This window comes from Saccoglossus kowalevskii, chromosome 16 (genome assembly GCF_978046115.1).
Source record: "Saccoglossus kowalevskii chromosome 16, keSacKowa6.1, whole genome shotgun sequence".
Classification (NCBI taxonomy): Eukaryota; Metazoa; Hemichordata; class Enteropneusta; family Harrimaniidae; genus Saccoglossus; species Saccoglossus kowalevskii.
The window spans coordinates 21498126-21570214 of NC_140656.1; the positions used below are offsets into that span (position 1 = coordinate 21498126).

The 72089-nt window shown below is 36.3% G+C and overlaps 1 protein-coding gene, 2 long non-coding RNA genes and 1 pseudogene across 3 annotated transcripts; 3 read left to right on the plus strand and 1 right to left on the minus strand.

The window, feature by feature from the left end:
* Window positions 1-19411: 19411 nt before the first annotated feature.
* On the plus strand, window positions 19412-21044 carry LOC144354640 (uncharacterized; annotated as a pseudogene).
* Window positions 21045-26451: 5407 nt separating this feature from the next.
* Window positions 26452-27972, minus strand: LOC102801829 (5-hydroxytryptamine receptor 1A-like). Its single transcript, XM_006818011.1, has one exon. The coding sequence runs from the start codon at window positions 27970-27972 to the stop codon at window positions 26452-26454; it is 1521 nt and encodes a 506-aa protein (XP_006818074.1).
* A 17862-nt stretch (window positions 27973-45834) lies between these two features.
* LOC146733748 (uncharacterized) lies at window positions 45835-47155 on the plus strand. The gene is made up of 2 exons (XR_014926702.1): window positions 45835-46144; window positions 46832-47155. It is a non-coding gene; the product is annotated as an uncharacterized LOC146733748 (long non-coding RNA).
* A 14972-nt stretch (window positions 47156-62127) lies between these two features.
* Window positions 62128-62556, plus strand: LOC144354638 (uncharacterized). The gene is made up of 2 exons (XR_013420975.1): window positions 62128-62275; window positions 62458-62556. It is a non-coding gene; the product is annotated as an uncharacterized LOC144354638 (long non-coding RNA).
* Window positions 62557-72089: the final 9533 nt, after the last annotated feature.

The following is a 72089-nucleotide window of genomic DNA, read 5'->3' on the forward strand; positions in this document are numbered from 1 at the left end:
TTCATGTTTATTTTGTTGCATCAAATAGTCTTTGGTATCCGGGTCAAATCAAATAATTGATCAAATAACAACGCGTGCATAGCCACTCAGACAAAATAAATTGCTATCATGCAACTCATTTTGCTTCTATTCCAATTTAAAGTCATGATAATTTGCAATGTTATCCAGTGTACACTTGGATAGGGATACTCGTACACTGATGTCTAATAAGATTCTCTTTTGTAAATTTGCTTTAATTTGACTGCCTGCCTCGTGACATTACTGAATATCAAACACTTGCGTCTTGTATCCGGTTTAATTTACATTTGCAACTTAATTTGACAATACCGACCTAGTTTATGGATTCAGTGTGTTTGATGGTTCAACATTGATTCGTTGGATTCACTGTTGGAGTAATTGAATGATTACATTACCCTGACATGAATATTAGTGATTGACGATTTTATATGTTTTTTTCGATACTCAATTTGAATTGAAGATGTATCATGAGAAACATACTTCAAAACCCTTTCAACTTAGCCAAAAATCAAATCTGCTATAAAACAACTTAGATTTGTTTGTAAAGATTACCAACTGAGGGCGCTCTCGAAATAGTGTGTGTAAACAAGCGTGGACACGTAGTATAATTGGAACACCAAGAAGATTAATATGAATACAAGACATGGATAATGTTTGGTTGTAATGAAACATTCATTTAATCAATACAGTGGATAGACAATATAATAGAACTTTATTATCGCTGCATCAATTCGGAGAACGATTGATGTCAACGTCAGTCAACCAACGTCATCTTCTCAAACTTAAACTTACGCCGTTTTAATAATGACTTCGTGGCCGGTGATCGTTGCTTGACATAACAGAAACATTCAGGCGACATACAGTAAACTTTCCTACAACTCACGATCAATGACATCACTGGTAAATGGGCGGCAGTTTACATATTTTCAAAATGGCTTATCAGATCTAAGTCATTTCGATTCAACGGAAGCGTTTTGCTAGCAGCAGGTTGTGTACTGAACAGTCTTTTATCGAAAGTTGAAGTACGAAATATTGATTCATCAATTGTAATTAAAAACAACCAATATCAGGATGTGTCAAATAAGGAGGTGGTGGGGAGATTGTTCCAATTGAGCTGCAACGTCAAATGCAACATCCAGTGCAAGCGTACACAAATAAACAAAGTGAAACGCTGGTATTACCTTTGAGGACGCTCTGAAAAAAAAAAACACTTTCAAACACAGTGAATGTCTGTCGGAAATTGTATATTAACTAGTGACCTGCAATAAGGCGACAACATTTTGTCGACGAATTTGACAGAAACATAAATGATATTCAAATATAATGACCGTCTACCAATAGAGAGTGAAGTTACTCAACTATAATTAGTTATTCAATTATTAAACGAATTTATTTATGAAAGAATGTCGGGTACATGAAACATCGAGAGTAGCCATAAATCTTTGGGTTTAATTTGGACTCTCTCGCTACTAGTATTCAGTTGTTCTTCTCAAGGAGACCATCGTGCTTAGGAATAGTCCTAATAAGGGTGGTTATGCACATATTATTGGAGAAAGTAGTGTAGTTCCGCCTAAATTAGCATTCATAAAGCTTTACAAAGTACATTTACAGATCCGCTCTAGTGTACTCTGAAGCTCACCGTCCTACACGGTGATTCACTCAATCTAATTGAATTACGATAGGCAAATGCAATTCGAACGAGTTTATAAGTAGACCAATAATTTAACATTCTTTGCCTTTCAAAAACTAGATATAATAAATCCTCTTGATATGTTCATCACTCTATTTACTATGAGTTCCACTGAAGTCAGTATGTGAAAGTTATACAAAGCTTTTCCTTTTATGAAATGTTTTGAAATCACAGGCACAGCACGTATTGTTACAACTGAATCTTGTTCGACGTAAAATTTCAATTCTATTTGTCTTGTGCAGAGTTCCATTGATTTTACAACTAGCAGTCACTAGCGTATTATAAAGTATAGAGCCATCTATAAACATAACAACTTGGCTGATCATTAGAAATTCAATAAAGAACGTTGCTTTATCAGCTGACAAATAACTATAACATCGCGATATATTTGATATATATCTAATTTGTGTACATTTACAATTACAGAACACGCTACTGCCATACTACTATTTGTCATACACTGGTCCAGACATAAAAAGTAACAATGTTGCCATCCCCGCGTGAATGATCGATCGTTCATTAATCAAATGGTCGCTTGGTCGCTATGTGGCAATATTCCAGCCACATTTGTTGAAACTTAGTTCAGTGTCATTATTTTTTTTTGCTTGAAAGTGTTGAGTGATGCAATATTTTGGGGTTGGCTTTGTATCGTGCAATGTTTAGTGTCCTAATTTTGTTCACAGACAACCCCATTTACAGTTCAATCCACTTCAAAAATATCAGAGAGTGTATAATACCACGATGATTACAGAATCGTTGCTCGCTTCGTTCACAAATTCCACTAGTGTCCGGATATTGAGCGGCCAACCTACAATAATCTCTCTTTGAGAAGTCCCCTGTTTGACAAAAGCACTGATATCTCGGCTGCAACAATTGTTTTTATCTTCATTTCCATTAGCAAGGCCACGAGATAGTTAGCGTGGCTTTAGTTCTAGAATGTGGCGTCATGTACGAACCGAAAATGTGTTAATCTATATGAATAGTTGTAGTTTGCGCTTTTCTTTGATCTGTTGTCATCGTATTGCCGGGCTTGTCGACTGAAAATGTACAAATAACTGAAAGGACCACCTAGCCATTCAATAAAATTAAAATGAAAATAGGATTTTGATTTTTTGCTGTTGATTTTAAAATCTTATTGTTGAAAACTAAAGCACAAAAAAAAACTTTGCAAATGCATTTAATTTAATAAATGACCAATTTCTATTCGCGCCACACACTTTAAATATTCCTCTGTGGCAGTTTATTTCACTTCCTGTAAAGAACTATAATGATGACGTTGCATTTTTGTAGATATTAGTAAATTTAGATTCGGTGCCATATTCTTGTTTGTTAGTAACAAAAGTAAGTCTGTGACGTAACATTAGGGGGCATTTTTGGATGTAAGTGACTAGTGGTTTGAGTTTACGTATTTGCCGATAGTAAAACACAGCATTACATATCGACACTGCTGAATCTTGTTTTATGAATACATGTTTCCTATGTAATACCGAATTTTCAAACAATGAAAAAAAAAATACCACATTTTTATTACACTATTGATATTTTAATTTCGTCAACGTACAAAGACTCTGAACATATATTAGCGTTTCCATGGAAGAATAAGTACCATTACAACAACAATAAAAATACTATAATTATGCAAAATTGATTGTAGTTAGGACATCAGTGAGTGTAAATTAGCAAACTATTTAGCTAATTACTATCGTTAAAACTAAATGGGGTTTTCTGAGGAACTATTACTTAGTGACAATGAGTAATACAAATATACATATGCCAAGGCATAATTTTCCTAATAATGACATTCGACGAGAAGATAATATTTTCAAACATCGCGTGTATTAGGTCAAGTCATAGAGGTGGCATGCGACGCTGGAGAGTAAATAACACCTCGTATCAACAATAACTGTATATCGATCCAAGAATCCGCCTGTTCCAGTCGAATTGGAAACGTTGTATACATCGCCATTTCACCAATAGTTCATTAAAGATTATCTGTGAGCACAGTATCCATTAGCATTAATGGCTGCTGTACTTTCGTGAATTTCGTCAAAGATGGTGTCTGTGCTGGGAACGGAGTGCTTTATTGTACAATTACACTATATAAATTATTACTGGTTGCCATGACAGTGTGTATTTATCTTTATCAAGCATATGGTGCTTAGACTAGACCATTAATATTAAACGTCATGTAGACAATTTTTGGACACGTAAATGTAATGATACATTGCACCTATAGACAGAAGTGACGTTGTTGTATTCATACATCGCGGCAACTAGACGTAGTTGACGTTATTTCATTAACACATTGTAACTGAACAAGATAATTACTGTACATCTTTCCATCAGTTTCAGTGAGGAAGGAATTATTCCCTACATTTCCGATCAAATGTTTGATTTGTGGCAAAGTTCACAAGAAGCTACGGAAATTCATTTTTATTGCATTGTTTTGAAAGCTATCCTCTCCCCGTTTTTGTCCCCTGTACTCAATTTTGACTGTATTGTGATTAATTAAAAAAATGAATTTATGATACTTTAATGTTTAAATGTGTTCTATGTGAGACGGAATTACACACTAAATACCTTGACATGGTGTTTCTCATTTTTACTGCACATGTTTCCCTGAGATATGCTGACTAAAAAAAAAACAGAATAAAGATGACCTCGTCTTTTTTTCACTACGATTGTAATAAATCTGTTTGATACAAAAGAAACATCGGAAAGATGTTTCAATAAAATAAAATAAAATATATTGGTATTCATACAGTTCAAGAAAGTCAATACAACCAATCAGTCTTAGGTACGTGAAAGAAATTGCGGCAGATGGCGTCTTCTTTAGTAGAGTTAAATAACGATGGTCATGTAGGATAGTTTAAAATAGTTTGTAGCACTCTAGTACATAAGTTTTATAAAACATTCTCTGATTTGATAATTCTGATACATCGGCAGTGACTCACACTTTAATATCCAATAGAATAAATCGTAAGATATGATCAGGATCGTCAAAATCATTTCGGGGCATCTTGCATCCAGTACACCTCAACCATGTTTTTATGTGAGATAAAACACACTATGCATTACAATGTTCAACTCGTGTAAAAAATCCCATCCGATGTATGTGACAGTTTAACAACGAAACTCATCCTCTTGATTTAGCATAATTACATTACAACACTGCCTCCCAACCATGTCGTTATGAAATCTTGGTCAATACTATGCCCAGCTTGTGGGCTATCTGTCAAATTACCATAACATCGACTGTGTATCCAATAAGACTTTGGGGATTGTTATAGAAGTAGACGAGCTCATGGGTACATCGTACTTACTAACAGAGGTAAAAATTAGTTGACTTCTTTTCCGTACATAAACTATCGTCTTGAAAGAGCATTATACATACACTCTAAATTCATATTAAATTTATACTTTACATGCTTTCACTTAATAATAATTTGTTTCTAGACTTCAAGCCGGGGGATGACAAATTTGATATCCTCAAAACCGACCTAATGTGCATCCTGAAAAATACTGAACGACGTAACTAATGTTTTGCAGCCTATATTTTATATGCGCTGTACATTCGTATGCGACAGTGACAGTCGATCATTTGTTATCAATATCAAAATAGTGTCATGAATTTGTTTTCGCGTATCCGTTAACCGACTTAATTAACTGATTATTAGCGAATTGCTGTGTTATGTCTGTCATCGTTTAGGTCTATTTGAAGTTTTGGACGGAACTTGGCTCAGTGATTTGGAACTAATTACGAGATATCCGTCGCTATTCTGACATCCATAGTTATTAATGTAGTGAACGATTAATCAAAAGATATGACGTATTCAGTGCTTAGTGTGATTGGCTTTATGATTGAAGGTTACGCCCTAGAGTCTTTTTACTGCATTGTAATTGGTTAGAGTTTTGAAAATGAATAAAGAGAGTTTGAGTTGGTCTTGGCGAATACTCCACGACAGACGCAGTCGAGAGTCCGAGAGAGTCTTGGGGCGAGCCTTGACGCAGTCCAGTCTTGGGCGAGTCTTGGGTCAGCCTTGCGAGAGTCTTGGGGATTTTTTTCCCCAGGGCGCTGTGTCTTATAGAGTGCTCGATTGACCGACTAAGACGAGAGCTGAAACGTATTTCGTTGTGTGTGCCTTATTTGACTGTAAAGTTAAAGTGACTTTCCCGATCCCGTACCTCAAGGGGACGAGATAGAGAGACGAGACGAGATTCCCCCCGACAGAGTGGAGAACCCCGGTAAGAGAGATTTTACCCCTGATACGTGGTGGAGAACCCGGGCAGGTGTTTAACACACATTGACATCCTGTGAAGAGAAGTGAATGGCGAAGGTGTGTCTTTCTTGCGAACCGAACTAACTGGCTCGATGGCAGAGACGAAACCGCGCTCGACGACTAACACCGTTACCAGTATGGCACCGATGTACAACGCTGAAGAGATGAAGATTTCAGAACCCCTTCGGAAGGACCAGTACCGGATAGGACTGTATAATTAAGAATTGAGCGACATTAAAGAAAAGAAGATGAAAGAACGACCCGGACTAACGCGACAAGAGAAGAGACGCTTATAGACTTTGACTTTAGCTATCTTTGTATTGCTTAGAGAACCGCTCGTTGGACACTGAAACTGACACTGTGTAACTCAAGGACGTTGAACTCTTTTCCACAACCCTAACCCTATTGCTCAGTAATGTAATGTATTGCTGTTTTTTTCTATTGTTTTTACCGTTTTCTTTTTGTGATGTTGAATTGTATGTATGTAAGCGCCCAGATCTTTGTTTTGAACTGATATTTGGTGACGTTCGAGGTCCTTTATAACGATTTAAGCGCGCTTCAGTGGACGAGTATTTGCAACACAGTGTTATGAGTTTTGTAGAGTTTTATGGAGTTTTAATGAGTTTATGAGTACGGATTATGATGGGAGGAATGATGCCCCCACGTGTTTTTTTAAAGAGTTTTGAGATTTGTCGAATACAGAGATATCGACGTTTTAAGAGTTGTTTTTGTTTATGTGTTGTTTCCGGAATACTTCTGACGCTTTTTGAGTTGAGAGCACCTTTGTAACGTTTTTTAATGTCTTTTTGAGGTGAGAGTTTGGTGCGCTTATATACGTATTGTTTGATATCGCAAGCTTTTGTTCATGATTGACAGGATTATATGTAATTCAGTAGTTTCTATCGTTTTGCTTTTCCGTCTTTTTGCCAGAGGAATAATGTATTATGAAAGCGAATTTGTCTTTGCATTCTGTTTCCACGCCGTATGACTTTTGTTTAGATTAACGACTTTTGAGTTCAGTTGAAGTTTATAAGCGTATATGACAGGAGTTTGATTAATAGCTTTTTATTCATTGTTTATTAGTTACCGCTTTGCAATGCTTTAACCGAGAGACGCATCCCTGGTAATCACGTGATCATGCTGTCGACTGCAGCGATTGGCTGATCGCTTGGTTACACCGCCACGCCTTAGTTTTTTTTTGACCTTTTGATATAGAGTTTGTAACCTTAGTAATAGAGACAGTGCAGCGAAGGGTTACCCTCAGCGGACCTGTTTGAGAAAAGTGAGTCGATTGGTAGCCTTTCCCTTGTTTTTGATTTATAACCGTTGATATTTGAAACTTTATAACCATTGTATTTAGACTTTATAATCATTGTACTTAATTAGTGTGTTTTACTCTTTTTGATTTATACCTTTTATTAGTCTTGTATTTAACCTGTATGACGATGAGTAGAGGACGGTATCTTTGATTTATGAACGTGTTATGCCAAGAGGCATATCTCAGTTTGGGTGAAGGGATGTGTCATGAATTTGTTTTCGCGTATCCGTTAACCGACTTAATTAACTGATTATTAGCGAATTGCTGTGTTATGTCTGTCATCGTTTAGGTCTATTTGAAGTTTTGGACGGAACTTGGCTCAGTGATTTGGAACTAATTACGAGATATCCGTCGCTATTCTGACATCCATAGTTATTAATGTAGTGAACGATTAATCAAAAGATATGACGTATTCAGTGCTTAGTGTGATTGGCTTTATGATTGAAGGTTACGCCCTAGAGTCTTTTTACTGCATTGTAATTGGTTAGAGTTTTGAAAATGAATAAAGAGAGTTTGAGTTGGTCTTGGCGAATACTCCACGACAGACGCAGTCGAGAGTCCGAGAGAGTCTTGGGGCGAGCCTTGACGCAGTCCAGTCTTGGGCGAGTCTTGGGTCAGCCTTGCGAGAGTCTTGGGGATTTTTTTCCCCAGGGCGCTGTGTCTTATAGAGTGCTCGATTGACCGACTAAGACGAGAGCTGAAACGTATTTCGTTGTGTGTGCCTTATTTGACTGTAAAGTTAAAGTGACTTTCCCGATCCCGTACCTCAAGGGGACGAGATAGAGAGACGAGACGAGATTCCCCCCGACAGAGTGGAGAACCCCGGTAAGAGAGATTTTACCCCTGATACGTGGTGGAGAACCCGGGCAGGTGTTTAACACACATTGACATCCTGTGAAGAGAAGTGAATGGCGAAGGTGTGTCTTTCTTGCGAACCGAACTAACTGGCTCGATGGCAGAGACGAAACCGCGCTCGACGACTAACACCGTTACCAGTATGGCACCGATGTACAACGCTGAAGAGATGAAGATTTCAGAACCCCTTCGGAAGGACCAGTACCGGATAGGACTGTATAATTAAGAATTGAGCGACATTAAAGAAAAGAAGATGAAAGAACGACCCGGACTAACGCGACAAGAGAAGAGACGCTTATAGACTTTGACTTTAGCTATCTTTGTATTGCTTAGAGAACCGCTCGTTGGACACTGAAACTGACACTGTGTAACTCAAGGACGTTGAACTCTTTTCCACAACCCTAACCCTATTGCTCAGTAATGTAATGTATTGCTGTTTTTTTCTATTGTTTTTACCGTTTTCTTTTTGTGATGTTGAATTGTATGTATGTAAGCGCCCAGATCTTTGTTTTGAACTGATATTTGGTGACGTTCGAGGTCCTTTATAACGATTTAAGCGCGCTTCAGTGGACGAGTATTTGCAACACAGTGTTATGAGTTTTGTAGAGTTTTATGGAGTTTTAATGAGTTTATGAGTACGGATTATGATGGGAGGAATGATGCCCCCACGTGTTTTTTTAAAGAGTTTTGAGATTTGTCGAATACAGAGATATCGACGTTTTAAGAGTTGTTTTTGTTTATGTGTTGTTTCCGGAATACTTCTGACGCTTTTTGAGTTGAGAGCACCTTTGTAACGTTTTTTAATGTCTTTTTGAGGTGAGAGTTTGGTGCGCTTATATACGTATTGTTTGATATCGCAAGCTTTTGTTCATGATTGACAGGATTATATGTAATTCAGTAGTTTCTATCGTTTTGCTTTTCCGTCTTTTTGCCAGAGGAATAATGTATTATGAAAGCGAATTTGTCTTTGCATTCTGTTTCCACGCCGTATGACTTTTGTTTAGATTAACGACTTTTGAGTTCAGTTGAAGTTTATAAGCGTATATGACAGGAGTTTGATTAATAGCTTTTTATTCATTGTTTATTAGTTACCGCTTTGCAATGCTTTAACCGAGAGACGCATCCCTGGTAATCACGTGATCATGCTGTCGACTGCAGCGATTGGCTGATCGCTTGGTTACACCGCCACGCCTTAGTTTTTTTTTGACCTTTTGATATAGAGTTTGTAACCTTAGTAATAGAGACAGTGCAGCGAAGGGTTACCCTCAGCGGACCTGTTTGAGAAAAGTGAGTCGATTGGTAGCCTTTCCCTTGTTTTTGATTTATAACCGTTGATATTTGAAACTTTATAACCATTGTATTTAGACTTTATAATCATTGTACTTAATTAGTGTGTTTTACTCTTTTTGATTTATACCTTTTATTAGTCTTGTATTTAACCTGTATGACGATGAGTAGAGGACGGTATCTTTGATTTATGAACGTGTTATGCCAAGAGGCATATCTCAGTTTGGGTGAAGGGATGTGTCATGAATTTGTTTTCGCGTATCCGTTAACCGACTTAATTAACTGATTATTAGCGAATTGCTGTGTTATGTCTGTCATCGTTTAGGTCTATTTGAAGTTTTGGACGGAACTTGGCTCAGTGATTTGGAACTAATTACGAGATATCCGTCGCTATTCTGACATCCATAGTTATTAATGTAGTGAACGATTAATCAAAAGATATGACGTATTCAGTGCTTAGTGTGATTGGCTTTATGATTGAAGGTTACGCCCTAGAGTCTTTTTACTGCATTGTAATTGGTTAGAGTTTTGAAAATGAATAAAGAGAGTTTGAGTTGGTCTTGGCGAATACTCCACGACAGACGCAGTCGAGAGTCCGAGAGAGTCTTGGGGCGAGCCTTGACGCAGTCCAGTCTTGGGCGAGTCTTGGGTCAGCCTTGCGAGAGTCTTGGGGATTTTTTTCCCCAGGGCGCTGTGTCTTATAGAGTGCTCGATTGACCGACTAAGACGAGAGCTGAAACGTATTTCGTTGTGTGTGCCTTATTTGACTGTAAAGTTAAAGTGACTTTCCCGATCCCGTACCTCAAGGGGACGAGATAGAGAGACGAGACGAGATTCCCCCCGACAGAGTGGAGAACCCCGGTAAGAGAGATTTTACCCCTGATAATAGTTCCAAATTTTGTGATTTTTGTATTTTCACGGCATAGAAATTGGGTGCGAGATATACTGATTGCTATTTTGATTACCAATAATGACCTTTGTAGAATGGTTATGTCGGTATTTGGCATCGATTACTATTATAATGAAATAATGCAATATGCAAAATGATGCAAGTTCAGTTCTTAACGTGTAATGATTACGATATAAGACACGTTCTGTGGCAGTCATGAACATATTCCACCAAATCGTCTGTCGCTACCCTATTGTTTTATAACTAATGATTTCTTTTTTTACCGTAAATTGTTTTGATCATTAATTTATTTTATTTAATAACGTTATAAATCATTAGATGGAACCGGCCGGATATGAGATTTGCGATGATGTCATATTCCGATCAATTTTAGGTTATTAATACTACAATAATATCACGATCAATCACACCGTTTTCCTTCACTGTAGACATGATCCTAATCATATCTGTTTTACAAAAAAAGCGATAAGCGGTTATTGATTACCTTATATCTGACAGTATGATAAAACTATTTTCTTATAGCAGGATAATTGTAATGACGTTTTTTTTCAATTATTCAGCTATGAATTAATTATATTTTCATACTGCTTCATATTTACCAGTCTGGAGTAATTTGCAAATATAATTCGTATATTTAAGGCATGATGTATGAATTGTGGTGTTATCCACAAAAAAGCAAGGTCTCTCCTGGACCAACAATCTCACCAACATATATGAACAGTATGCGTATGCAAACAATGCCATATATATTACAATAAGGTCGGCGTGTCTTGCTAAATATTTCACCAGATTATGGTCAGGGAAACTCGTCTAGTCTGCTGTCAAATCATCAGTTTGCTTCGAGTTTCACAACATCATACAAGTTTACTAACTATTAGAACAGTTTACAATGTATGAAGACTAGGTTAGAAAACAGACTTCAATCTATTTTATTATTGGGGTAGATCATTATATACAACCTATGATAATATAATCCAATAGTATGGAATCCTTTTGTATGCTACGAACACGTGTCTCATCGTCAATGAATCGGTACACGATATAATAGACCATTTTCCGTTAATTGCGAGATCACGCGTTACGCTCGACATCGTAGCGTAGCGTAGTGGCAACAAAACATCGCGTGCGATTCGATAAACGCGGAAGTATTTCGGGGGTATTTACATGATTGATATTTACTATGCACATTTAATGATGGTCAACTTGTGATGAAGGTTGTGTATCTAAACATCACATTCGAATATGAAAACTTAAATTGAACAAACAAATTAAAATTCAAAATTAAATCATTCGAGTTTTGCAGCCGATGTTCGATACGCGCATTTCCTGCATTACGCGAGATCTTGCAGTGAACGGAAAATAAACTGTTGTGAAAAGTTACTCAACATTTATAATAACTGCTTAAATTTAACATACTTAGTAAAATGATTCATGAACTTGAATCAGTCATAATCGCGTTCGCGATTTACGTGTCTCTGAACCTGACAATTCTTGCGATGGACCTATTGACCGCCCTAAGGATATCCTACACAGCCAAATATGCATAAATGATAAATATTGTTCGGTTGTTTTCTAAACATTTCATTTGTCAAGTGCTACAAAAAAAACGTATACAAATACCTAGACCAAATTATTTGTGAATACCCCAATCAAATGGCTATGTAAGGCTATTAGTTCGATCTCCACAGCCGACAGTCATATGATTATAGTCTTTCTAAACACATGAATATCCAGGCTTCGCATTCGACGAGGACGATCTGTCATCAGCGCAATATATTTGCGTAGTGTAGAGGATATCCACGAGACGATCGCAACCTCATTTCTCTCATTATATGTACGAACAAGGTAATGGCTTATAGGTATATATATGATAAGACAACGTCGCCAGCTGATCTTAGTAATAAATATAACGCACCAACAGAAAAGGAATAACGATTCGAGGACCATTTACTCACATATTATGTAAATAGTTAGCAGCTCAGCTTGCTAGATAGATTGTAATTGTTTTGTTTTGTTTACCTAATGTCAGTCAGCAGATTTTAAAAACAAAAATGGATTTTATAAAGGAAAACGGATTTTAAAAACGAAAATGAATTTTAAAGAATTAGTTTTGAAAATAAAAACAGCTCTCAGACACGAAATTGGGTTTTAAAAATCGATTTCAGAACCGAAAATGGTTATTAAAAAGGATTATAAAAATGAATGGTTAAAATGCTAAAGATTTGTAAAAATGGGTTTATGAAATGCCATGTCGTGAGTGAGCCACCTCGGTTGCCGTACATATCCGCCAAGAAATTAGATGAATAACCAAAGATATGCATTGAATAGGTAAATGATTAATCAGTTATAATAGAATAAATGACTTTCTAGAAAAACGGCGATTGTTGTAATCCTGCAACCTATTCAATTAAACTGCACATGTTCTAATGTTTTTTTACTTGTATTACGTCAATCATACACATTAACACTATTGTTTGGCGTTGTGATAGATGCAGGTAAAATATACAAACGTCGATTTGAGAAGCAAACAAACCATAAAGTGACCCGTATTTACGATACATATATGTAATCTCGTTTTATTCTAATTTTAATCACATTATAGATGAATTAGTCTGAATAGTGAAATAACACAACGCTCATCCAAGCAATAGTTCTACTTGCGTGGCTGTGTACGTTGCCTGGGAAACGCGTAGACAATGAGCATAATTTTCCGTCGTGTCACAACGTTTCAATGTGATTAAATTTCAGGCATTCGTATTTACACTAATTTCCTAGTAACCAGGCATTGTAGCTTTTTTTCGCTCGTTCAGTTCTTCTGAAAATAGTCATCAGAGTTGTAATATACTATGCATATTAAGTGACATAAAACACCTTATTTGAATGAGAGATCAGCCGGTTGATGACACTCTACGTTTCTCTTTCAACTGTTCATAAAACCACCTTTATTAACTGTATTTCATTTTACATTTAAATGACGTTACCCTGTCAGAAAAGGGAATTTTGGTTGACATAGCTGATCTGTTTATATTAACACTGCTATTATTATGTGTATGTCTTTTAAGGTTCCAGGTTACCTCACATTCAGCTCTAGTTTAATAATTTCGGTACCTCTTGAATCTTATGATAAATTGTATAGGCATTTTATCCAGATACACGTTTTTTTCAATTATATTTGAAATACACTATATAGTCTTGTCCCCCCCTGTTGAATTCATCAGTACATTGTGTCTAAAAATTCTTTCACCCGTTTTCGATTTTGTTCAGATTCTATAAATGAATTGTTTCAATAGAAAGCAACATGTTTGCGCTGAGCATGTATATTTCCCAGTGCTCATGTAATTGTATGGTATGTCTGTATCAATACTCGCGTAGACCAGCTTTCATTAAAAATAAAATAAACAATTAGAATGTTACATAAATGATAATTTTGGTATATCGTACATTTATCACTGAGTCGTTGTACGTTTCGTCTCTTGTCACTTTTCATGGACTGTTTCTGTTGATTTAGACGTACCTTGAGCAACTGCATGATAATTCGTCTATCCACATATTAACACGGAGAAAGACGTTTCTACACCTGCGCCCGGCTGCACAATCAGCAATTGACAAAAAACGAATTCTGCTCATCGTCATTCTCGTATTGCTAAATCACATGTGTCGCCATATTAGATAATAAACGACGCGAGCATTCATATAGCTTAGGAACGCAGGTAAGCGTTGAAGTGAATTAATTGTGACAACGCACAGCAGAAGTTGTTAACATGGTTCGACTTAGGGTGAGTCATTATCCATAGCTAGACAACACTGCGCCATCGGAGAATGGTGACGTGTCCATGTCAACTACATTTTGTCAAATAAATAATTTTACTCATATTACATTTTTTGTCTTTTTCGTTTTCTTGGTGTATATTTCAAAAGGTAATTACTAAAACGCTGAACGATAGACAACGATGTGTAATGGTTCCAATAAATTACACACACATACAAGACAGTAGTGATGGTTGAGTAGTCAATAAACGACACTTATTAAAAGGCTATTTGAAGCATAGGCACTTTTTCAAAGTATCTCGTTTATCTGTGACATACATTATAAAAACCTGTTGTCGGTCACTGTCTTTACCAGAATTTGTTATTTTGCAATTGTACATATTTACACATGATATTTAGGTTAGTTCTTTGTGTTTAAGTCTTAAATGTGTTGATGATGTTAATATTGCAAATGTTGGAATTATTATCATACCATAAGTCACTGACACTACGTGTCGTAAGACCCAGGAGATATGTTTGTTACTACAAAATTTACACTGTATCGCGATAACGTGTCTTTCGTGAAATTAAGTCTGTTTGCAATAGTCCGAAAACACACTGAACATGATAGATTGCTGTCAGGTGACTCATTTTTGTGGAAATAGGAGAGACTGTGTTCAAGTAAATAAAGCGAATTACTGCAATTGCAATATGTTTGCTTAGTTGTACTGATTGCATGTATACATTACCGAAACTAGTTACATTACAGTGTAATGTAATAAACAAGCTCTTGCATTCCACGTGGCATTGTTCTAGTGTGGTTTATATTCATTTTATTAGTAATGTTGCATAACTTACTTTAACAGTTTTCCAATAAATAGGCAGCCAACACACATTAGACACTACAGCCTTTATATTATTAGGCATTCACATTTTCAGATAGGAGTCAGGCTGTTGTATTTCTTCGAACAGCACCTGGGACAGATGAATTGTGGTTTCCTTTTCAAAGGAATCACGATTGTCTTCTGTCCTAAGAAATGGGTATTGTACCTCATACAGAGCGAAAAAACGCGTGATGATGATGTTTTACGATGTTTGCACTTGTATGAACTAATCACATCATTTTGAAAACAGTGACGACGAGAGTGTAATAAATCTAACTGGCAGTACAGAACATAAACAACGAAATTTATCAAAAACACTTGAATTTGATTTTCAACTGCTTGAATATATCATCTTTATGAAACTAGTTTTTAAAAAAACATTCAGATTACCAATTTAATAACTATCAATATTCGTTATACAAAGTTGTTTACCAAATGTTATCGAGTTATTTGTACGACTTTAGTTCACGCACACGTATGGTCAGAATCTTGTTAGTATCAGGAAGGCCAAAGCCACACTTATATGGCCAGAAATTAACGACATAAAAGACGACAGACCGTCTCAAAAACGTGGGAAATGGTCACATAATTTCGCCGCATTGTTGTCAGCGGGTAGGTACATTTGTATACATATTAAAATATCCATATCATCACAATTATAACATGCGAATGTTGTAACTACAAATGTTACAGTATGTTATATAACATACATTATAAAAGCTTGGTGAATATATATAATATAATATAATATAATATATACAATTGATATAATACAATTATTATACATATAAAACTTTTTTTAATTCATGTGGATGGATTTTTTATGATTTTACTAGGACTACATTTAAAACATTAAAATTACAATTTTCATACATATAAGCCAATTGTACTATATACTAGTTGTATATGTTATCTGATTTTGTTAGTATAAGCTATATCCACTCCAAAGAAGATTAAAACTGCTCATTGTCAATCAATACTGATGTTATCATTATTTTATCAATTTTCAACAAATGAATTGTGAATAAAATAATATTAGTATATTTAAACTGACAACTATATAATCAACATTCGCTCAACTAGAAAATTAGTTGAACCCCCAGTGTTTTTATTGAGACAAAGTAATGTATACATTAAGATATCTGTACTACAGTGGGACACGATTTGCCAGTACAAGTTTCATTGGAAATCCGCTATTGAAATTGAGTTGTTATCCATTTAATTTGATGATTAGTTTTTGGATAATAGTTTTTATGTGTTGGCAAAATGTTAAACTTCTGTTTTGACACTTTTATGATGTGAACTATCTCCACTTCCATATCATTCGCGTAAAAATACATATCTACATTACACTTTTTCAAAAACATTGTCTTAGCTTATGTACAAGGAATCGCCAACACGTTTTGATGAAAACAACGATTATATTATTTAAATGAAATCAGTGAGATTCCCATCAAATGTGAGTTTGAATGTGAGTTTGAAGTTGTGTTTGGGTGAATTAATATTGAATCAAATATCAACTGAGCATCGCTTCTCCCTTATTTGATATTTTAATTAATATTTAATTATATTTATGCTGATCCAATGCTATCCACTGTTAAGATTAGAATCTTTTCATACATTATCTGATGGCCATATGACATTATACATATCTCAATTATTTATATATTGGTGTTCTTTTGTGACGAATCTAGTCTGATCCGAGGATCGTATGCGGGCATGTAACGAAGCTAATATATAATAATATACTTTTTATGTACCAGCAGGAAAGATATACTATAGCGAGACATCTCACCCTGCGTCAACAACGTGTCACTACATTGTTCATTTGCTTTATTACATTTACATATCGAGCAGTTAATGAATATGAGATAATTGACGGCATGTTAATGTTATCCAGTAGATGGACAAGTGTCACAATTGCAATATGATAACACGTAAAAAGCACAGTAACATGATTGTAATTGTACAGGATAATTAAATTGTCCACATTTCTCATTATTATATAATTTATCACGGCATCAATTTTAAATGAATTGTTAGCATTTCATTTTATAAATAAAATACAAGTATGTGATTAGATTGTGCACATTCTGCTTACCAAGTGTACAATTGATTTTTATTTAACTGTTATAAATATTTCCCATGAATACTCGAAGTACAATGAATAAAAAAATCACGCCTGCCTACAAAGAAGTACAATTACCCGGCAGAGACATCTGAATTACTAATCACTGTGAAGGGAACTCAATCATAGGGCAAAGAACTACTAACCGGAGTCTAAATTATTATCACTGGGCAAAATCGTTGATATACGATTGTATACGCAGATATACATTTTGTGTATATTCACGGTATACGTTTAGTATACGCAGATATGATTACAGTGTACGTATACAAATCGTGGAATATACGTACATATGCGCTACGTATTGTTATGGTTTCTTTCACACATGCCCGCCTTGGGTGGCACGCAGCGTATACGTACGTATTTGACATGCATTCTCGTAGTACAATTAACGTTGTTTTACGAAGTCTGTATATTTAAGCATACGTGGAGAATACTGTGCTCATGGAATTGTCCGGTTCTATTTGGGATCGCGACCGCCAGTACTTATAATAAATAATTACCAGAACTGTCGACTCGCATGGCGTCTTGAATCGATCTAAAAACGTCTCCTGTTTTGCCGAGTACATGTAATTGAGAAATGGCTATGTACAGGTACAATTTAGAAACGGTTGTTACTAATTTCTAAAAATTTCCTGACTGAAGTGTACCATCGCTTTGATATTAACGTGACGTCTTCATTTGTCTCACTATACACTGGTAAATTCGAACACAAGACAGGAAATTGCACAATAGAGTATACGTTGATTAATTGCAATATCATTCGAAGCCTGAATGAATGAATGCGAACAATACAGGTGTGAATATTTTGGCGAGTGTTAAAATACTTTCCATTCTGGTCGTGTGCGTGTTTCTCGGGGCCGGCTTGTGGTCTCATACACGTGAATGTTGGCCGATCGGCATTTTGGTAAGAATAGCCACAAAGTCCATACCAAGAAAGTGAAATGAATTCTCACTGAGACACATGTAACAAAATTGGTCGAATTTGCTGTCATCGCCATTTCTAGGGATCGTTTGATTACGGAGTTTCATTTCTATTCCATTTACCATCGTACGCTGCGTTATTTTCAGAATACGATCTATATCACCACAGTCACTCTACTAGTAGAGTGACTGTGATATCATCACATACACTCGGAACACATACAGTGAACAGCGCTAAACATCGCGTTTTCATTTCAAACAACTATGGATATTTCTGGCTAGTACTCTTTGCAGTGACGTTTCAGATTTGCGAACACAATTCTCATTGTCTTCGTTGAACCATAGACAGTCTATGGTTGAACCTGCTATGTGGTACTTGGCAACATATTAGGAACTGTGTAAATGTCTGTGAAAACTAGACTGACGATTCATGTTTTAGTGCATTCACATCACGCGACATCGATTGACATCAGTTAATTGTTCATCTTAGCAGCGCAACGGTTTACCGGTTCATGTTTTTTTTGTACTTTTATTCAACAAAATCTTAATTTTAACTTTAATTATTGTCATAAATACAACATTGAATAACTGAAGTGATATTCATAGCCACATACATCTACTGTTTACTGCAGCGAGAATTGCAAAGAAATAATTCATATTGTTTAGAAGCCTATTTATACTTGGGTCACGACGATCCTTTTACGAATCTGTCTGTAAACTTGTATTTTGTTATCAGGTTTCATTTATAAATTTAAATAAATGTTTGTCTTTTACTATCATTTGAATTCCTAAATACATTTTACTAGAAATTTTCCGTTTTCCATAGTCTATGGTATACGTGAGAGATACTCCAATGGTGCAGTCTCTCGTTCGGCTTTATATATATTCATTTCATCTACTAGCATTTCATCTTTGTGGTAGAGTGTCCCACAACTCTTTGCGCGAACAGGCGTTCGTAGTCCAAAATAATGAGGGCGCAATACACTGGTTGGGCGTTATCATTATGGGCTGAGTTGGAACCGTCGTCACTAACAAATCAAACACTACGTTTTTAGTACGTACAGAATAGTAAAATAACAAGTATCTATATTACTGGTGGAAATAAAATAATAATCGAACATGATGAAACTGTGAAATGTCGAGTTTCGCACTCGCACACCCCTACTAACAAAATGCTATACGCTAACGTGACTGAAGTGATGAGCCCTTTTGAAATCAGTTACGTAATTGTTGCATTAATCCAGGAACAAGATGTCCCATTTCCATCGTAGTTGTCGATTGTCTGACGCTCAGCGTTCAGGCTGATCTCAATCCCCATCTCACCTTCACCAAGTCAAAGTTTATTCGGAAGTTTTGATAGATCTCGCCCACAGTCTTCAAGCATCTCGGATCACCAACATTATGCGATCTTTAGTTACAACAGTAAATCGTTTGCGCAAGGAAGTCATGGCTACATCAAAACAGACAGATAAAAGCGTGCTATTTTAAAAACCGACACCAAGTCACCACAACCCTTTTAGAAGTTCTGAAAATCAGCGTGTCCGGATTGACCCTGCAGTATTTGTGAAAGTTGTGTTTAACTTTCAGTCGATGTAGCGTGTCTAGCTGTGTCATTTCAAACACGCATAGAAAAGTCACTGTTCAATTGTTCACACTTAGTTCATACCATTTCATTGTAACTATTATAACTTGTATTCAGTGGATCGATTTTGATTACAGCCTGTAAATCGCTATATACGCAATTTTATTTTATGTGTCAGAAAAAACGTAAGTGTGCGAAAGTCGAAAATTGATGTCCGATCTAATTAATTGACCTCTTCACCCAAATTACTAGTAATTCATGTTTGCCTGGTTATACCATGTGATATCCGTTGTTCCATGCTTTTGTCTGATCCTTCATTGTTTTCAAAGGGCTCTACTCAAATTGACAAAGGGCTCAGGCTGTTCAACAATTAACCGATACAGGCTAGTGTGAAGTGGGCGTTAGACTGGCATACAGTCTCTTGTTTTATTTTTTTATTAAATAAAATATGGCAGTGTATAAATGGCGATAGCGGTAACCCAACTTTCGTGGTAACCCGGCTCTCGCCATTTACACGCTCCCACTACCAACGAAGGAGCGACGACGCGATCCTCGAAACGTTGCCTGAACCAATCACAAACAAGAACAGACTATGAATTTTCGGATTAACACCTCTGCCCCCCCCCCCCCCCACGCTGACCAACGTTTCCCCACACTAACGAAAAAATCTTTTGTCTTCTACTGACTTCCTGTAAGCAAGTGTGGGTGGATGTAGTCATATAACACTAATACTTCATACCAACTTGCATTTTAACAACAGTTTTATGTGGCATAATATTTGAGACAAACATTTGAAATCACGGGATATGAATGACCATTGCAATTAATTGTTTTTCACGCTGTCTTATTTATATTTTTTTTATTTTTTCTTGAATGTGTCAACGTTTGTTCCAGCTACAGATTGCGTGCATTTTGTATTCTTGGTGATTGGCTTGCGTTTTCTGAACACATGTTTCACCCCTATAATTTTAAATATAAAATACATAAGTTATTACTACAATGATTAGCACGTTTCGATTTCGAGCGGGAGGTAGGTTTGAATCTCATTGCCCACTTTTGAGTCGGTAATATATTGAGTAAAAACTGTCCAGGTCACCAAACATTATAATACAGCACCTTTTCCTATTCAAATTTGCTTGACAAATCTCAATTAAACTGTTACATATTCTATTTTAGGTACTGTTACCAGAAAATGACAGAGAAAGACGAGAGTGTTTTTATACAGCTTGGAAAAAACAAATAAAGAACCAAGGAGGAGATGAGTAAGGGTTAATTTATAGTTTTTATAATTTTGAATTCGTTTTATTCAATCTTGTTAAAATAATAATGCAGTAATAATAAATATAGTGTTAGTTATAAATAACATTTCTATCATTGCAGCTGACGGAATGTCGGGAAAAGAGGTTAAAGAGAAAGAACAAGAGATGTGGGAGATGGTGACGAAAGTTGTGGACCTTATGATGTCAGATGAGGAAGACAGCGAAGAAGATCGGAAATGAATGTTCATTGTGAGGTCTCCGACATTCAGGTCATGGCACTGAACGACTTTGATTTTGGATTAAGACAACCGAGTGGCAAGGAGGCAACCGATCCGCATGCTCCAGAAATAAGTAGGACCACCATGTACCTGTCAAACCCCACGTGATTGCCTTAAGCTTTGATGACCAGCGTGATTTTTTTTTTGATTCCTATCCAAACCCAAACCCTTTCAATATTTTTAGCTTATAACTGGAATTTTATTTCTTTTGTTTCATTGAATTTATAAATTACTTGACTTTAAATGCATTAATTGTTGAATTTCGTTATTTCTGTTAATGAAGTCCACTAAATTTAAACCACTTGAAATGAACTTATTTTTCACCTTCAATTAAATTGGAATTAAAACCCCATATGATTTATTTATGTATGTCGAGGAAAATTTGTGTACTTGTAAGTGTGTGTATTGTTATAACAAATAAATACTAAATCACTTGAATCACAAATGTATGTCTTTTATTCCCACCTTTGCAATTACCCAAAAACAACTCCTCAATAATAATTAACACGAAATTGCATTAGTTGCAATGTGTTATCGTTGACCGTAGATCTACTGTAAACGTTATTTCCGATTATGAACTGTTCACGTTGCTCTGATCCTACTTGTGTTGAACATCGAGTGGCCAAATATGTCATTGTGAATCACCTCCCACGTTTAATTTCCTGTGGCATGCAACCTAGTCTGATGCAAGTCACGGGAGAACAGTCACTTGTAACTTACAGATAAAGAAAGGGTAGATGCCTCGTTGCTGGTCCTGTGTTCATAAAAAAAACGTCTGTTCACTGGGATGGCCATGGGTGTGGCAATAACCATTTCTTTATCTTTACATGTGTATGACTGTAACAGGAGCTCGTGATATTGCTAGGTTGTTGTATTGTGTTTATAAATAAATGTGTTGCGGTAGCTAGTACCTAGAAAAATTACAAGCACGTGCGGCGCCCAAGAACCAAATTACTACGTGAATGATTAACCGGAAATGAAGCATGACCTAAAATATGTGACCTGTATGCAAATGTTCCTGAAAAATCAGCCAATAGCATGCGCTTTAAATATGCCGAGTATATGCAAAATATACGTAGATCTACGCCGATGTTAATTGTGTGCACTGGTTTATTGCGTTACCGTATACGCTACGTATACGTCGATCTGCGTCAGTATTAACTCTGTGCAGTGGTTTATCACGTGTCCGTATATACTACGTATACGTAGGAATACATTAGACAGCATTGTTCTGCATTAGGTGTACGTTAATGTGCGCACTGTATACTTCCGGTCTGCGTAAATATACTGCTGTGTATATTTACGTATCAGTATGTTCCGAATGTGTGAATATACGTTGCGTATTCCCTGTACATACGTTGAATGTACGTGTGCGCCGACCAACGTATATCTACGAATATCGGGAATATACGCGTGCGAATACGCTAATGTACCCGCCGTATACCAACGATTTTGCCCAGTGTATTGATTTTGACCATGGAGCTTCATGTTTTGACTAAGTCAAACCAGCACATAACATGTGTGTGTGATTATTAATGCTGATAAATGTGTTGAAGTTTAAGTTCATGAAAAATGTTCACACATTCATGTATCTACCCTCTGTCGCCCTGGAACGTGCATTTGTAAACAAGCAAACATTTATTGGCAAAATATTTTAAGATTGATTGTATACGAGGGTAAATTTGTGTCAATCAAATAGTGTATTACAACCCGCGAACTTTATTTAAGAACAAAGTTTACAATCAGGTAACGAAGAACCTACAGATAATTATAATAAGTTGGATAGATTCAAATACAAATCTAAGTTTAAGTAACAAGCTTGAAACTTTGCGCAACAAATATAACAAATTGTCAAGTGATGAACCAAATGAAAACGTGGATTTACGTATTCGATTGAATTAGTTCCAATGAGTCTATGAAAAGATTGACTCAATCTTGATCTTTAAAAAATGGCGGTCATGCTCGATGAAAATCTTTCAATCTTGTGCAGTTTCTCGTGTTTGCGAGAAGCAAATCCAATACGTATCATTACTTCCCGTGAATGACGTGTGTATATTGGTCTAGGATCATGTTTTAATGAATCCGATTCTACTATTGCATACTCCGTGTGCGTTGGTTCTGGGATCACTGACCACGCATCTTCGTAAGGCTTATTTTAAATGACTTCCTTGTCGAATTATGCATATTAAACTACATGCAGCTCAAAAATATACAATTGTAAGCCAAAATGACAAGACGCGAATTAATGAAAATTTGTTCTGAATCACCATAAATTATGTTTACTGTACTATATATATATATATATATCGGATTTGGTAAACGAACGGGCGAGAAAATTAGTTCCAATGAGTGACTTTGGCCAGCAGGGTAGCACTTTATATGAAACTAGTTTCCTGAAAGTAAATCAATATCTACTGACACACAATGTGCGTTGCAGTGATCATATGATGCTAATATATAATACGAAGGTCGACAGTAAACGTATTTGCGGTTGTGTGAAAAGAAATTCAGCTTTCTCAGTAACATTGCTTAATAGGATGCATTGATTGATTAATTTTTTTTTTTTGTAACAGCAGCTCGTTGTGATCACGCAGTTTGAAATTAATTGCCGCCACAGTACGTGGTCGTGTACAACCAGAGTTTTATCGATTTGCATCGGAATGTTTTCTGCATTGTAGTGTAATATAAATTACACATGGTGAGCGTGTATATGAAACCTACACCGTATTTATTGCATTCGGAACGCTAGAAGAATGCAGCCTGTGCTATCACAGGACCTGGCAATGAGACAACTGCGATTTGATGTGTATCACGCGGTCGAAACTACAACCAAAACAGCCGATCACTTTATAACAGCTGCATGTATTGATTGAATGGTCTGGCATTTAGTAAAAGACCATGTGGTATATGCCATAAACATTACATTCACACATTATTCTATGAAGTTTTGATGGAATACATCCAACATGGATTAGCATATTTAAGAAGCTGATGTGTGCTGATATAAACGCTTCACACTGATTATGATATAATTATCTACCATGCTCACATGTATGAAATATATCGACCCCCGCCCGCCGCAAATTAACCTCGAGTGGGAAGTAACGAATTGAAGAGCTTGCCGTTTTGCTAAGTAGGTGTTTTGTCTACTTGCCTCACGTTCCCCCACGCACTGGCTAATCTACAATTTACTTCATGAAATATTATAATACACTGATATATCAACATCCAGAGTCCTAGTGTCATCTATTATACATGTCACAATTGTTCTGAGTTGTCAATGCATTACAAGAAAGAGTTGATATTGAAATTTCTGTTCTGCCCGTCATTAGCGTCAGTCAACTAAAACTTGAACCTTGACATTATGCATCGTCCCCAGCGAATGTAAATTACTTGATTTCGTAACAATCTCGCGAACTACAGTAGAACATTAAATTGGGAGGAACGTTCTGCGAAGCTTTTTATGAGGTTTTAAATATGCATGTATACAATTAACAAATATTGGCCACCTTCCTCAGTCACATTTCATTTGTTGAATCCTTGCGGTATTCCTGTACCAAGGAGTAAGGCAATAATTTGTTACATTTTGGACCGCAGTGTGACGTGGGAACCCAGGCTACGCAAGGTAAACCATCCCTTTCATATAGTACGACTGTAACGTAGTTAACTGAAAAGTGGGTAGTCGATACAATAACGCAGCGGAAAAAAAACGTTAGTACAGGGACTTATGAAGCATCCACTTAATGAGATTATAACTGAACCTGTGTTCCACGAACCAAAATACGAAAAATAGCCGGCGAAAGAGCACTGAGTTATAAAAATTCAGCCTGTAAAGCCGTATTGTAAATATACGTAACATGGACAGTGTCCCCTCGTGGAATATTTTGGCGGAAATTCGTTAAAATCTTTTTTATCGATACAGAGATATTTTATGAGCGATTCATATCATCGCCATAATAGAACCAAATATTACATGCGAGGATTGTAGTGACTGTTGAATTAATTATGTCGTATACTATTGAGGGGTTTACAGTTGTGTATAAACCACTGCTTGCCTCGTAGCAAGACTGCTTATAATGTCCACACATGAATTTTTGATATATACATGTTCATTGCAACATGTACCAGTATCCAATATTCTTGACATGTACACGTGCAACAGCAAACCCCATAATTGCGCCTTGAGAACGAGTGGTATCATAGGTCGTGTGTACATAAGTGTGAGTTCTTGTATAACGCAAGATCCGACTTGTTACTCGTCAGACAAAACATTACAGTAGTCTGTATATACGTAATATATAGTAATATTTCATGTAAGGCAAACACACTGGTTAATTAAAAGTAATTGAGAAACATTACGTTACGAATGCTAACTTTAATTTCTCGCGGCGACAACCAATACAAATACAAATACTTAGTCGGTATCAATGTTTGTATCAAGCCAATTATGTTTATAATAAAAAAAAATCGATTTCAGCACTTTGGCAGTTTTCGTGGGTCATAGAAAATACTAACTACATTACACTTGGAACAATGAAACAAAAACGTTACGTCTCCAGTTTGGGGTAAATATTTGCAATTATACGAAGATTTTGTTTATCTTTAGGTTTTTGTGTGCATACACATTTCAGTGTGGTGATAAACACCTTCGAATGTCTGCCAAAACAAGCCTGTTACCACCGTATCCGCAATATAAATACATAAGGCGTCACTGACAGGTTCACACCAGGTTGAAAATAATTTGATTGTTATTGTTACGCGCTTATTATAGTTGATTTGCAATCAATTTGCACAGATTTAAAATTTTTAATTTAAATATTTCTTAAAAATGTAACATTGTAATTTTATAAAACTGAATTATTATCATATCATCATATTATTATCATATATTATCATATATGTCATTATCAGTACAACACTAGGCAATTTGGTCTCTCCTAATTATCTGACATTTGTATGACGTTTACTTTTGTATTTGTCGAATGAACAACTGGTAAAAAATTACTGATTTTTGGATCTCCACGTGTCCACAAATTGCGTGTGTGGCGCACGTTTGAATTAAAAAATAAACGCTAATCAAAAGAAATGAGGTACCTGCACGTTCTTGTTCGCTCTAGTGTCTACATGTACGATTTAAAGTATACCAATACGATGTCGATAACCGTTGGAAAAATGATACATTAAAAGGTAATTTGATAACACGGTGCAAACTATATGTACGTACAAATGTATAAAGTGTTTTGAACTATAGTAATATTCATTGAAATCTCGCTTAGATCGTTGTTTCCATGTTATAACCGACAGTAATACAGAGTTCTCATGACAACTCTGACAACAGCGTTTCGGAATTCCTTATCGTTGTAAACATATAAGAAGGGATTGACAATAGAGTTGGAGTATTGCAACCAATAAGCAATGCTCAGCAGAGTAGACGGCAGACATACTGACGTGCAAAAAGAATCCCAAATCATAGCGATTGTCAACGGCATGTTCGATAACAAAAAGAACCCCACCAACAGACCCAATACCTTCGCTGCTCGTCTGTCTCTGGACCGTTTAGAGCATACACGGGACTTCTCGTTATATTTAGGTGAAACTGTGGCCACGGCAAGCTTGTCAATTTCATTGTCAACACTTGTTTTAATATTGCCGACCGTATTATTCGATAAACGTTTGTCTACATCCATATTTATTAATAAAGTGTCCTTATTCACATAGTTGTTTGGGGATATGCTATCAAGGTTGTCGTCTATTACAAAGGCCAGATTATCACCACCGATGTGATTCAAAGTTGTATTGCTTGTATGGACATTTTCACTCCCATCCCGTGGGATGCTACTCTGCTTGCCAAGACTGTCATCGGGATGTATGCCTGTAATTTCCCGCAATCGTGTTTCTCCAGAAGAATTCGGGTTAGTACCAACTCCCCTCGCTGTCGTTGTTGGTCCACAGGTTTCACCCCTTCTAGAAAATTCAAACGTTTCCCCGTTTCCTCTTTCTGTATAGCTATATGTTTGTTGGGCCTTTGATTTCGAGCCCTCTTTTACTGCGATGTAGATTCTCAGATAGAGTAAGGATATTATCAAAAATGGCAATATACTGGTGAGTACCATGTTAGCAATAACATAAGGCATATTGTCCATCCATTCTTCAAAACACTCTGTACCGTAATCGATTATAGAGTAGCCTACCAATGTATCCCACAACACCATGGCTGGAACAGACACAATAAAGCCAAGAACCCAGGCTACAATGTTCATATTGCGAACAATTTTCGTTGACCTTCTATTTCGGTAGTATACGGCGTGGACAATACACAGATAACGATCCAAACATATGGCGCACATACAGTAGATAGATGAGTTATATACAAAATAGTCAATGGAAAGCCAAGCAATACAACACACTTTACCTAACTGCCAACCATACATGTCGAGCAAGCTGTCATAGGCGGCGAGTGGATGCACCAACAACCCGGCGGCCAAGTCTGAAATTGCTAGGCTGGCATAAAAATGGTTCGTGGGACGATGCCGCAATTTCTCGTGCGTTCCGAAGGCTACCAGGATGAGCAGGTTGGCCACGATCGTCACAATGATAAACAAACTGAACAACAGGCCTAACAGTACAAGCGTTAGTTTGGAAGAATTGTTTCCCTCCTCTTCATCGTACTCTGTTGAATTATCAAGTGTCGTTGATTGTTGATGGTACGCCCGTGTTGTTGATGCAAACAGCGTTGTTAGTAACTGCGTGGTTAAATTGAACGTAGTTGATGTATCGGTTGTATTGGTGGAATTGACCCTTATCGCTATCATCTCCGGAAGAATTTCTTGATTGCTGCACTTTATCTAGCAATATGCATCTACATATCGAGCGTGAATGTCCGGATCCCAAACACACAAAGGTGTTGCTGAAAGTGCCCTAAACATACGTGCGGCCGTGAGCACGGAGAGTCGTAGAGGTGTATGCACTCGACCGATAAATTGTAGTAGCACTTACGGTCGTTGTTGGTAGCACGCTATGCCCAGCTGATTGCCAGGGCAACAGATGGACGATGCATTATTAATTCTGCCATCTCTATGGTTACAGCCTCCAATGGCAGCTTTCAATATGCAACAATTGATCGTGTTCATATCGCCCGATCACTGGCTATGTATTGTATATTCGCAATCTCACACTACTAATAAAAGGTGATGCCATAACCCCATCGTAGCAATCGACGTGTACATTCATCACGTGGTTGTAAACGTCATGCGCCAATTATACATCGGCAGATCTCAAGTACTGATCAAATAATCTGTTCCCGTCATAGCGGTAGTTATAACGTTATATGTATCACTAATGTCGGGCTTAAATAACACGATTGATGCCTGACTCATGACCGTGATAAGACTATCGGTTTAACATCAGTAATAAATGTGCAATCAATAACGAAAGCGTAATATATAACCAAGACGTGGGCGACATAGTCTATGTGAAACATATCGCCATATATACAAATACGAAATATAATATCCTGCTATTTAAAAAAACAGAAATCGTGACTTGGTAAAGAACGTGTACATTAGTTCCGCATTGAGATGTGCAAATGGTTTGCAGCGCACGTGTGCATATTGCTATGTGTTCTTACGTCCTTGCACACTTGTTAATACTATTTTTTTTTTAAAAACACAGTAAAGTCGATAGAGACTTCATTAATTCACGGAAACACGTCTCAATTGCGTACATGCTAATTAATGTATGGAAGTATGTGTTCCTAATCAATCACACAGTTAATTCGTATATTTTATCTTGGTATCATGTTTTCCGTGTCAATGAGCAAAACGTATTATTTGATATTGTATCATGCATGTCATACGCCCTCACAGCTAAAGGGCAAAGTTTATTATTTATGCGTGTGATGTTTCCTGATGCATATCTTTAATATTTGTTACATATTTAATCCGCTCATAGTGATGTATTCATATGTATTGTTGTGCATGTTAAGTTTGCAGTCGCTTAAACCGTCGCACATATAAAAGAACGTCGTAAATACAGCATTCGACTGGATAACCGACATCGTGTTACATTCCCGATTCATATATTTTTCTTGTTCAAGTTTCATGAACCACATGTCTTACATTTTAGGTCGTTATAGTAGTCGCTTGAGTTGAGTTATCAGTTATGAATTGATTCGTAAAATGAATAAAATGAGCACTTACCTTGAATGATTGAAATATACCATCAATTATATACAATAACCGCACGTCAATGACGTTGACAGTCTAAGAAATATCATTGCCAGTTCCGCTTTCAATTAACCCGACAGAATATACCTATAATATTCAATGGGCAACTACCCAACATCAACCTCTGTTCTTAACTGAAACCTGTATTTGACACCACGTAAAGCTTAACGATCGCATGTGTCTGGGAATATAAACTAAAAAAGGGATGGAAAAAACTCACTGGTATATTCATGTCTTTTTCATACAAGACGCTGTTAATTTTACGTATAAACCGTGAGGAAATAGACTCAACGCCCTCGCGCAACGTGAAATCAGAGATTGTGGAGAACTGCATTCGCACTCCTTATAGTACAGTAGCTACATGTAATGAATGGCGCCAAATAAAATATGTCTTCTTTCCTTTATCTGCTTCCCGTTTCGCCTGGATTGGCCCGCTATTAATTAAATAAATGATCGTTTTTTTAATCAAATAACTGTAACGGAAGAGTTATCACACATCGCAATTAAACTGTCATTACATGAAGAGAACGTGTATTTGCATAACCGTAATTTACTTGAGTTATGGTCTGATGACATTTACGGAAAATATAAAATAATGGATATACTGTTCAACAAAATATATGTATACTAATAGTCTTCATTATATACAAAGGGAAGTTGCCCAAATTTATAATTCAAACGTCCTCAAATGTAAACAAGTACAACCAAATAATCGAGTATAATCATTGTGTGTGAAGTACTCAATTGCGTCTTCTTTATTTGCATATTTTATTCATTAATGTTTGCGCCATCTTTAACGACCGTTAATTAAGTGGGCCGTGAAATGACTATTGTTATCCTTTTATTTATCAGACGTTCTCATCAAATGATACATGCATCGTTATAAATAGTCACCGTGATAATAAAACGCCATTGACAGCCAGAATGTCTATTACAAACATATTTGCACAATTAGAATACATATATATATATATATATAGTTCTACGGCGTTCTGTACACTGTATGCTATAACACAGATCTGATTCAATGGACTGCACACCTTATAAAAGAATTGAATATGACACATCTGTGCTTGGTAAAAGTTCGTATGTGTCAATTAAGATGTGATGATTTGAATGCCATGTATTCACATTTTGATCAAAGCATACAACTTGTACATCATCCAAACAGAACACGAAGATGCAATTTGCGATTAAAACATCCGTTGAGATAATGTTTGCTGTGTTTGTACTAAAAAAATACTTTGATATTACCTCGCTAACAAAGTGATATACTCATGCACAAAAATGTTTTTTTTTTAAATAATTAAATAATGAGCACACATAAATAACATTGATTATATTGATTTGAACTATGCATAATCAAAATGTGTGAAATCTATTGATAATTCAGTATAAAACAAGTCAAATTCTAGACGTTCGAAAATGACGACAATCGACGATCTTGAATGCAACATAATCACTTAGCTGAAATGTACGTTATCTTGAGTCACGTGCAACTTCAGAAGACATGTATGACATATGACGATGTGCGATGACATTTTCTTAGGACATTTCAGGACAATCTTGAATATATCCCCTTAGCACCAAATGCCCGCAAATCACTGGTAATTTAATTTTTGACGACTTTTGACATTGTAATTCAGGTTGTTTTTGACGAAAGTGGGGCTTTACAAAAATATAACATGTGAATACCAGACACCACACTGTTGTGTGTTGTTTGAGTTTAATGTGACATTATGTTGATTTCTTTGCATTTGATATATGGCACACGTATACGTGTCTGATAAGAATATATTGTATTCCTGGTATAATTTCGCATATTCACGTGTTGTGGACAGTTTTATTTGTTGTAACCATTCCACTGTAAATTAATTATTCATATGATCATATATAATTGTGCTGTTATTTACTGGATTGCGGGAAGCCTACAGACGACAATTTTCAAATATAGTCTTTGAATGTTTTAGGGTTGTATGCGCGGAAATGCACTGCGCATACGTTCTGCGCATTTGAAGCAGACTTTCAAGATGGCTGCCACAACAAACAAGTACGCTTCGCGATCGCTGAATGCACGCAAATTTAAAGGATTTTTGACCGAGAAAGAGAAGAGAAGAAGATTGGCAGATATCCAGGCGAACCGCCAACATAAGAAAGTTGCTGAAGTAGTTTTAGAATCAAATTCAGGTACGTACGTACGGTGTCAGTATACGACGTAAACTTTGGTTGAGTCGTCTGCAACTGTTATCCACAACTTGAATCAATATATTTTCACATTTTATTTGTTTTTATGAACATCGGATTATGCTTATTTTGGGGGAAACAGTGTTTATTTTTTCCTAATTCCTGTTTCACTAAATACAGAGATTGTGATAAAAAAAATATTTGACAACGAAGTTTGTCTGTCGCGTCGTCTGCAGCTTTCATTAATTATGACGAGGTGCCTTCCAAGCGAACTGGTAATTTTAACTATACGCACAAAACCCCCAATTTGAGGGCATGATTGTCATCACACTTCCATATAACCAAGGGGATACAATTTTAACTATGAATAAACAGCATGTTCAAATATTTTCTATATTTTGCTGTTTTGAAATCCATATTTATTTTCCTAGTGTTTTAAATTTAGAGCATTGAAATTTCATCTGTTTACTCTTCAGAAAAACATTAACATGTAACATGATGAACTTGCGGCTGTGTTAAGGAAATTAAAATTAAAATACTTGCATATTATAGTAGATACTTGAATTTTATTTTTTCTATTTGTTATTGTGTCAAATATTTTTGTTCTAAATACATTGTAATATATATTTTTGGACATTTTCTCCCAATAAATGTTTTTTCTGAAAATAAGCCATGACCTAAAAATTATTGTTATTTTTCACATTATCTGAATGTGAGAGAGTTTCTGTTTTGCCTATGGCTCCTTTGGAAATGATGATTTTGGAATAATGGTTTCTTTTTATTTCTGTAAATATTCATACATTTCTTACGAATAGCACAGATAGTATGTTAACATCTTACTGTTGTCAATATCTGTTAGCCAGTATAGTAGTGCAAATTGCATGAAATTTATTTACATGATGACTGTAATGATAATCTGATTTATCTTTACAGAAGTTACTTCAGAAAGTGCTATAAATTGGAATGTTGGACGCAGAATATTACAGCTGTCTGTTCTAGCTGAGGGATTAAAAGCCTGTGCTGTGTGTTGTGAACACCTTGTTCTGGTGGATTGCCAGGAGGAGAGACGATATGGTCTTGGTAGTGTACTGTATATACCTTGCCAGAGATGTGGTGCTGTAAACCATGTGTATACAGATTCGACACATAGGAATGCCAAATCAAACCAAGGATTACCTATATTTGATGTAAATACCAAATTAGCCACCGGTAAGATTTACAGGCAAACTAAGGATTCATCTCAATTATTAACCTCTTATGGTCATATATTGGTGATCATTCGAAGCTTAGTGCGTGCGTTGTTAGTAGGCCAGATACTAGAAGTAATGAAAAAATAAATAACGTACGAGCGTTGTTCGTAAGTCAGAGTGGTAATACAAATAGTTAACGAACAATGCTTAGCGTCAACGTTTTTTGAAACCATGCTGTTTGTTTGTTATGTCTGAATACAACTTAAATTGACTATTATTTGCGTTCCTAGGTCAATCGCAAACTTGGCACGCGAGCGAGTAATGAAAAACTTTGTCTCCATCGGCTGTATTTATCGGATCTATATCCACTTGTTGTAAAAAGTTCAAACGTTGCACTGGGTGGGAAAGTAAAATCAGATTGATACAATAGACAGTGTTCAACTATGCATGAACCTAAGACAGGTACATCTGCCGATTTAATTGCTATAACTGTATGCTTACTTTAATTTTGTTCTCGTTCATTGTTCTTATCATTTTTTATTAGTAGTTTATTCAGTTTTTAGTTATTTTCACTTTTGTAACCATTTCCACTTGATCGAGAGAGTGTTAATAAATATTTGATACGAGTTTATCCGTTGCGTCGTGTTTGAATTTATTTGACGAATCGCACTTGTATCCAAAAGCATAGCTCATGACCAACACATTTTGTGATACGTTACAATACCATGAAATCGCCTATGGTTGGGACACTAGCGGTGTGTGTGTATTATGTCTGTAAACCAGGGTAAATAAGGAAAAAATGCCCCTATCGAACCAGTAGGGGCGGACACTCCCAGAGACAAACCGCGTTTTGACGATGAATGAAAATGTTATGTACTTGTCGAAGTCCGACTAGTGCATCATGTGACACAACCCCCCCCCTTCCCGAATACAATTCTGCGACCCGATCTTTGGCTTAACCTCGTTTCAGTCATGCAGCTATAAATTGGCGCACGAACCAGCACTCTTCGATTAGTTCGTGGTAACTCACCCGTAAAGCTTCAAGATCAAGCTTCGACAAACTTAAGACTATGAAGAGAGAGCATTTGCTCTATACAATAGGAGATTGTAAATAGATTTATGTTCTCAGTTAAAGACATTGCGGGGGATCAATTTAAAGGAAATAACTTTATTGATTTCGTATCCTTATTGGAAAATAATACTATAAAGTTTGATGTTTAAATAAACAACAACTAGCTGAAAAAATAACAAACTAAAGTGTATTTAAATGTGCAGTGTCTCCGGGCCAGTCTACGATGTAATCTGCGATCCCGACCCCGAGTGATACTAATAAAAGAAGTTTGTTTCTCGTTTCCTCGCACTGTACTGGGTTATATATTTTCATTCAAAAAAGGGTCAACAACAACGTTAGAATATAATAGTAGTAGTCGATTCGTTGAAATCGGGTAAAATTATTTCCACGCGGAATCATCATTCAACGGATTGTAGCCTGGCAGTCGAGGCTGCTCCAAACAATCCCTGGTGGTGTAGGGTTGCTGCGTTTTCAAAATAAAATGTATGTCTTCAAATATCTGATGATTTGTATTCATAATGGAAAAAACAAACAAAATAAAAACTGAAAGATGTGTCTTTTTGCGTTCAATGAGCTGCCCCGCAAGTGACAGCAGAAGATACAGGTATAACAAACACTTTTATATCGCTTAACAAATCTTTGAGCTTTTTAGAAAGCTAACGGAGAATATACTAATCGGTACTGACTCGCCAAATGCAAACGCTCGCATCCACGCCTCGCCTGAAACCAGCGAAGTGAGTAAAGAGACGCCCTCTAGCGATGACCACAAATAAGTAAACGTTCTGTTGGTTGAGGGCGCATCACATAACATTTCACTGGTCTGGAGTGCTAGCCGTGGTTATTTAGATAGTCTGCAATGTTCTTACCATTCGTCACGGTGGCCGTTTATTAAAAAACGACGACGTGTCGGTCAAATAACCGCCCAGTCGTCGTGAATTTTGGGAGAGGGGAGGTAGGAAGAGGAGATTGGCTGGGGGGGGGGGTGTGATGGAACTGCCGGCGAGTAGCTTAAATTGCAGTTATATGACCACGGATATTTCGGAACGTTTATTCAAGTACGAAAAATAGCCAAAACTCAACGATTCGTGCGATGCTTCATTTATGGACTCACTCATTCTATAGTCACTGAGATGGAGTTGTACACTTCAAACACGGAAATGCAAGAAACGGCATTGCGACATGTACGCCACTGTTGAAACTGAAGGGTTTTGTTCATATTGTTATCGTCAAATGTTGAAAAACGATATGCCCGTGATTATTTCAAGTGTACGACCGACGGTTGCAAAGGGATGGTTTTAGGTCCTTAGATGGACGATGTAACGGATGCGGCCGGCGCGGGGCCGGCGTAATATCGTGGTCCCCAAGTGATAAACAGGCAACAGATGATTACATACATTTTTTGAAAACCCACATTTTGACGTACAATGTCTTGAAGGAGAGAGGATTAACTGAGGCATTTTCTAAATTTCTTCGGGAAAAAAAGGGGGCAGTCGCCGTGCGCTACAACTACTACTGCATCTCTGTGATTTACCATTCATTCATTCAAAAATCACACGATACAATTAGAGAGAAAATCTTTTCTTATCTTTAATAAAACAAACATTAGTAACGTAGCGATTATATAAGTGCGATCAATAAAAATATATTAATTGTATAACAATAACGTAAGTAAATATAATAAAAAACGTACAATGCCACGGTGCGCCCGTGAGGGCGCTGTCACTAAAGTGCGATTAATACTACTGTGCCGAAGGGGTAGGTAGAACCGAACTCCGCACAGTTCGATACGCGTTACTTATCATCACTGCACAAAGCAGATTTACACAGAACTCATTTGCATATTCGAATATGATCGAACTACAAGACCTTGGCGGTTAACAAAGTTATGCGAAAGTCACTTGGTTACTTTAATCATTTTAATAAGACGTTTCACGCCCTGAATCCGAATAAAATGTTTAGTGATTAGAACAAAATATACAAGACTTGCTTTAGAAAACTGCAATAATTTCCTAGATGCCAAAGCATTATAATGTACAATAAATAAATAACTTTATAAACTTACTAGAACCTTTGTGTCCTATGACTGTTAGACGCGGAAAATCGAACCCGTTCAAGCCAGAAATAGTATTGAAATATTCACCAGAATACAAGATGAACGGAAATGTTAGGAAACCCCTTTCAGTGAAATTAGTCTTTAATGTTTCTTTGCCAACTATATTCGTTAACAGAACGTTTCTTTCCTCGAAGTTTTAGTGTATCACGTGCGCAATTTCACCACTATAACATTACCTCGCAAAACATAGTCCGCGATAAAATGGTTCGTATTTACGTTTTTACTGAAGTCTGACATTAATAAATAGTTCGGATGTCACATACGTTTTTTTCCCATTTTTTGTAGTACGTTTTCAGATGTAACAGCTACAGAAAAATGGCCGTGCGTAGTGAGGTGATTGACCACAAAATTGAAGGCTGCCTGTGGCAGAGGCACTATTGCGTAAACCGCAAAGGCCTCTGGGAAGGAGATTGGGGTATAACGTGTCTTCGTATAGCTCCGTAATTTTGTTAGTAGTGGTAGTTTTGGGGCTTTTTGTATCCTTTAACTTGTACATAATTGGTCAGTGAGTATTCTATTTCACTTCCAGTGTATACATTTTGGGTTTTTAACAGCGTTTTTCTGTACTTTCCGTTGATTTTTGTTTTAGTGTATTGTGGTCAGTGGTCGCCAAGATGGCCGCCATTGAAAAGACTTCACGTAATGCATACCCGGTTGTACATAGACTGACTCGCAACCATGCTATCAGATGTGAGAACGTGAATGGTATTCCAGTGGAAACCTATGTTGAGGCAGTGTCCGAGGTGGTTGGTGACAAAATGATTATTGCAGCGTCACGAATGAACAGATCAGTGGTTGTCTTTTTGGGTGATGTCTCGTGTGTTGATTTGGTTTCTGTTCAAGGTATTCGGGGTGAATTGATAACTGTTGAGCCTTTGGTACGGCCATCAACAAAACTTATGTTTTATCAAATGTTCATCCCTTTTACAAGAAGAAACGCATACTGTAAAGCAAGATGAACATACCTGGAGGAATGTGTGGAGGGGTAATGCAATATTTTCACACTGTGACACAAATCGCGCTGGTATAGCTATTTTGTTTCGTCCAGGTGCTAATGTTAATGTGCTGACCTAGAATGAATTTCTCAGTGGTCATGTATTGCACGTCCTCATTTTAATAAACAACAATCCACTGCATATTTTTAATGTCTCTGCCCATTAAAATGGAGTAGAGCGTATGGCATGCTTTAAACTTTTTAATTACCCCGTCATTATTGACTGGGATTTTAATTGCACAATCGCACCTGACCTGGACCGCAATGGCGGCGTCGAACCAGACATGCGCACGTCTCGTTTTTATTGAATACAATTCTCAATACAATTGATTGATGCATGGCGTTTTTATCATCTTAACGTATGCAACTTTACATGGGGTAGAAGGAAGACGCTGGTACGTCTGGACAAATTTTACAAGTTTTTATCTAGCAAAATCAAGTCCATCTCTGTCAGCAATGCTGCTCTGGGATTCACAGATCATCCACTTGTACATATACATTTATCATAAAAAAAACGTTAGTAATCGTAACCCAGTGTGGTGATTGAACACCTCAGTGTTGGAGGACGATGATTATTTTGAAATTATTTCCGAATTTTGGGCTAGTTGGCAGCAACATGGCATTTACGCGAATCTTCAAATTTTGTGGGATTTGGGGAAGCAGAAAATTAAGGTTCTCTCGCAGCAATATTGTCATTTCAAACGCAACAAGAATTAAAGGTTATATTCCCCTGACCCAGTTGATAGAATTGCACAGAATATTATTTCGCAGGATTTGCCTCAATTAAATACCAAGGACAAAGATGCCCTCGACCTTGAAATTTCCTTTAAGGAATTGGGTAATACACTTAACTCCAACCATCAGGGCGTACTCCCGGTATCGATGGCTTGTCCAATGAGTTTTATAAAGAAAATTTTGGCATATTTTAGGGGAGGATTTTCATCTGGTTTTACTTGCGTCTATCAATGATGGTATTTTGCCCGTCGCTTGTAACTGAGCGATTGTTACTCTTTTACCCAAAAAAGGTGACAATACTTGTTTAAAAAAATGGCGCCCAGTTAGTTTATTGTGCAGTGATTATAAGATCATCACAAAAAAACTTTCACTGCGTCTCCGTCCTGTTTTCGGCAACATTATACATCTTGATCAAAGTTGCTGTATACCAGGCAGGCATATCCACGACAATGTATCCTTGTTGCGGGACAACATTGATTATGCTAATGCGTTTAACATGTCTTTGGGTACAGTTGCACTTGACCATGACAAAATCATTTGGCTTTGGAGACTGTTTTATTAATATCATTGGTTTAATATACAAAAATGCTCAACTATTGATCCAAATAAACAGCTCTTTCACTGCATCCCTCCCGCTAGCTCTGGGTATACGTCTAGGCTGTTCACTCTCTTTCCAACTCTATGTACTGTGTATCTAGCTTTGGAAAAGGGAGGTCAAAATGTTGTTCATCTATTTAGCAAAATTAAAGCTATACGCACTAAATACGTTCACAAATATCTATATTCAGAATACAGACATCCTTGCTTCAAGTTCACGGATTATTACTTCAGCCAAGTAAGTAAACTCAAATACTTAGTACACATCAGTTATTGTTAACCAGCATTGATATTTCATCCTTACATGGACCTGCTTTTTATTCTGATCTGTTGAAGTGTTGGAATTCTTTGGATATACGCATTAAGGTCAACACAGACAATGTTTCTGACGTTCTTTCAGGACCTATTTTTAAAAATCCTCTAGTTTTACATCCACTTAAAAATGAACCGTATGTGCTCAAACACTTTGTTGATGCTGGTATCACCAAAGTAGGTGATTTGATCGACGTACCATGAAAAGAGTGGCTTCCGTCGCCGGTTTTGTTTATGAAAGTTGGAATGCAGTGATTGTCGGAGAGAATCTTTAATCTCAGTTTAAAAATTGTGCGCGAGTCTATCCCTGCGTCGTGGAAAGACTGCATTCAAACATACTGTAAAATTGAATCTAGTAACCTGCCCCAACAACTAAACACAACATTGATCTATGTAACTTAATTATGTCTCTGTATAAGATGGGAAATGGGGATTTCTACAATTATGATTTCTTTACTCCCTGCTCAACATCATACTGATAAAATTGATACTGTATGGCGCGACATTTTGAGTGTTCCAAACGAGTTAAAGCCAATTTAAATTTAAAAGGATTTTACTCCCCACCATTATGCAAACTAGAAGGCGATCTTCAATGGAGAATTCTCCATGGTGCCTATACTACTGGCACGTATCTCTGGTACTGGACTGAGTCTCGCACAATACGATAAATGCCTCGTTTGCGGCGATGACCATTCATTGTGTCACATTTTATGAATGTCCCAATATCAATGCTTTGCTGACTCGCATCAGGACCATTGCTGGTCGTCTCACATTCCCTGATTGTCATTCAGCAATGGTGGTTTATGTTACCACCTCCTAAGTCACATGCCTTTATTTCTAAACAAGCATATCAACTGTTCATTTACATTGTTGCCACGGCAAAGATGTCAATTCATCCCAGTCGCAGAAATAAGCGTCAATACATGGGCACTACTGATCCACTGGAAATGTTTAAACATCGTACTTAGAGATTGAGTACTGCCGTTTAAGTAATCGGTTACATGCGTTTGATAACATTTGGGCTGTTATGGGTACACTGTGCAATCGAGATGGAGAGGCACTCAATATCTGTATATAATCTGGTTACGAACTTTACGGTGAATCTGTCACCGAGCATCAAGTACGCTACGTAGGGTGGTACATCTTATGGTAATCTTATGATCCCATTTACTTTTAATAAAAGACCTTATAACAACGCGTTTCCTTGTAGTCAGTTATTTACCCGTAGTGTGGTCTACGTAGATTTTTAAACATTGTAGTGTTTTATTTCTGCTTAGGGATTGGTAGGGGAGAGTCTGGCCTACCTAACGTTCTTGTTTTTGTCTGACTGTGATTGACAAATCACTGCTACTATCATTATGTATGTAATTGAAAAAAAACACAATTTCTACAATAAGTATGACAATTTTTTTTAATTGGAAAAAAATATAAATCAGTGACATAATTCGTGATTCAATCATTTTACTTCATCGGTACGTTCTATTTTCTCTTAAATTAATCATTTGTCTTTTCCATTGCCAGTGAGACCCACGACAGAAATACGAAGTTCATTGAGATCACATTCTGCTATCTAGAGAATATAAATTAGCTAGATAAATAAATTAAAAAAAAAAAACTAGTAAACATTTGTGAGTGAGTCACTAAAAAAATCTTACCATCGCAAATACTTCAACTTTCTCAATATATTTCTGAATAACTTCTTTGTTTGATTGACACACGTGTTTACTACAAAATTCGATGATATCATCCAGTTTCAATCGACGCTCCTCGTCGCACTTCTCTCTGTCTTCCGCATTGATATGTCATTACATTTTGATTTTCTTTTATCTTGTCTACGTATTTCTTCGGTAATCCAATATGTGATATAAAGTACACGAAATCTTCGTGACTTTTACAGCCGTATTCGTTAAACAGTTCGAGGGCTTCTTCAGACGTCATCGATGCGGGCAGCTTGCTTAGATCAGCGTTAAATTGTTTAGCTGTATATTCAAGTTTGCCGATGATTTCCAAATCTTCACTTTGTACAGTTAACGCTTCGCTAAGAACGAAGATCAGCGTGGATGAGAAAATTTCGACGGATTCAATGCTATACGAGGTCATAGGTAATTTACGGACAATCTCGTAGACTTGCGTCATATCTCCATCCCTCTTACGAATTGCGTCGGCAATCGCTCTCCAGAGGGGTTCAAAAAACCCAGCGGTTTCCAAGGCAGCGATACTATTAGCTATTCCACACATTTTTCCAGGTGTTGTGCGTTGTTCGATTATTAAATTAAGCATATGTATCATTAGTCATATGAGTTTGCTTGAAATCTACCAAATTCTTTTCCGACGCTATATTGGTGAATTTATCCATTACGTCGTTGACCCGTTGAATTCGAAAAGGGCGGGGGAACGCGTACATTACCACTTTATTACAATCGCCGAGACCTTTAATTTGGTGCAGCGAAATATGCTAAGAGACCATGCGAAAGCAAATTAAAATTACCCCTTTGCTGAGATGTGCAACCGCTTTCGTTTGCAGTATTCATAGAATGTTTACTTACGCCTCTCGTAACTGCGTATTTAATATCTTGGAGACATCTCGATAGGAGTTCTCGGATATCCTGAAAGTATTTTACCCAGGTATTTTCCACTCTCTACGTCGTTAAAAACGCAACACGTTACCAATGGAACTCCTGCTCCTTACGTATCCGCCACGCCTGTCACGTGATAACCGGAAGTCAAAATCAAAATTGAACATCCGGTACCAGTTATCACCTTAGTCATGTGCGTCTTACGGTTACACACATTATGAACAGGTCGTGGTTTAATTTCATAATGTGGTAGACGAGAACCAACCACGTTGCGTCTTGCCTAGTAGACTTGATCATTTCGACCGAATCGTATGTGCCTGAATAAATATTTTCGTATTTTTCAGTTTCCACAATAAGTTGTCGTCTTGGGTGAAGGAAAAATAGCAGCTTTCAGATATACGCTTTTCTTTTTTGCCTCTAATGATAAAGTCGGTGAGAAACTTACCGGGCTCTTTCGTAAGACATGTCCAGGTGAAATTCTTTTCTACTCATGACTGCGAGCAGTTCCCTCCCGTTCTTATCTCTCGTGAATGTGTGGCCATTATATCCGACGATACGGCGACGAGTATGTTTTGATGAGCTGTCGCAATAGTGTTGTCTTGGTTACCAACATTTATTGAATCTTTTCCGTACTGAAGAAACGTCTCGGCTTCTGCGTACGATGCCACTAATTCTCTGATTTGGTGGTGATTGAGATCTGTAAGTGTGCTCACCTCTCCAGTTCCACTGAAATTGGCCCATGTACGTTTCTCGCACGGTAACAAACTGTCTCGATCTCTCTCACCGGGGTTTGAGACCATACATTGGCAATGTCAAGTCATCGTACTGTTCGTTGCTGTTGACGCCAGTCTTCCCAGCTCGATCTAAATGAGACTTGACATCAATGGGCGAGTGTAGTTTCTTAATATCCAACAAAGGTAGCGTTCTCTTAGCAATTTGTGAATGCGGCCAAAGCCACGATAATTTGCCGCTGTTCGGCGACCTATACCGACCTTGGATATATCTGCGCATGCGCCAGGATTTATCGGAAGCTACCTGCGATCTATATTCCCTTTGTTGCCAATTGTGTATCCCCACTACATTTCTATGGCCATAGGATTGAAATCGTGCTTTCTTTCTTATTTTAATTTTCTACCGTGAACCAATGTTAACAGATTAATAAAGTAAATCATTGAAGCTCAGACAATGGTTGTCTGAGAGTGAAGTAAAAATATTACCGGGGGTATTTTTTTTTCAAAAAGGCCAACATCATCGTTATTCTTCTGGGTTTTTTTAATTTAATTAGATGAAACCTTTCCACTCAGCTCTTGGCCATAGAAACTGTTTGCTAGTGGTATTTTTTTCATATTAGAACTGATTAAAACTGTCCTTTTTCCTGATTATCCGACAACTTACATATACCTATGCGAGTTACAAAATGTGAGTTGTTTCGCTTCTTCCATATTTGAAGCATAGATGAATGAAAAGCCAAAATGTAATTTATTGCAAGTTTATTTTGACCATTCACTTTTTCAAACTACGCAAACAGATGAACTTTTAATAGTTAAATGTGGTAGAGCCTATATGTAATTTCAACTGTTTGTAAGGATTATGCGTTTTACATCTTTTGGCTATATTCCATAATATAGGCAAAAATGTAATGTTCATCACTGCTCACTTCAGCATGACCTGCATCTTCCGTCTCCACTTTATCATTTCCACGTATAGCGTCCAGTTTAATTTATTTATTTTTTTCACTTTCACATTTTTTTTATTGTTAGAACGTTGAAGTTGTCCACTGTGAATTCACAGTTTATGACATCAAACAACATTTTTTCTATTTCATCTGAATTTGTGACATCTTGATCGGGAAAATATGACTGCAATACTATTTGTGATGCCGCTAGCTTCTGTAATTTTCCTGCTTACGTTTTGATTATGTCTGCTTTCATAACTGGTTTTACATTGGTTGTTTTGGTTCGCATTCTGCAGTTGTGCATTTAACAGAAGATGCCTCCATGTTGAAGTCGTGCAGCTGTTTGCGGCATATGCAAAGTATTTGCACGAGACCTTGACATAGTGGACAGAACCTATTATAATGGTGGATGCATCTGGGTCATCTGTAATATCTACAGTATGCTCAAATTGAATGTGTTGCTCAATTATAGTCTGTGGTATTGTTAATGATATGTATGAACGAACAATGATTTCGTTAAATTTGTATGTATTGTTTAATGATATCTCGGTAATCTTATCACCCCATACTGCAGTTTTAATTTGCGCAGTCTCTTCAGCTATCGCAAATAACTGTTTTGCCATCATTTGTCCAAAGGACAGCATATGGTCTTCCACATCTCCTATCTAAGTACTTTAGCAAATGTAGTCACCTGTATTAGGAAATATAAGGAGTTTAATAGAAACAGGCATTGTCAAATATGCTTTGTAAAAATCGGTGGCATTACATAACTAATGGTGAGTATGTAATGCAATTACTTGTTAGTTTGCAGAATCAGTTTTGTTCATTTTGCACACACCTGATTTAGTGTCCTTGCTAGACTGAGAACTCAACTTTAGGAATTTATTTATTTTTGAGTACAAGTTCGACTACGTCCACACCTTTCAACGTAATTAGACAGTTTCAATTGTGAGCAATTGACTGTAGTGAATGCGATGTGAACAAGTAAATTAGATTGAACCAAAGTTATTTATTACATAATCAATTTTGAACGACGATAGAACTTTGTAACCACTATACCTCACTTCTTTATTATCCTTATTGGCAATGCAAAAATAGCTGCCAGTTGGCCTTAAAATCTCTTAATTCTGAAAGAAAGCTCCGGGCATGTTCGAGTACCAAAACAGACACTATTGCGTCCGAAATAGATGTCTGTGGACCACTTTTTGCTTGGATTATGAAGTAACATATTGTGCTTATGTACGCCAATATAATGTAAAGTTTGAGAAATGATTTTAGATACTGAGAGGAAGTGATGGAGGGATTGATGGACAGACAGGATTTTTTTCAGCTTCATGTCTGAATGAGCTATATGATCATAGAATTATCACGTCTACCAATTACCCAAGGAACAAACATACCAAATGTGATAACAATCCACACGAGTAATTTGATATTCCAAACTAATTGACTTTTGTGTGCTTTGCACACTAATGAGGTGATCACGATGACGAAGATTACAATTATTTACAAGAACTTACTTTTTGTCCATTAGCCACCTTGTTCTATATATTCTTTATTTTTTTTGTTTTGACAGCTTGATCTGCAGGGTGTGTAACGAAGTTGAACTTCAGTTTTTTGACAATTGTCAGGCGTGAATAGTCGGTGAATTTTAAGTCATTTTATTATGTGTCTTTGCGTGATGGTACACACTCATTTTTTGCAACTTAACTGAGTTTCTGAAATGAAAAAAATACAGTGATTAGACGCTTGAATGTTCTTACTGTTACTGTGTTTCATAAAATATTAAAAGTGGGGATGAAACCTTATGTTTGATCTTAAAGACCCAATTCATTTGCCGGCCAGTGTTTATTGGTGATGTGGCTATGCTAATAAGTGCTGTTATTCACTTTCATAGCCTTTGTTTACAGAAACTCGTCGTTTATTTACAAGCAAATAACACTACGTCTTGCTTCCATAGAACACTTACCTGAGCTAAATGGTCATTCCGTTATGACGAAATTAATAACTGAGCTAATATGGAATATATTTATTGAAAATAAATGCTGTGGTGTCAGCTTTTGTTGATAGTGTAATGAAAAAAACCCACGTATGAATTAATGTATTCAAGCCCATCAAATATACACGAGTGTTGCAGTTGGTGGATAAGTAATCGCAATAAGTCGCGTTTTGGTCCGCCTGCAGTGTCTACAGCTCTTATAAGATTCCCTTATCGCACCATACCAGAAATCAGCTCTGTTAAATTAACTGCTAATGTCATCAGATTCATCATAATTTATCTGTTCTTCTAATTGTTCTAACACTGATACCAATGTGACACTTTCATCTTCTGTAGATATTTGTCTAGAAAAGGAAAGTTGAGAGAATCTGTAAAACGAATACAGTTGCATTAATACTGACAGTAAACATTAAAAGCTAATTATAGGTTTCAGTTTGCTTAGGATTATATTTATGATTATTAATGAGGTAACTTAACTTTTCCCTCCCTCGCCAATGTGTATCACGTCTTTTTGTAAATGTGGATAAAATATAACGAATCAAAGAAAACATACAGGCAAAATCATTGAAATATTTTAACCATAGCCTTTTTAAATACATCTGTATATCTATAACACGGTGTATAATAAATATATAAAATATGAACATAATCAGTCAAAGAATGTCAGAGTCTCTAGAATAGCGTTCATTAAAACAAAATGACCGCCAGTCAGCCATTTTAAATTCGATATGAAAAACAAAATGACGTGCAACAGTGTCCAATGTACTTACCAAGTTTGAACAAAAGCCATCCATAAATGATCGAGATCCGGTTCCGGAATGCCAGACATGCTTGATCAAATTGTGATTCAGTGTTTGATCTAGGCTGCGCCATTGTGCAATTTGCGCAAACAAATCAAAGTTTACGCGTTACTCATAAAACTGTGCGCCAGTTTGGGCGCAACATTTTTGTCCTGCCAATTTAATGAAAGAATTACGTAGTTGCGTTGTTTTTACCGAAAAGTGGTTGATTGAACTGAATGCCTTTTAACTCACTTCGTGGCGACATCTTTTGCGACAATAATGTCGCAATTTTCACCACGTGACCACTTCAAGTGGACCGTGTGCAAATAAGCAGCATGGCGAATAAAAGGTAGCGGTCGATGAATGAGTTCATTCTCGGGGAATCAGTTCGTGCTACGAACGAAAAGGATACCCCCAGAAACAGTTTCTGAGTCTTCTGAAGGTTTAACGGGCCGGATAAATATTGGATAACAGATACAACGGTAACGAGCAGTGATACTCGTTCCGATGTCAATCGGCGGCACCCACAGGTACGTAAACACAATCATAACAATGTTACGCTATTCATTGTTTTCAATGCTAATGTTATTTTAATAAATTACCCTTTTACTTTACAAATTATGACCAGAAAAAGAACCTACTATACCATGTATTATCAAATCAAAACAAAATTGCGAAGTGTTTTGTAGGTCAACATTACATTACACGTGAAACCAAAATATAAGGCTATTTGTTTGTATGCACCCACTGCGTTTCAGAATGCTTTGGTAGGCTATCAGAATTTATTTTATGGCGTGTTTTCTAAATATAATTCAAGAACTCTGGCTGGGTGATGGGTGATTATTTTTCTGATGTGTGCGTCCTTATAAAAAAAAAAAGCAAAGGTCTTAAAAACTGCCAAAAAAACCTGCAAACTGTTTTTTAAATATTTTCATTGATCTATGCAAATTGATTTGATTTTCAATGAGAAACTTTGAGTTCCTTGTTTTGTTTAAACTCACTGTATTTTAAAAAATCCCCAGCATTATTGAGAGAAATAAAAAAAAACATATCACTATCATGTAGAATCATGTCCAAACAATCTGACTTATTTAATTTCATTACTAGCAAATGTGGAAGTTATGTGCACATAGGCACCATAGTGAATAACTTAGACATAACACCACTAGTCAAAAAATTGCTTTATCTTGACTTTTCCAACTTTCTTTTTCCTGCAGAAAAAATTATCCCCAAATTGTGTTAAAATGATGTAGCACCCACTGTCACACTGGAACCCATCCATGACCACCTGTGAAGAATTGATGTAATGTAATTATGTATAACAGTGAAAAACTGTCAAGACTAAGTAAAAAAAAACAGTGAATTGGTATCCAAGAAACTGATTTGATTTCCATACCCAAAAAGTGAAATTATAAGTATTCCATTGTTAAATGGTGAATATTATTATTTTCTCATGCATTTTGTTGCAACATTTGTTTTTGGAGTGTCTTTTCCCAGTTGTGTTTTGTTGCAATTTATGATAAATAAAAAAAAAACTGAAATACTCGCTTACATGTGGTCTCTTCTAGCACTGGAAGAGTAATTATGCTGCAGCTTCCCAGTAGGTAGATGTAAGTGGTCATGAAGAAGGTATGAGTAAAGGGCACTGTTCAGTACTATAACACATTTTTATAGGACAAGTGAGTGTTCGATATAATGTTGTATAATAAAAATACAAATATCATTTTTTATGCATTCAGGCTTATATAAATGCTGGGAAAACTGCTTCAGACCTGCCACTAGATTGCTGTATTTCACTTAAGCAAATCCAAAATGCTCCAGACAATCCTGATAACCAGTAAACTGGTTGCATTGTTCCAAATGAACACTTTGATGTTATGAGCACGCCATGGCTATGTCATGCTGCAGTAAGCCAACTTCTGGGCCCCCAGTAATTTGTCATGGCCCTTGTTCTGACACAAGAGGGGCCCCAATTAAAGAATTCCTAGATCAATCATTGCATAATAAAAAGAAAGTATCAAATCCATCAGTCTAGACATTTTGAAGGTAACAAGAATACCAATAATTCACTAAAGTGAAAAAAATCAATACTAAATGAAATAATCTGATAGAGTAAGAGATCAAATCCATCCACCTACATAAAAATCATTAATTAAAAATAATTAGGCTTGTGGTTTTCAAAACAATGTGAAATATTTTTTTTACCAAAAAATGTAAAAAGTTTACATGGATGCCAACAATGAACAATGTAATATGACTGCAGAGCTAAGTATAGGTTCGATCACGGTCTGAGAGGCCCCTCTTGGTGTTATAAATACATTGTTGCAATGAAAATCCGTTGTTTTCCTGCGTTTTTTTCAGTCGAAATCTAAGTGAATTCGTGGTGAAATAGAGCCACACTTTATCGCGTCTCTGATTGGTCGAAGGCTGCTGGCCATGTGCTAATACATATACAATGCTACCTGTAATTTCCAATGTCAACACATGTATATGCAGATGGCAGTATCGTCCAATAAGCTTTTAGATGCGATTTCTGAACAGCAGGTACTTCATTACAGGTATTTATGTTTTCGCTAGAAAGGAAACAAGACCATATCATCTGTAGTAACTCACATGACCAGTTTCAATTTGTTTGTATTATCCTAATCAACCATATGATAATGATAAGTCACATAATATTGAACCATTTCCATGCAAAAACGCAGATATTTCATGAACATTACATGAACAGTTGATTTGGATAGAACAAATATTTTCTCATTCATGTGAAACACCTGACCAGTACACAAAAATGCCAAAAAAATGAGGTAGAGATTTCAAACTCATGTGTGCAATAATTTTTTTGCATTAACAGGTTAATTTCATCACAATGCACCAAAAAATACTGAAGAAATTATATCTAATAGTACCAAAGTCAAAGTGTAAGGACACATATAAAAACAGATGCATGGTGACACATGTGTATGTGAATGAAATGCATGGCAATGTTTGGTTGTGTAAACAGAAATATATAAGGCTGAAATTATATTCAAAAAGACATGCTCAAAACTAGTTTGCAAATGAGGATATTTATCACACTAGTTGTATACTTTTATCTTACAAACATGTTCTCCAATTTGAATCTCGAAGAGCTGGGAGAATAGGAGAATCAAACCTATTAATTTTGATTTTGGCGACTTGATGATTTTGAACATTATCAACAGGTGTTTGTTGTAGGCATGTTAGAGGGTCTACAAAAAGAATGAATACCAATATATCAAACCATCCACGTTAAAACTAATTCTATGACTGCACAAAACAATACCTTGATAGTGTTTTAAAGAACGATAAGTTACAACACGACAAAGTTTTTCCTATTCACACATACCTATATGGTATCGTCCATTCCAGGTGTATTGAAAGTAATATCATCATCATCTATGTTTATTCTTCTGCGTTTCTGTTTGCAAAAAATACATGGTAACAATGTTATGGTTATAAATGTTTACTTCAGCCAAAAATAAAGTGATACACATACAGAACTTTCAAGCAAGTAATGTCGTTTGACAAAATGTATGTTGAGTAACGCTTCGCATGAAAAAAGATTTTTAAAATTCTCCAACAAACAGCATGTGAATTTAGAACTCATTAGGCACTGAAAAGTGTTTGCCTTCGAAAACTGTATAAGTAACTACTTTTTCATGGGTCAGTTGTGAAAAAGACTGCAAATAAAGATCACAAAATCATACGGATACACACACATGCACAATATTTTAACTGACACATATCTTGGGCATTAATATCGCACAAATAAAAATGCAATTTTGAATATAAAGTTTTCTTATGTTCTTTGTAAACTTTTAATTTAAATTAAATCTGCTTTGAAATTTGTAGTACTAAACTGTTCTAATTTCCAAATTGGCAAAAGATTAAAATGCCTAATTATTGTTGGTGATGAACTGAAACATGAATATGCAGATGAGTTACAGTGGCTCATTATATTTCCTCGAGACTAGCATTTGCTTAAAAACACACAGCCAGTCTTTTAAATCTATATGAGGCTGGTTTGAAAGAAATTGCCAAAGTAACTTTTAAGGCTGAGAGGCTATTGGCATCACTTTTACAGTGTCATAATTTTAGACGATGCAACAAATTTATTTGAGTGCATTGTATCTTGTTCATCCAGCAAATTAAGGCAGTGTGATGGAATACTAACTGATCTATCACTGAAAGATCTTGAGTGGTGATAACAATGTGATAAGTTGGATACTGCCAAGCATGTTGTTGAAAAAATATATTCTATTTCCCAAATTGACAAAATATTAAAATAACTAATATGCAGATGAGTTACAGTTACAGTGGCTTATTATATTTCCTCGAGAATAGCATTTGCTTAAAAACACACAGCCAGTCTTTTTTAAAATCTATATGGAGGCTGGTTTGAAAGAAATTGCCAAAGAAACTGTTAAGGTTGAGGGGCTATTGACATCACTTTTTCAGTGTCATAATTTTAAACAAATTTCTTCATGTATGGAAGGCTTTTTATAGGCATTTGTTAAATTATTGTTTTTTTTATTTAGGTACACTGTGAATGGGGACTGGAATTTGACAGTAAAACCATAGAAAATGTTTTACAATCCACACAAAAAATCCATGACTATTCAAATGACCAACATTTGCCTCAGAAAACTGAAACATTTAAAGAAATTAATGATAAACGTGCTGGACTGGAAAATAAATTCATTGAATTTGTCGATTTCAACAGCAAGAAAGATGACACATTTAGTTTCTAAATAAATTTTGTTCATAGGGATTGTTTTGCCTATATTGTTCAAAATTTTGCGTTTCGCAGTTCTAACTGGGACTTGCGAGTGGCAGCCATCAAGAAACTTGCCCCACTGTTTTCATGCTTTTGATAGATGTACATACCTAAGATTAGTCCCACAGCACTTGTATGATATAATTTCTATGCCAGACTCAAAATTAAACCATTTAAAAAGTGGTGGTTTTACTGCTACTGTTAACTAGTTTTACATCAAGAAAACTGGCTCTGGATAAAGGCACACGAGTCACATATCATCAATCTTGGTGTAAAAATGCCATCTATATGCCATCACCAGAATTAATGGATAACATTACCATATTGTTTCATTGCAGAACATACAGTATACAATTGCACGAGATGATCAGAAAAGTAGTGAACAAAATTGTGAACAATATTTTGCAAGCATTCATTGAACAAAGTAGGGTTCCGGAGAAAAAGCTTCTGAGTCAGTCCATGAAGATCTTGCTCTGTTTTATGATGTTGGAAGGAATGCTCTTGAAAATTAAATATCCCTAGTACAGCTGCACCTGTAAGGAAGAAACAACTGAAAACTTGTTCAAGTGTGAAGCAAACTAAAAAAAAGAGTTCGTACAAATGATCAGGATGAAAAATTGGTTGATATGTACCAATAAGCCTGGAAAATAAAGTATATAATGGTAACAATGAAGAGACAGATAATAGAATATGGTTACATGCCCTGATACAGACGTGTACCATAGTGGACTACCATATTTAGACAATGAGCTACAAATAACAATTAATTATGAAACTGTGGACAAGGAAATAATTATATAATTAAGTTCTACAATTTAATAAATTACATAATGCTATTCTGAGGGACCCTGACTTGGCAGATATTCCACAACAAGAAAGAGTACCGTAAAACTCTAAAATTTCTACCAGTTTTGGATGGCGGTAATTTTTTAGTGTTGAATTTTTAGAGTCACGAAATTGCTCAAAGATTTATAGTGGACGAAACTTTGGAGGAATTATTGGGCATTTTGGAATAACAAGCGCGTACGATAGTATGGAAAATTTTTTTTGAAATAACGCGCCGTAAGTGTTCATCTATGGGTCGCGACCTACATGACCTAATTTACTAAATTATAGACCTTAGAAAAAATTACATTTTGGGCGATCAATGAAACTTGTAAATGTCCTTTTTTTATAGTAGTATTACAGTTATTGATATAGTGCTACTGTCATTACAGTATCTGCAGTTATTGAGTTAATAATTAAATACAACTTTTATTCTTGGTATGAATTCATCATGATGCAATCATTGAAAAAAAAGGCAACTTTGATTGTAACGGTGTCTCTTTTCAGAGGATGTGGTGGCCTTGAAAACTGCCGTTTGATTTGTGCAGCAAAATATACTTCAGAAGTCATTACTGGGTTCGGTGAACCCCTTGAACCATGGGTCTAAGTTGTCGAAAAAGATGTTGGTGACAGCCTGTTCGTTGTGTTTTGAGGCTATCCTCGCTGCCACAGAGTGCCTAGATATACCACACACCTTAAATGATTTGCAAACCATCAATGGATGTGATTGTAGCCGTTACCATGTCGTCACTATCCAGTCTACAACAGTCTGCTTGCTGGCCTTCGCTAACCGGTTTTACTGATTTTTCGGCTGCTTCCTGAAAAGTGCAGGACTTGCGCAATTCTGCCTAAAATGGCTTGTTGAGGCAGACATCCAAGGGTTGCAGCTTTGACGTAAATCCACCAGCAATTACAGTGAATTGCCACGCCGAATTTTGCTCTTCACTGCATCCGTCTTGTGTGCTCGGAATGAGTCCCAATACCAGCATTGAATAACTTTGTTTGGTATATGGCAGCCACATTTCGTTCATCCACCCCTTCTCCTGGACGGTGACAACAAAACCTGGTGGATGACTGATGCCCAGTTCTGTCTTTCCCTTAAAAATTATCATAGATGATAAAACATCGCCATTCGATGCGACGGCCAGCACCACTGTCAAATGACGTTTTTCTGCTCCAGCCGTGCGCACTCTGATCGTCCAGTTTTATTTGGGACTAAATCGAACTACATCGGCGTCGCGTCCATATTGCCAATAAAACTAAAAATAATAAATACATCTAGATACTGCTTTGTAAAAACAATAAAACATGAAATAATGCAAAAGAAATGCTAAATAAATTAATATACAACTTTAATAACACTTGCACACACCACAGAGAAAAAGGAAATCATTACCATTAAGGTAAAATAAAAAAATAAACTACTAAATGTTTAACGTACGTACCTATAATGTCAAATTCGTATTCTTCTCATTTTTCTTTATAAAATCATAGAAATTTGACACCAGTATTTCCAGATTTGCGTCTGCCGTTTTATTTTCAAGCAATCGGCGTCATCCAGGTTGTATTTTTTCCATGTTCAGTGTTGAAGCTGGAATGTTATACAATCTGGAAGCTGCGTTGACACCAATGGCTGCTGCTTCTTCCAGTATCTCCACTCGTTTCTTTAGGGAGTATGACTTGTATACACCCCTTTTTGATTCCTGTGTGCGAAGCACACAATGGGAGTTTTTGCAGTTAGTGTGTGTCCGTCTGTTCCACTGATATCTCAAAAAACATACATTGAGTTTTGATGAAACTTGGTGCATAGATTTTCTGGACCAATGCGCAGATTTGATTAGGTTTTGGTAAAAATACATGCATATTAATTACCTAATTTGCATGATAATTAGCTGATTTTTAGCTGTTCCATGACTGTTCCACTGATATCTAAAGAATCACTCATTGGATTTTGATGAAACTTGGTACGTAGATGCTCAAAACTAATGCGCAGATTTGATTAGTTTTGGGTAAAAATCTGTGCAATATTAATTACCTAATTTGCATAATGATTAACCAATTTTCAGCTTTTCCACTGATATCTCAAGTACTGATCATCACATTTCAATAAAACTTGGTACATAGATGTTATAGGACACTGCACAAACCTGATGGTTTTTAGGGTAATATGAGTACATATTAATTACCTAATTTGCATAATTAATTAATTCCATCAATATCTCATGTACAAGTAATTTTGAATGTGTCTTCAATACTCTCAGCACACAGGAGTTCTTTCTAAGCTTTCTTTGATTTTGTCAGCTGACTGTGATCTTGGCGAATCAGTCGAAGTGGGTCGGGGTGTTGTCGTGGTTGCAGTCTCGGTTTGCGCGGTGATTGACAACGTAACCTGGTTGCAGTCAACGTTTTCATCTAGTCTTTTCTAGTCGTCTTTTTTTCTTGGGACGTCCAACGGGTCGTTTCACTGGAAAAGGTACTTGCAACAGTAAATGTGGTATAGCCTTGCCAAAAAAAAAGACTCGCTGCGCATCGTGTCTTCAGGGTAAGGCTAATTGAAGAATCAACAATTCACAAATTGTGCAATGAATATTTTTAATTGCTATTTTATTTGCAAGAAAGAGTTTTTTGTTTTTCAAAAATTAAGAATTAGAGTATCCAAGAAATATCATTCATGCATGCTAGTGTCATGAATTATTTTTTGCGTATCTGTTGACCGACTTATTTAGCTAGTTATTAGTGAATGGCTGTGTTATATCTGTCATCATTTAGACTCAGTGATTTGGAACTAATTACAATATAACCGTTGGCATCCAGACCGCTATTTCTCGATTAATCAAAAGATACGACGTGTTCAGTACTTAGTGTGATTGGCTGTATGATTGAAGGCCACGCCTTAAAGTCTTTTATCTTTTCTGTGATTGGTTAAGTTTTTGATACGCAAGTCCTTGGTCACACGGAGAGAGAGAGAGAGAGAGAGCACTCCACAAGGCGAGAGAGTGTTGGTCAGAGTGTTGGACGAGGCAGTTCGCCTTGAGGCGTTCTTGATGTGGCTAATGACTAGCTATTGAAACGTATTTTGTTGTGTGCGTCTATTTGACTTTAAAGCTCAAGTGACCTTCCCGATCCTGTACCTCAAGCAGACGTGTATAGAGACAGAGACGATGTCCCCCGGACATGTGTTGGAGAAACCCCAGACCAGAAGAATTCCCCCCCCCCATACTAGCCTCAGTGCTCACACTTCGAATCTAACACTGTCAATCACAAAATGTCTTCTTTCACGGAATGCTCATAGCAGAAAAGAAGTGATGCAGTAGCTTACAACGTTCATTCCGACGTACACACAATCAACTGGCATTGGTGTCGCTAGGTGTATATGGTAGAGGGGAAGTTGTGCAACTAAATTTGCCAAGTTCGCAGTTTTTCCACGTTTTTTTTGTTTAAACATACAATCAGTGATGACACAGAAGTATAGTCTATTATGAAAAAAAGAAAAAAAATGGTGATGAAGCATGATCTCTTGATGGTAGTCTGTTTTAAATTAGAAACAAAATATTATGGGTGATTTTATGGAAAAAAATAAGTTTACTGGCCATTAAGAGAGAATTTGGATATAGTATGCCGTATTGATGTATGTATGCTCGATAGGCTATTTCTAGTGTCCATACATTCAAACACACAATCAAGCACACAATCAAACCCTGAATGATCTACTATACGGCGAAAGTTAGTGTTCTAAATGCCAGGATTATACAATTATCTCTTGCACCGCATTTATGTTCTGACAGTACCTACATTCCATTCTGTTTGGCATAACCTCATAATTTTAACAATAACAGAAGTCTATTTAAAAGTAAAAATAAAAGTGGTTTAAAACACACACATAAGTAATCGGTTAAATGAGAACTAAAGCCTATCCAAAAGCATTTAGTATTCTGCGTAGACTGCAACTACAAACGTCGATATGATCATGTGCCAAGTGAGAAATTCAGCAGATATGTACAAATAAAGCTATGTACAAACAACAAACCACAGACTTGCCAACTTCCAACTTGACGATGGACCTCCATGTCTTCAGCATCCTTGCTACTTGCTGCTGTGGAATGTCTCAGTTTTTTTGATTACCCAACTCGCCGAATTCCAGCTCAACTCGTTACTGTTCCACTCATCCATTTGGTGAAACAGTTTCTTCACGCTCTTTTACAGATGCCTTCTCTTCAGAATAAATAACGTCGGAAACTTCTGCATAAACGTTTTAAATCGAAGAGTTATCTGAATCACTGTAGTCACTTACTGTCTGTCTGTCCACCATGTTCATGCGTAATTGTGGTCACATTTCGTTTTATAACTTGAGGAATGACCAGCAGGTCGGCGTACAAAAGTGAAGCAAAGTACCAGGGGCAACATTGGAAATTTTGGCACAATGTTTCAAATTTGCAAGAAACGCAGATATTCGGGAAAGCATGTTTCATTGTTAATTTTTCGCAATCTAGACAAGAAACCGCCCTTTACCGACTGCCTTCTAGATAATTGGTCATCCTAATTAGGTCATGTCTATCCTAATTGAGACTATATGTGTCCTCTTTTCCATGCATGCATACTTCAAATTCCACAATCACTTCTGGAGCATTTGTTTGTAATTTGTCTGGTACCTCGTGGCCGTGAAGTGTGTGAACAAAGATGTACAAACTGCTTTACATACAGCTGTTGAGGGTCTCATAGAGTGGCAATATACCTGAATTACAAGGCTATCGCTGCAAACAATATTAACTCTTCCATTTTTTAAATGAACTTGATAATGAAAGCAGTAAAAGTGTCAATAAAATACATTTGAAAATTTCAAACTAGATATTCTTTTTCCTGAATCTTGTGAAATATTGAATGTATTTGCCAACATAGAAACTGGCAAAATTATAGAAGACGACTTAATATCATTCAGAGAAATTAGTGGAGTGGAATTGATTCTCTTCATTTACTAAGTACTGATGCTTCTGTCAGTAAATGTTGATTGGTGCTGAATGGCATGTTTTTTAACATTTCAAGATTCAAATTTGTGATCATCCAAAAAAGGCTTGGTGTTAGCCCAAACGATATTGAGAGATCAACAAACATCTGAGGAAATTGAAGTCACTAATGTAACCCCTTTTCTACAAAGTTGTAGAGCGAATGTGTGTTACCCTAAACTTAAAGCTGATTATAACAGCACTCAAAAGTTCGAAACAGGAGGTGGTTTTGATGGTGTGGACGTAGATAAAAGTATATATGTAGAGGCTGACAGCAGATGCAGACTTTATGCATTGAAATCCTCATGCATAAGTGGAGGTCTTTCCCCTAACACAGATACTTACCATGTTTTACTACCAATTCTGTACAAACATAATGAAATCGTATCTTTATCCAACAATAACAATTTGTCATATCCAACCAGAAACAATTTACAGCATATTTCACTTAAGTTTGCTTGCAAAATTATTCATCATAACTAGTTGTGACTTTATTTCATTCTGTTTTGGATTTAGAAAATCATCCTTTTATAAGCTATTTTTTTCAGTACACTGAATTTATAAGGAGTGGGGTCCTGTTGTCTAGGACATTGAATAATACATGTGACACTACTATATATGCTTTGTGGGCTTTTCTACGTCTTGTTAATGCAGTTTACATTTGATGGTACACATCCACAACTGTAAAGACAGCTAGTGAAGCTAGCACATTTGACAATCAGAAAACAAAGACAATTTAATGTGAAGAAGAATGTATTCATTGTTGCCAATCATTTGAACTGGCAACGGTCATGTTGGGTGTCACAACTTCAGGGTCAAGCAGACCAGTGTACATTTGTTCTGATTATGGAAGATTTTGTACGCGACACTGATCAAAAATTTGAATAAAAACAAAATAATAGGATGTGAAAGGTTTTGCAGTAATCTATACTATACTATAAGTGTTTCAAAACACAGTGGTTGTGGCACTGGCAACAGATGTAAAAAAATCGCGCAATAAAACGGATAACTTTAATGGTCAAAATTGTTGCAATCAAGCAATTTAGTGATGGAAGATAAATATACTACAATTGATTTTCCAAATGTATATATGATCATGGGGAATGAGATGCAATATAAGATATGACAGGAGATGACACACTGGTATACAATTAAGAACTTGACGAGTTAATGTATGAATATGACTGGCCCAAAGAAGCTCAAGAACATTTTTTATTTATAGATATATAAGAGGCTAGGTTTATAAATAGTATATGAACCATTTTCCATGTTAAAACTTGTGTGAAAAAGGGAAGACAATTATGTTTGCCATCACTTCAACAAAATGTGTTTGATGGGTTTTTCAGTGTGTGTGACCTAAAAGTTGGAAACATAGTAAATATTTTGTTTTGCTTCTATACACATGCATGCATACTATCTTATATATTTTATACATAACACCTTTTTCATAAAGTAATTAAATAAGTATCCATTCAAGAGTAGGGAAAGAAGTGTTTTTCGAAAGCTTCGGCCCTTTCCTTTCATGTATGGACCCTGAATGGTACTGCCCAAATCACTGGAACCACATGTGGCATGTACTCCTCATCACTGGTACTACCATCACTGTCTGACATTGCCTCATGACGGGATCTTTTCTGACCTCTTGTGACAGTTTCAGCATGACTATTACGAGCACTGACCACATGCCCCTGGTCTTCCTCAAAATCCATTGGTTCTGGGAATATATGTTCATCATTACCCTCGTCACCTTCTCTAACAGTCTCAACCTGGTGCACTGTCTCATCATTATCATTACCTGCCTGATCAGTGTCTTGAGGGTTTGCAGAAGACTGTTGTCCCTCCTCATCAAAATATACGTACTGACTGTCCTGCACTGTGTTGATCAATATTGCTCCAGACCTCGTCCTTTCTCGATTACCCTGACCTGGTATTTCACAGTTTGAAGTAGGACCAGCACTGCCTTCTATACCACCACTTAGCAACAGAATCATTTTCTTATTGCACAAATACAGTTGCATAAATCCACACAGAAGAAAGTTGTTAGTGAAGTCAGCAATTTCTTCTCTGCAATAGTTATGTTATTGTTGCTTGATTTAAGCCACCGAAATTTTCTCTCAAATCCAGATCCATCGAAACCCTGCAACAATAATAATTCGGTTCTCTCAAACGCGCATTTAAACAAATTGATTCAGGTGATGCTGGGAGTATGTGTGACAAGGTGACCTCCTAAATATTGTTGGTCGCAAATTATGCGAGAATGGATTACTTGCATTACCTCCGCGTGAACCAATGACGTACGGCGGTCGTTTCAAATGTGATAAAGGCGAGTGTCTTGAAGTTGATTTCCGTGGGCTTTTCTGTTGTCAATTTTGATTAATTTTACTGACATTAATAAAACGTATTATCTTATGGTTCAGACAGTTTCCTCGGCCTGGTGGATCAGTAGGGGGGTTGGGGTTTGTATTACCCTGTTTTTTGGGGGGGGGTTTCACGAATGGGGGGGGGGGGTGTCACCCTGTTTTTGATATCATGAATGGGGTCAATATACAACAAATGTCACAGCTATTATAACCCATACAAAATAGACACTGAATACCCATTAACGATGAAAGTCTCCCCACTTCTCCACTTCTCCAGGAAAATGGACATTGTATGTCTTCTTTTTGAAATTTCTAACTCTATCTTCTGCGTGTAACGTATGTCAGATTTTATGAGATTAAATCATGGTAGTTCCTTTTTTAATGTACACGTATAGATATTTTTTTAACAATTATAATTATATGGTTTAGTAGAGGGGAGAAGTACTTGTCTCCTAATATAATCTGTTTTGCTGAAAATGTTCTTGGGCATCCTAGTTTTGTTCCCCATAGATTAAAAATTGACGTCCAGAGGACTTTAATAGACTCGCATTCAACAAAAAGATGCACTAGGTTCTCGGTGGTACCATAAACAAATGAGCATAAATCTGACGATACTAATGGTGAATTCATATGGAATAACATTTCATTTGTGTATAGGATATTGTGGTTTAATTTACACTGAAACTCCCGTAGTTTGCTGCTAGTCAGGTTGCCGACCCAGAGAAGCGTAAAAGTGCGTATGACTTAGGTTTTTTTGCTGAAATGTGTTCTGCAGTATGTCTACTTCAAGATTCTGATGGTGCCCAGTTGGCACCCTTGAGCATTTTTTCTAATTTGCATAAGTCCAAAATGGCTGCCAATGAGAATCAAGCATGCTATGCTATGTGGTGATATCTCCGCTTCAAAATGAAATTTTCAACTGCTGTATATTACGCAAATTGAGTATTGAGGCCCCCAAAATAAATATTAAGCCGCATGTTTGTTAAATTCACAATTTCCATAAATACTTCATTTGCATAAATCCAAAATGGCCGCAAATGAAGATCAAACAGGCTACCAGGGCGATATATTTATGACTATATTTAATTTTTGGCTGATCTGGAGGCTATAAATAAATCATCAGTAGCTGTTGTTTTTTAGTCTACTCTCATTCTGTGACAGCCAATCAGACTCACGCATTTCGCAGAGTGTGCGCGCAACGATGCATTCCTGTATGATCGCATATGCAGTCTGTGAGATGGCGAGTTTATTTGTTATTTTTTTATTAAAGTCCAAGGTATTTTTGTGTTCTCAGTACATTAGTTTTCCAATATTGAGGTAATTAACCTTTACATTTGTTTGAAGTGGCACGATTTTGCTCTGTTTCTGTATAATAAACGTGCGATAAACACAACTATGATGGGGTTCCTATGACGCCCCCCGATGACCGATGACTAGACTAATATGAGACTCTGGTCGTTAACAAATTGCACGGCTATTTCTCCAGTCTAATGGCAGTGCAGAGATAATGCCATACCACTGAAGTAGCTGAACATAATTGAGCCCTAGTGCTTGGAGATTAGCCCAATTTTTAATTTTCCCATTTGTGTCAAATATATCTGCAATATAAATTATTCCTGCATTAAAAACGCTCTGTAAAAGATACTTTTATTTTGAATGAGGATATTTTTGTTATTCCATATGATTTCATATTCATATTTGGCCCAACTTCACTGTTTTAGTAAAGTGTAATAGAATAATGGGAGTTTAACATTGAGTAAGTCAACTGAAAAATTACATTTAAAAATGAAATCTCCTCCAACATATTCCAGGTAATTAGTAAAAAATAATTTCCAAGGGTGAAATTTAGGAGATAGGTATCGTTTTACCCACCCAACATTAATGGCTTTTTGCATTGCATGTATATCAATCATACCCAAACCTCCTTGGCCTATGTCTCCTATCAGTGTGTCACGTGCTACTCTATCGTGTCCTTGTCATATGAATGTATATGTTTTAGTATTTATGAGTTTAATATCCCATTGTAGAATTGTAATATGGTTGAAAATAAATAGTAATTTTGGAATAACAAAAGTTTTAATAATCTGAGTTCTACCAATAATTGTCAAACTACGCCTCGACCAGCATTGCAACACACTATTTATGCACTTTATTGGTATATTTATGTTCATTTCATATGCTGCCCTAGCATCATAGAAAAAGAAGACCCCCCCCCCCCCACAATTTTGATAGGAGACATAGGCCATTTCACCCCGAACGGTCTGTCTTGACGAAAGTGCCATCAAAAAGGTTAACATTTGTAAAAATGCGAATATATAAATTAAAATAAAAGTGAAAAATATAAATAGTTTTTATTTTTGTAACTTTTAAATATGCATATTTTGCTCTGTAAAATACCAAAATCCAACACAAATTCAAGCAAAAATCAAAATTTTCCTTTGTTTTCATAAGCAGACTGCTTTAAAAAGCATTCCTGGTCTATAATATGTGAAAAATATTTTAAATCCAATGACTGGTTAGATATAATCATGAAAGGAAGGTTGAAAACACTGACTATCTCTGAATTAAATAAGTATTCGGATCACAATAAATTGACAAAGCGTGAAACAAAAAGATAAACAGTGGGCAATTACATGTGACGTTCTACGGAAAGCTGAAAAGAATGACAGAAAGAATAAACAAATAAGTAAACATCTTGGAAGTTTTTCTGAAAGTGAGGAACTTTACTCTATAAATGAGACAGACTCTGAAGAGGATGACATTATTGTCAATGAGATTCTGAGACTGAAAATATTGAAGATGGCAGTAGATCAGGAGGTAAGGCAGACACGTGGCGACATGCTATGCACCGTGCAAGCAGGTACGAGGAGAGTGACAGTGATAGTAGTAGTGGTTCAGTGGCTGATTTAAGCAACCAATGAGACAGCAGTAGTGAAAGTAACAATAGTGATGATTCAGAAGCTAAAAATGATGAAGAGAGTCATAGGAGTACTTATCACATAAATAGGTCTGGGAGAAGGGCAAGAACATGGAAACATTCTTTTTAGATTATCTTACAAAATATGGTAAGGCCTATTAAATGCAAACAGTAAAAATTATGGCAAACCATGATATTTTTACTGCACATACAATGCATTTTGTAATCATGCCAGATCCAAAACTGTTAATGTTTGTTTGTTTTTTCGGGGCGCAGCACGTTTTAAAATATAATGATGGGGTGGGTCACCCGCTTTTTTTTTTCGATATGGATGGATCAACTGAGAGCAATTTATGGTGAAATATTGGATGCATAGCTTGTTTTTGCACCTACTCAAAATGTACACAACTGTCAGCTCGTTGTTATGTAAACAAAGCAGACGACGCCGGGCATTTATGACCACGTTCTCAATAGGCGACGTGTACTAACCAGTAACTTTAAATGAAACTAAATAAATTCTGATTATACATTGCAGAATGGCCACTCCCATGAGGGAACACTTATTCAGATGGTTAGTAACACATGATATTGACCTTCTGAAATAGGTTGTGGCGAACAGGCCCGAGACCTCTGCAGAATGGATGGGGATAACAAGAGCTCTTTCAGATGCTTGGGAGCCTGGTTAACTGCTTGAGCTGTGCATGAACACTGTGCGCTTTTGATTGACAAATTTAAGACCGATGATGGAAAGCATTGAAAAAGTATGTATAATAGTTTAAGGGCTTAGCCATATGGCATTGTGTATATGATTCATCTGAAAGACAATTTTTTTTCAAAGAAAATCACACCTGCTTTCAAACGTTTTTATAGCATTAATATATTTGTCTTTAAGATTTGTTTTTCCATGTTTTTGTTTAGTCTTTCCATTATTAATTACTTTCAGATCTGGTACAGAAGAGCAATATGATGAAATACACCAGCTGCAGGAAGAAATCAGCATTTATAATGACTCAGTAAATGCAGCAGTCGAAAAGTTGAAAAATTCTAAAATTGAAGAGGAGCAGAGACGAAATGATGTGCTGCAATGCGCAAAATGGGAACAGAAAACCAATAAAAAAATTAAACATGCATATGTAATAGCTATCTAGGTTCTTAAGATCTGTGTTATACAAGCCACCCATCTGTGAATATACTATGGTAAGGAAAAGTTTACATTTATTTTAACATACATACATTCTAAAAAATCGACATACTAGTAATACTGCAACTTCATTGACATTAATTTAACAACGTAAAAAGAATGTTGTATTAGATGCATGTAATTTATAGTCCCTCTTAATCAAAATCTGCACAGTTTTGGGTCTCAAATAGCTGCCAAACGGTCAAAATTGATCTAATCACAAAACAATTTTATGTGACATGTTGTATGTGTAACAAATTTGAAATATGACGATCCACACACCGCCACGAAACCAAAACACTACTTCCTTACCGTACTCCACTTACATCGTAGTGATAAATAATTTTATTTTTGTCATATTGTTTGTGCAAATTTGGAAATACAAATGCATGATAAATTTGGTTTTAGAAATATATATAATGATCAGGGTGCTGATAATGGAGAAGTAGTGAGCAAGTTGATGATCTACAAGTGCAAGTTTTTCTATTTATGATGGCAGTGTTCATGTTTTTACTGTCTTGGCAAAAATATTTCAGTGTTTCTAACTATCTAGATGAACTTCAAAGTGCATATTGGGATCAGGACCTATCACTATCCACTACTTTCACTGCATCTGTTGAGGAAATTAATGGTAAACCAACTGTTGTGAAACATTCATTCATATGCATTACGGATGACCTCAAACATGATGCCCATGCTGTTCATTCGTTCAAGTCACAAGTGATAGAAAGTCTCCGAGCATCAAATGTACAATTCAGAGATACAGGAATTCACAGATGGGCCAACAGCTCAATATGAAGAAAACGTAGCGTTTTCAGATATCTCCTATTCAGAAAAGGTTTTTGGAGTGAAAATACAACGTAATTTCTATGAGACCAGTCATGGTAAATCAATATGTGATGGTCTGGGCGCAATTGTAAAATGCAACATTGCCAAAGCTATCAATAAACAACAATTCAAAGTAACAAATGCACATGATTTGTATGTGTATGACAGATATGAGCTGGAACAAGTTGGCAAATCATTATACAATTCGCGGCAGAAGTTGTATGAAAATTCTAAGAGAACTTTTCTTTGCATAGGTAAAGAAGACATCTACGGAGAACACGACCACAGAATTTACCAAACATTACCTGGTACCAGAAAACTACATGCTGTAAGCAGTACAGGGAAAAATGGATTAGTCTTGACTAAACAACTGTCATGTTTTTGTCAACAATGCTCTCCAGAAGCTGGGGGTCACCAATGCCCTTTTCATGATTATGTTGGAGGGAAAAAAAAACATCTAACCAGGTGACAGAAAGTGATGCAAAGCAAAACAGAATATGTGACGTCAATGCCAATGGTGGAAGTTGCCATGCAGCCAGTGATTCTGTAACCACAGGAGAACAACCTAAAACCACTACTACAGAAAATGATATGAAAGCCAATACCGTTTGTTGCATTTAATACTTATGATTTATGACTAATTTTTGGTGAGATGATATAATATGTAGAGTAACAGAAACTGTAAATATGTATTTCCTTGTTAACTTACAGAAAACCTAAAATTGGTGATTTTGGTGCCATCAAACTGCAGTCAAAATGAAAGAGGCTGGTTCATATTTACCTAGCTGAGGTAATTAATATCGATTGTGATAAAGTTGTGGTCAAATACATGAAGAACAAGAGGAAAACCAGTGGCCAGACATGGACCAGCAAGAATATTCCACAAAACCAACAGAAGATGTTGTGTGTACACTATATCCCCTAACATTAATGAATGATTGCAGTTGATGATTTGCGTTGTAAAGTTGAAATGCATGTACTGAATTGTTATTTCAAATGGCAGAAAGTCAAGAGTAATTGTAAAATTTAGAAATTATAAAATTCTTGGCAAGTTAATATTACATGTGTTAATTAATGTTGACACATCCATACAGCTTTGTATTTCTAAATGCCTGCACAATTTGTTAATTCAGCAGTGTTTAATATTTAGGAAAATTCTTGAAACTAAGCATGTATATTCTATATTCTACACAAACAAGTGAAGATTATGACCTAACTCTAAATTTTAATACTCCAGAAAAGTGAGTAAAGATTGTACAACTCATATGGCCAAAAACAAATTGTTTTGTTGCCCTCAGCAACCGACCGAAAAATATGAAATATCTGGTCGCGTTTTTTTTTTTTTTTTTTTAAATAGACCCGAATATTACAAACTCGCCATTCCAAATAATGAAGTCTGAAGAGCAAACACGTCTCTTGCATTTCATTTTGACATTTGTGATTCGACGGATGATAGTTGGTGCACAATATTAGAAATATCACCGCACCAAGTAATTTCGTAATTAAATAAAAACATTATTTTGAATCAAAAACAATACGTTTGTTGTGATAAATATAATTTTTTATACATGAAATCCACAAAATGTTATTGAATTTACAAAACGTGACATTTTATATTAAAACTCTCATTCGCTTACATCACAAACAACGGCTTTTGCACGTTGCTTTAGCGCTGTCAGTACTTATACGCAATAATCAATGAGCTGAATTCAGTATACATGTACTTATCATAAAAACTAGTGTTGATTTTCCCAGCTGACTAACATGTGTCCCATCAGATGAGTTTTGTCATATTGACGTCCACCACGACCATTCCATTTTATGGTAATAGTGTTGTTGCCAGTATAAAACTGTTTTTATGCCTGTCTTTTAACAATACGTACATGTATGTCATAAACACACAAATATATTATTTACAAAAACATTATTCTACGATTTTTATAAAATGTTTCTGAAGTCAATAATCATAAATTACAACCTTTTCTAGATATTGTTTATAGATGTTGAAATGGCAAACCAACAGTTATTTAAATAGTGCATATCTTTTGGAAAATGTTCAAGGGACATTTTTGAAAAATTAACAGATTTGTAAATCGGAAAAACAACATATTTTGCATAGTCAACTTCACATTGGTAAATTCCATCAAACAATTTACTTTTATCGGCTGCAGCATTATTTACCAGCTGTTTGCCAATCCAAACTGTATGAATGTAAATGCTTGGAGTGTCAGTACTTTCAACATATTTCAGACACCAAAAGCATCATTTAAGTCGGCTATCTTTTTTGCCTCAAAGCAATAAGAAACATCCACAGAGAACGTCATTAAAGATGTGATCGTATGAGACATTTTGCTGAATGTGCCGGATTTGGGCTCCGGTGCGAATCTCCCGTTTTCATAAATCAAAGTTAAGCTAAATAGCTTCTGTGTGATCATAGTAAGTAAAGGTATTGTAAAGGTATAGGCTTTGCATAATAAGTGAATGTAATTGCATGTAGGTCGATAATACTTTTACCAAATATCAATAAAGTCGATCAAAATGTCAGAGAAACTATGACATATGAGGGAGCTATACTTTTTTTTTCAAATGACTCATTTGAATCAGTTCCTAGTTCTACACAAAATTGGTCATCATAGAGAAATAATGGATAGGAGAGAATAGATTTTGATGGTTATATTTCCTTGTATTGGGAAATAAAATTACATCCCATGTACGAGTGGTCATTCCATCTTTGCAGCCAGTATCAATAAAACTAGTCACATCTTTGAGAAATTGACATATAAAAAGTCTACATTTTGAAATTTAGAATGGCTGGCAGTCTGCCATACTTGATAGATTAAACAAAGCTAAAATGAAGTGCACCTGCACAACTGGTCACTATCTTTGGACGAAGTCAAGAAAATGTGTTCAGGCATCTGAGAAATGACTCTGGACAGAGGTAAAACTACAAGCTGCTATCCTGGATTTTGTCCAGGTAAGTCTGCTATTAACAAGACATAGTAGTTCTGGATATTTAGAAAAACAAGAGTTGCGTGAGAAAGTAGATTGCATGGTTTCTTTATTTTAAATATCTTTAGGTTTGAAAATGATTTGTAACTTGATTTAAGGTAGCAAGCAGGGAGTTATTACATTTACAATAAAAACTGCTTTGGATTTAGTGAGTAAAGCAAGTTTAAACTAGTTTCTGAAAGCCTGGTGAAAGAAGTACAGTGGCATTGATTTCACCAGTATTGTTCAGATGAGGATTGTTCTACCTTCTTTATTATTCTGTTTATGCTAAATGTAAAGTGGCCACACTTATCCATTCACATGGAGTGAAACTTTTTTGGTATGTAGAGTTTACATGATAAATCTTGCAGTTGTGTTCAATGTTTCTTGCACAGGTTGTAATTATAACATAAAAGTAGAGTCACTTTGGTAGTTTACATATTTATCAATAAACTGAAAATTTTAAACCAATCTGGTGATCATGCTTGTGTGTGAAGGATGAAGTTATCTACTACAGGTTGAAACTGACAATTGTCCATTTGGATAATTTGTCCCAAAGTATTTATGAAAATCAGGTAGAAATGTGCAAATAAAATAAAAACAAACTTTTCACAATTTTGGTACCGAGATAAAGCTCTGAAATGTGTATAGAACAAAAATTATCCCTGCTCGCTATCTCAAAATACAAATGAAAAATTCAGCTGTAGTGGCATTCCTTTTTTGAAGGGGTAGTTGCCAAGGTACCATGCACAATAAACATCAAGTGCAAGAACTAACATGGCAACAGTAAATACTTGATAAGCATAATAAAATGCCTTTGCAAGATAAAAACGGGTTCAAGGTACATGCACAATAAACATCAAGTATGAACAACCTGCAACTGTCCGTCGCTTATCAAGCATAATTTTTTTTCATTGTACTTTCTACGGCTTCTCTTAACTTTCATGTCATATAATGAATGATGATAATTGACTACTTTGAATTTTGGATATATATGTGCCAAATAAATCAGAATTTATTTATTTCAGTGATTTTGTAAAAATTCAACCTCAATGACTCTTTGTCACAACTCTTTGATAATTCTTAGACGGGTCTGGGCCACAGATTCTTAGATAGTTTTAAGGTAAATCTAGATCACAGATCTTACAGATAATTCTCAGTTGCAGATCTTAGATAATTCTCAGATTCTTAGATAATTTCTCAGATAGTATGTTAATGTGCTAATGTTTGTGTGGTATATGGTGCGTTTCTGATGTTACTTTATATATTTATTTTTTGATATAATCACGCAGTACACAGCAAACCTGAAAGGGAAAAGAAGAGATATTAGCGAATATCATGCAGGTGAACACTGGGAAGCACAATACTGGTAGTGTACCATTACATAAATAATGAATGAACAGTTATGAATGCCATAAATGTCACTTCCACTTTGTTGGGAAGACTGCTCTTCGTATTGTATACTGACATGATTGTGTGATATTCACTTGTTTGTAATGTCCAGTGATATTGCATTGCATACTGTTGTCTTGAAAAGTAATACCATGTTATATCGGCTTGTCTGTGTGGTAATGACATACATTGTACTGACTTGGCAGAAAGTTGTACAGGACTCTACCTTCGATTTTGTCTATTGATGAATATGACGTACAAAGTGAAATTGAACTTGAATTTAAAAAATAGCATTGGTGACAATGTACTACTTAAAAAAGGAAAATACAACAAAGAAACGAAAAAGAATTTGCCCACCAACTTTTAATAACGTTAAACTGCCCACCTGGGCAGAGAATGGGTAAATATGAAGTTTGCTAACAGAAATAAATGGAGCATAAAATCCTGTTCGTCAAAATCAAACACAATGAAAAAAAATGGCGTCACTGCGATAATTTCGACGGTTGAAAAAACAGTGACCAAAATTTTTTATTTGAAGAAAGTTGCGTAGCTGAAAATTAGCAAGTAAGAATCTGCGATTAGAGCCGTTCAACATTTCGTCACATTGTTAAAATTACGCAACGTCAGCATGGGACTGCCCGGGCGAAAATACTCACTTAAGGGAGAGTAGGAAATCAAGCGGGCGGTGCACCGCGGTCATTACCGCGGTGGTGGTGGGTGCTCGCCGGTCGACTACATTTTATGCAAATTTATGCATAGCAATTCACACTTATTGTCAAGACCATTAATGAACACAAAGAACTGGGAAATTAAAAAGGTCACAAAGTTCTAATGAAAAATTAAACTAATTTGGCTGAGCCAAAAGCTAGGAAACTAGTCTATAATAGTTGACATTATTTTATTTGCCTGAGCTTTGGAATAAAATCACAAAACGATCCAGAAAGACGTAGAGATCAACATAATATAAAATATGATCGCATTATTTTGTGAATATATATCATGTATGGTCTCAGAAAATGTTTAGAAAGGTTAATGTTTCGCGTAGACCAAATATAATCACGCATAAGTATAACTTCAAAGTGTTTTAATACATTGGTGAGAGAGGTCGCATTTACGTGAACAAGAACATGCACTAAGAAGGAAAAGCAAGCCGAAGTTGAAACGGGGTGTATCATGGACTTGGTACAACATGCGCTGCGACAATTGAGTGATCGTCGACATAATTTTGGGGCACAATTGAACTTCAAGTACGTTGCGAAACTTGCTACGCGCCGATGCTGACATCAAGTGTGTGTTGACCGAAGTTTGACCCCCAAGTCACGCACTGAACTGGCGCGTTACCTTAACAGCCCGTTTCTTTCTTGGTCCGCGCTTCGATCTCGTAAATTTGTTATCATATCCAGCGGTACTGTAATAACACAACTTGTATCCAACTCTGTATTGGCTTTGAAGATTTCAACACCGTTTACTTTGTGTGCTGCTTTTCTAATAACGCAAATATGTTTACAGTATTGCACGGGCTCTAAATATTTCAACTTAGTAAATGCAATACATTGCTAAGTTATTTTTATTATTGTTGGGACACTAACCGACTTGAAAATAATTTAAATAACTGTGACTCATCGGCGAATTATTTTATACGAAATATTAACCATACAATATCACGCGTAATGGTAATTTTTTCTAAAATAAACTCGCAGCGCACTTCGATCGCATTATTCGCGTACATTTCGACTGAACTCTAATAACCACGTGTTTGAATTACGTGGGGGGCAATGACCTCAATGAGTTCACGCACTGACATTTAAATTCGGGCCACCCAGTTTGACGCAAAACGATATAGTGTATACTTAACATTTGTTCAAAAAATCGAGTCATAATACTTGTACCTTCGAAAGTTACGACTTTTACTCTTGGAATGGGTGATAATACATGCATAAAATACAACATTGTTTCACGCAACAACAATTCGTATACAGCATTGGACTTATGGATTTTTATATTAATAAAATACATGCCGATAGTATTACCATATGCTTAGTATTTCCATGCCAGCGATGCTCGTAATCTTCTCGATATAAAAACAGCTATTTGAAACAAAGACTCATGGAATCACAAAGGAAACTGTTAAGTACGTATTTCACATCTGTCCTACGACCGCGGTTGCAACCGGTACCGGTGGCCACCGCGGTAGAGACCCCTAATTATAAGCAGTCTGCGGCTCTCCACGGTGTACCGCGGTGAACCGCCCGTTTGATTTCCTACTCTCCCTTTATACACTGTTCTAAAGATATATTGAAATAGTAACATTCATGGTCCTTGCTAACAAAAACAATCTGGTAGTCTGGTTGGCGATCCGCTCAAAAAACAACCATAATTTGTTCGGCTGTTGTCATATGGTAGGACATAAACATGAAGCTAAACGTCGGTTTATAACTAAAACTGGCCCCGTATACAAAGTTTGCAAGAAACATTCAGTCTTTAGAAGTCACTTCACTTTACAAGGGCGTATTCTGCTGTTAAATGTATTATTTCCACATGTTTTGCGATAGTATTTTCTAGACTGAACGCAGCATTTACAGTTCATTCAAAGTTGCATTGGGATTACGTTGATACAGTGCAACAATGTCGGCACCCGAGATTACCGGTCAGTGCGCAACGTGGCTAAAATAAAAAGCATGATCATTTGAGCACTGGTAGGAGGTAATACATTTAGCGGGGAAGTATTCAAAAATCAGTCAAATTCCTGTCTTAAATAGTTGAATCGGTCCCGGGCAGTCCCATTTGTTCCGAGCAGTAATTAGTAGGACCGGGAGTAGCGCCATGTTGGCTTTAACGAAAATAGCAATGGTAAAAATAAGTGGCTATTTTAATAGAAAAGTGCAGAAGAGAGGAATAACAAATGTGCCGACCAGCTCATAACATTGTTAAACTGTCCGATTCGGTAGAATTGAACCCCCACGTGACGGAAATAAAAAGGGAGTAAAATACCGTCAGTCTCGGTCAAACCATGGTCAAACTCAGTGTATGATGCTGCCCATGTCTGGAAAAACAGAGAACAAAAAATATGGCTAAAAAAGGTGAAAAAAACCCAGAAAGAATCAATAAACGTACTCACCAGAAAGAATTACTTCTCGTAATGGTAGAAATACTTCTATATCGATTATAACAGGTGTGATTGCGTTAAAAACGTCGGAGAACAAGACAATGGGAATAATGTTTTTTCTTCAAACTGAAAAAATGACTGCGTCACGTACCCTTGTAACTGTGCATGCGTACTCGCCATACTGATAAACCGCATAAATTTGATGTTTTAGTTGCTGTATCTGATCAAATAACATCCATCATGATATATTAAATCATTATGTACTAAAACTCGCATTTTCAGACCTTCCAATGAAATATTAACGTATTCTGTCGCAAAAATACTGGTATCACAATATGCAAATTAGGCTACTCACCCAAGTCAAAGACCACTTGTTATAAATTAATTAATGCAATAATAAGCTAATTAATATGCATGGCATTGCACCAAAATCTAATGGGCACATCTACTCATCATATATTAGCTGTGTGCCAAATTTCGCTTGAATTGAAATTGTAGATCTCGAGTTATCAGTGGAACAAATTTTAGTCACAGACACCAGTACCACATAAGCTCCGGTTCACGGGAGCTAAAAATCGTATTCGAATCTTGGGCTAGCTAACTTGGCGTTGTGAGGAGCATACAGGCATTTATACCGCCTGGGGACGACTAACTTGTCAAATAAAGATAAAATAATCAGCAATTAAAATACACTATAATATATTCGAAAACAACGAAGTAGCACAAATAAAACAACAACAACGGAAATGTTCGTCAATAGCAATATAATGTTTCGTATTTCAAAATACAATGTAATGTTGGCTACTAAATAACTGACCAGTTCATAACTAAAAGAAGACCGCACAGGCTGGATTAAAAGCTGGTTCAAAGATGCGCCGTGAACAATTCAGTAACAACGCAGACAATGATCCTGGTTTGCGCGGCGATGTCCCCTCGGTAGCAGTAAAGCAAGATGGCGGGTTCTTTTCTGCAAAGCAGTTCTCGCAGCTTAAACTCGGTGCTCTTCGGTCAACATTTCACAGAGAAAGTCCTTCTTGCAGCGTCCTTTCCCGGAATCAAGATCGTTTTCTGGTGTTCGCAG

Coding starts and splice junctions, on each gene's coding strand:
- LOC102801829 (XM_006818011.1), bottom strand. CDS start 27,972: ATGATAGCGATAAGGGTCAATTCCACCAATACAACCGATACATCAACT.